Source organism: Mustela putorius, unplaced genomic scaffold (assembly GCF_011764305.1).
Source record: "Mustela putorius furo isolate JIRA1106 unplaced genomic scaffold, ASM1176430v1.1 tig00002033_pilon_pilon_pilon, whole genome shotgun sequence".
Classification (NCBI taxonomy): Eukaryota; Metazoa; Chordata; class Mammalia; order Carnivora; family Mustelidae; genus Mustela; species Mustela putorius.
The window spans coordinates 33,198-105,286 of NW_025421930.1; the positions used below are offsets into that span (position 1 = coordinate 33,198).

At 44.0% G+C, this 72,089-nt stretch overlaps 1 protein-coding gene and 2 long non-coding RNA genes across 3 annotated transcripts in view; 2 read left to right on the forward strand and 1 right to left on the reverse strand.

The window, feature by feature from the left end:
• The window catches only part of LOC123394216, a 20,359-nt gene extending 13,161 nt beyond the window's left edge, over positions 1-7,198 (reverse strand). Inside the window, exons 1-4 of the mRNA XM_045087979.1 lie at positions 7,076-7,198; positions 5,490-5,553; positions 5,197-5,323; positions 2,521-2,622 (exon numbers count right to left, since the gene is read on the reverse strand). Of these exons, the coding sequence (XP_044943914.1) occupies positions 2,521-2,622; positions 5,197-5,323; positions 5,490-5,553; positions 7,076-7,198 (416 nt within the window). The remainder of the gene's footprint in view (positions 1-2,520; positions 2,623-5,196; positions 5,324-5,489; positions 5,554-7,075) is intronic.
• Positions 7,199-24,728: 17,530 nt separating this feature from the next.
• LOC123394217 lies at positions 24,729-51,265 on the forward strand. The gene is made up of 4 exons (XR_006608954.1): positions 24,729-25,369; positions 25,493-25,615; positions 25,848-25,976; positions 51,226-51,265. It is a non-coding gene; the product is annotated as an uncharacterized LOC123394217 (long non-coding RNA).
• Positions 51,266-54,111: 2,846 nt separating this feature from the next.
• Positions 54,112-64,431, forward strand: LOC123394218. The gene is made up of 3 exons (XR_006608955.1): positions 54,112-54,232; positions 63,254-63,379; positions 64,376-64,431. It is a non-coding gene; the product is annotated as an uncharacterized LOC123394218 (long non-coding RNA).
• Positions 64,432-72,089: the final 7,658 nt, after the last annotated feature.

Below are 72,089 nucleotides of genomic sequence, written 5' to 3' on the forward strand. Positions count from 1 at the left end.
CCTTGATGAACACAGATGCAAGAATTCTCACCAAAATACTAGCCAATAGGATCCAAGAGTACATTAAAACGATTATTCTCCACCACCAAGTGGGATTTATTCCAGGGCTGCAAGGTTGGTTCAACATCCGCAAATCAATTAATGTGATACAATACATTAAGAAAAGAACAAGAACCACATGATACTCTCAAGAGATGCTGAAAAAGCATTGGACAAAGTATAGCATTCCTTCCTGATCAGAACACTTCAAAGTGTAGGGATAGAGAGCACATATCTCAATATTATCAAAGCCATCTATGGAAAACCCACTGCAAATATCATTCTCAATGGAGAAAAACTGAGAGCTTTTCCGCTAAGGTCAGGAACACGGCAGGGATGTCCATTATCACCACTGCTATTCAACATAGTACTAGAAGTCCACGCCTCAGCAATCAGACAACAAAAAGATATCAAAAACATCCAAATCGGCAAAAAAAAAAAAAAAAGTCAAACTCTCACTCTTTGCAGATGATATGATACTATATGTGGAAACCCCAAAAGACTTCACTCCAAATCTGCTAGAACTTGTACAGGAATTCAGTAAAGTGTCAGCATATAAAACCGATGCACAGAAATCAGTTGCATTGCTTTACACAACAACAAGACAAAAGGACGAAAATTAAGGAGTCAACCCCATTTACAACTGCACCAAAAACCACAAGATAATTAGGAATACAACTAAGCAAAGAGGCAAAGAATCTATACTAAGAAAACTCTAAAGTACTCATGAAAGAAATTGAGGAAGACACAAAGAAATGGAAAAAGGTTCCATGCACCTGGATTGGAAAAACAAATATTATGAAAATGTCTTTGCTACCTAAAGAAATTCACACATTTAATGCAATCCCTATCAAAATCCCATCCTTTTTTTTTTTTCAAAGAAATGGAACAAATAATCCTAAAATTTATATGGAACCAGAAAAAACCTCGAAAAGCCAAAGCAATATTGAAAAAGAAAGCCAAAGTTGGTGGCATCACAATTCTGGAATTCAAGCTCTGCTACAAAGCTGTCATCATTAAGACAGAATGGTACTGGAACAAAAACTGACACATAGATCAATGGACCAGAAGAGAGAACCCAAAAATACACCCTCAACTCTATGGTCAACTAATCTTCAACAAAGCAGGAAAGAACGTCCAATGTCCAAATGACAGTCTCTTCAACAAATGGTGTTGGGAAAATTGGACAGCCACATGCATTAAAATGAAACTGGACCATTTCCTTACACTACACAGGAAAATAGACTCAAAATGGACGAAGGACGTCAATGTGAGAAAGGAATCCATCAAAATCCTTGAGGAGAATACAGGCAACAAGATCTTCAACCTCAACCACAGCAACTTCTTCCTAGAATCATCATCAAAAGGGAGGAAATCAAAGGCAAAAACAAACTATTGGAACTTCATCAAGACCAAAAACTTCTGCACAGCAAAGGAAACAGTTAACAAAACCAAAAGGCCACTGACAGAATGGGAGAAGATATTTGCAAACAACATATCAGATAAAGGGGTAGGATCCAAAATCTATAAAGAGCTTCGGAAACTCAACACCCAAAGAACAAATAATCCAATCAAGAAATGGCAGAGGACATGAACAGACATTTCTGCAAAGACATCCAGATGGCCAACAGACACATGAAAAATTGCTCCACATCACTCGGCATCAGGGAAATTCAAATCAAAACCACAATGAGATACCACCTCACACTAGTCAGAATGGCTAAGATTAACAAGTCAGGAAATGACAGATGCTGGCGAGGATGCATAGAAAAAGGAAGACTCTTACACTTTTGGTGGAAATGTTAAGCTGGTGCAACCAACTCTGGAAAACAGCATGGTGGTTTGTCAAAAAGCTGAAAATAGAGCTACCCTATGACCCAGAAATTGCACTACTGGCTATTTACCCTAATGATACAAACATAGTGATCTGAAGGGCCACGTGTACCTGAATGTTTATAGCAGCAATGTCCACAATAGCCAAACTACGGAAAGGACCTAGATGTCCATCAACAAATGAGTGGATAAAGAAGATGTGGTATATATATATACAGTGGAATACTATGAAGCCATCAAAAGAAATATCTTGCCATTTGCGACGACGTGCATGGAACTAGAGGGAATTATCCTTATCGAAAGAAGTCGACCGGATAAAGACAACTATCATAGGGTCTCCCTGATATGAGGAAGTAGAGATGCAACGTGGGGGGTTGTGGGGTAGGAAAAGAATAAATGAAACAAGATGTCACAAAATAAACTGAGGGATGCTGGGGGGAAGGTTGTAGGGAGAGGATGGTGGGGTTATGGACACTGGGGAGGGTATGAGCTATGGTGAGTGCTGTGAAGTGTGTAAGCCTGGTGAATAACAGACCTGTACCCCTGGGGCTAAGAATACATCATAGGTTTATAAGAAAATTAAAAAATTTAAAAAAAAATCCAAAGGGAACTTTTCAGGAGCCAATAGTATGTAGTGTCTGGACTTACCTGTACTTCTCCATTTCTTCTTCAGTTACTTTCAGATATTTATCGGCAGCTAACAGCTCATTCTTAGTTGCATTCAATTCATACAGTTTCTCTTCTAGCTTCCTAAGATGGGAGAGATATATACATTGTCCAGTAGCCACGGTCCTGAATTTTTGCCATTTATTCTTCTAGCACACTTGATGGCCTATGTTGGAATGTCCCTGCTAAAAGCACAGACTGACAACACAACAGGGAAATGAATAAAGGCCCCATTTACGGTTGAAGAAACATCAAACTTTTGCTGCTGGCCAAGCTCCCTGCAATCGGGGCTGTCTTTTTACTTGTCTACTTTAATTCATTCACCATGTCACCAAATAATATTGCACTCTGTGCCCTCTTGGAATGCGTCTTTGGTTTGAGATGGTGAAGCCTCATTTCAATTCAAAGTGAAAAGCCAAGCCTGACGAGCTACACTCATTAGGATGAATAGGGGCCCATCATTAGTCTCTGTGGGGAGCCTGATCCTCAGACCAAGGCTGTGCCCCCACATTCAGCCCAAAGGAACTTCCAGAATATGGCTTCACTGGTATGGAAACTCACTCCCACACATCTCTAGGCTTTAGAAGTACAACCCCTGGCCCCTTGTGAAAGATCCTGGTATAGGAAAAGGCCAATCTTAGTGCCGAAAATATGTCCTCATATAATCCATGTGAACTGTCACATACTCAGGGTGTTATCTCAGTGGAACATAGTTCAGATGTAAATCTGTCAACTCCAGTGACTCTACCTTTATTTAAAAAAAAAAGATTTTATTTATTTATTTGAGAGAGAGAGATCTCAAGTATGCAGAGAGGTAGGCAGAGGGTGTGGGGGGGAAGCAGGCTGTCCACTGAGCAGAGAACCCAATGCTGGGCTCCATCCCAGGGGGACCATGAACTCAGCCGAAAGCAGAGGCTCTAACCTACTGAACCACCCAGGCCCCCCAAGTCAAACTTCTTGACCAAAACCAGCTTCATGGATGGTGAAGGCAGCAAACGGTGATGCTTAGAATGTTTGGTCTGCTGGGCTGCCCTCAACTCTTTTGTTCATGGTGTTCATTCACAAGGTTTCAACAGGACACTTGTCAAGAATCTCATGCAGAAAGACTTAGGGACAGACAAAAGCTCTAGAAAGAGAAGGACAGGAGCATCTGCTTCTGTTCTCTCAACCATCCTTCAGCAAATGTCTTCTGGAGCGGCAGTCAGTGTGTGGCTCAGGGATATGGTGTTGAAGAGAGAAAGGTGGTCAGGACATTGGGCCTGCCCCAAGAAGGTCCTGAAGTACGTAAATTAAAAGTAAGACTCCTTTCTTTGCCTGAATTGTGTTCTAACAGCAGAAATAAAAGTAATGAAATATTCTTATTATTAAAATTAATATTATTTCAAAGATTGATTTGAGAGAAGGAAAGAGTGAGGGGAGTGGGTCTTTACCAATGAACAGAACCCAAGTGCCTGTGAGAGAGAGTGGCCCCCACCCATGATGTGGGAAGGAATAACACAAAGCTGAGTCTCCAGGGTAGACAGGGAACAGTTTTGCTTTTCCACATGAATGAGGGACTCCAACGTCCTTATCTCTCCTGAGAAATAAAAGGACACACTGGACAAGAGAGCAAACTTGTGAGTGAATGCACCCAATTTCTAAAGAGCACATGAAGAAACATGATAATCAGATGGAGAAGAAGGAAGCCTAGGAGAAAGCCAGCCTGGCAGTGGGAGCCAGTTTCCGGAGGACACATCAGTGAATTCTAGAACAGGCGAGTGAATACAAAGTAAATGAACAAGCAACCTTTTGGGGACAGGTTGGAATGCAACAAGTGAAGCTCTCATCCAGCCAGCAAAGATGAGACTTAGTGAAACTGTAGGCTTTGGTTGGGATCCAAGAGACATACACCTAGAAAATCGTGTGGAGGGGCACCAGGATGGCTCAGTAATTATCTGCTTAAAAGTATTTGGTACAGGTCATGATCCCAGGGTCCTGCAATAGAGCCCCACACTGGACTCCCTGTTCGGCAGGAAGCCTGCTTCTCCCTCTCACACTCCCCCTGCTTGTGATCTCTCTCTCGCGGTGTCTCTTTCTGTCAAATAGATAAATAAAATCTCTTAGAAAGAAAGAAAGATAGAAAAAAAAAATAAAATCAGGTGGTCAGGAAATACCCTGGCCTTCTAAGTTATTGGGCTGCAGCGAATGATCTCAGTTGTACACCAGATAAAGGGATCCAGTATTGTTGGAGCCCCAGCACACTTTCCACAAAGAAACTTTCCCTGTTTCTGCAGGAAGAGAATTCCATTTTTCTCTCCATGTTCTGGACCCAAGTCTCATACTGAACAAGAAATGGACCTAATGCAGGAGTGGTCAGAGCATGTGATGAGAGTTAAAATGAAAGGGAAATGTAGACTGATCCAGAGGGGATCCACGTATCAAAGTGATTAATGCTGGTACCTTCCCCCTTCTTCCCCAATGAATCACACAATAACATGTGGCAAGTCATTAGAACAGAAAGGAAAATTCAGGTTATACAAATCAAGACAGGAAGGGCAGGCACAATTCTACAGAATGCATTTGGCAAAAGTACACAAAGATCCAATTCCAGAAGATCCAAATGCTTGCCGCCACGAAAATTCATACAACAATATCTATGACAACACAGCAATAGCTTACTCTTCTGCAGTCAGTTTTCGGTTTTCAGAGAACTCCACCACCATATCCAATTTTTTCTTTAGCAGGTTCAATTCTGCTTCTTTAGAACTCAGGGCATTACACTGGTCTTCCAGGAATGTTTTCCTTTCTGTAAAGGATGAGTTTAATTTTCTATGTTTGTGCCATGACCTGAGAACTTGGTTTCAATGGGGAAAGGAGAAGGGCAAGGCCCTGAAGGCAGAAAGGCATTCTCTCCCTGCCCGATGCAAACTCATTGCCACCATATGGAGATTTCATCCCCCAAAACAAAGTACCTTTCAGTTCTTGGTTTTTTGATGTCAAGGCTCTCAACTCTTGATCCGCCAGTGCATCTTGGGCCTTTAAGACAGATTTGAGAAAAGACATATGAGGGCACCTAACAGGACAGGATCATGGAGGGCAACAAAGAAAGCCCTTGAGGCATAAATGGAATAAGGGGCAAGTAAAGAACCTAGTTCATGTCAAAAACCGCACAAATGGCTTTCTTAGAGGAACTGATATAAAATAATATTCTACTATACATATTGGGCTTGCTATCATCCTTCACTGCTCACGTATTTTGTGGGATTTTCTATGTAACTTGGAGGGCAGCGCTGAATGATGTGACGATTACCCAGCTGTGAAATAAAACATACTTCCTAGGCCTTGAAATTGCAAATCTCATCAGGGTGGTCCTAAGTGAAATCACAGTTCACGGTTCAGTAGAGGTTGCTGTTCCCAGATGCCCACGCTCTACTGCGCAAACAGCACAGGAGTACACTGCACTCACCTCACCCAAATAAACCAAAAGCCTCCCAAGCCACATTATAGTACAACTAACACCTAACTTTTACCACATCCACATTCTTAATATTCTTTTCTCTCTGAGCTTGTAAGAGAGCCTGTTTACAATGAAGGGAGTCCTTCAAATTTTCATTAATCTCTTCCACCTTTTTGATGTTCTCCTTCAAGAAAACATATTGAATGAGTAACAGTGATTCATTCCTTGGGGCACCTGGGTTGCACCTGGGTGGCCCAGTCTGTGGAGTGTCTGACTCCTGCTTTCGTTTGCCTCAAGTCCTGATCTCAGGGTCATGGGATTGATCCCCGCATCAGGCGAAACACTCGGCACGGTGTCAGCTTGGCATTCTCTCTCTGTCTCCTTCAGACCCCCTCCCCTCACTCTTTCCTTCTCTCAAATCAATCTTTGAAATAATAATAATTTTAATAATAATAATAATATTTTATTACTTTTATTTCTGCTGTTAGAACACAATTCAGGCAAAGAAAGGAGTCTTACTTTTAATTTACGTACTCCAGCAAGGGAACACTTATGTTCTCTCTTCGTTTCTGCTTGCTTCTTTGCTTCCCTGGCCTACAAAAAATATGAAAAAGAATCAGAAGTCCAAAATAGCATGTTAAAGAAACATATATTTGTGCCTCTCCTTTGTGACAAAGAAAGAGGCAATACTCTACATTTGTGAAGCTTCTCTTACTAATAAATGGTGTAAAGAAGCCATCAGACCTTGGAAAAGCAAAGACTTGAGTACATATATTAAAGTTTGCAGGGATATCAACGACAGTGTTATTCAAGGGCAGGTTATGGCTGCAGCTATCACTCAAGGTTTACAAGGATTTCAGGGAGCTCAACAATATAAACATAGGGGTACTCCTGGAGTTTGCTATTACTGCAAGGAGCCAGGACACCTTAAGCGTGAGTGCCCCGAGAGAAAGGTGTCCTATCAAGAGCCTAAAAAACCAGGTATCTGCCCAAGATGTGGGAAGGGTGCCCACTGGGCATATGTATGTCGCTCAATAAGGGATATACAAGGAAACTCTCTGCCTCCAAGAGGGTCAAAAAATGGGAAGGGGCGCCCCACACCCCAGGGCCCTCAAATGTATGGGGTGCTCCAACAGGTGGCTCGCTCGCATTATCCGCCGACGAGCCAAGGCGAGCCACAACAGGGAGTGCAGGATTGGACATCCGTGCCACCACCAGACTCATACTGACTCCAGAGATGGGGACCCAGGTAGTCGAATCAGATTTTAAGGGTCCATTACCTGAGGACACCGTGGGCCTCTTGCTAGGACGGAGCTCCATGGCATTATCAGGACTCCTTGTTCACCCCGGAGTTATAGATGCTGATTATAAAGGAACGGTGAAAATCCTGTTATCCTCCCCACGTGGAATTACAGCTATTAGTCCAGGTGATAAGATAGCTCAAATCCTGGTATTGCCTAGTTGTCACAAGCTTTTTGGAAGCCATGAGGTTATGCGGGGACAGAAAGGGTTCTGTTTATCTGGAGTTCCTCTAGCATGCGTCACGCTAGGCATGGAAAATAGACGCTTTTACTCTTTTTGGATAAGAGACAAGAAATTCATGGGCTTATTGAACACTGGAGCAGATCGCAGTATCATCAATGAAGCTGATTGGTCTAAGGATTGGCCTGTGCAAAAGGCTGATCAAACACTTCGAGTATTAGGGATTGCTCATAGACCCATGTGCAGTGCAGCTACACTGCCATGGAAGGATGATGAAGGCCACCATGGACTTGTGCAGCCATGTGTCCTTAAGATTCCCATTTCATTGTGGGGACGGGATGTCTTGGCCCAAATGAACCGGAAGTTGACTCCAGAATTATTCTATATTGAGGAAGCTCAAGCCTTAATGACTAAGTCTGGTTATCCTGGAACGGGAGGCCTAGGAAAACAGCTGCAGGGCACCCCTGAACCTATTCCCTTGACTAATTACTTCTCTCAAAGAATAGGTGGGCCGGGGCTGGGTTTTTCTTAGGGGCCACTGAACCTCTAAAAATTCAATGGAAAAACAGTAAACCCGTGTGGGTTCCTCAGTGGCCCCTGCCTAAAGAAAAATGTGAAGCTGCCCACACGTTAGTAAAAGAGCAACTTGCCGCCGGGCATATTCGGCCCTCCACATCACCATGGAATATGCCTATTTTTGTGATTAAGAACAAGTCGGGGAAATAGCGATTGTTACATGACTTATGAGCGGTTAATGAAAAGATGGTGGCCATGGGAGCAGTACAGCTGGGGGCTGCCTTTAGTCTCAGCCCTGCCCTCTGGTTGGCCCTCTGTGGTAATCGATATTAAAGACTGTTTCTTTTCCATCCCATTGCACCCCGAGGACACCCAATGTTTCGTTTTCACAGTACCTACCATTAATCATTCTTGTCTGGATCAACACTATGAGTGGGTGGTATTGCCTCAGGGCATGGCCAACAGCCCTACAATGTGCCAATTACATGTGGACCAAGCCCTGAAGGAGGTTAGAACACAATTTCCCCCGCTCATTGTGTATCATTACATGGATGATATTTTGCTGTGCCATAAAAAAGAACAATATATTGAGAAGGCCCTTTCCTTTCTTTTCAAACATTTTGAGAAATTCAGATTACACATAGCACCAGAAGAGGTCCAAATGACGCCCATTAAAGAGTATTTGGGAACTAGGTTAGAGAATACTAAAGTCAGAGCTTTAAAGATAACCCTGCGGACGGATCACCTAAACACGTTAAATGATTTTCAAAAATTGTTAAGAGATATCAATTGGATGAGGCCCTATCTAAAACTCACTGATCAGGAATTGTCACCCTTATTTGAGACACTTAAAGGAGACCCTAACCTCACCTCTCCTCGTCAGTTGACTGAGGGGGCAAAAGAAGCCATCAGTCTGATCCAGAAAAGGCTAGAAGCTGCTCAGATAGACAGAAATGACTACTCCAAACCTTTGCTATTTTGTGTCCTTGCCGAAAAACGAGCTCCCACTGCAGTTTTTTGGCAATCTGGCCCCATATCATGGGTTAGTTTGACCCACTCTCCAGGGAAGGTCTTGCCCTGGTACCCAAGTGCCATTGCACAAATTATACTTAAAGGGATTAAACTTAGTATAGCAGCATTTGGTAAACAAACAGATACTATAATATCACCATATACGCAGGAACAAATAAAGTGCCTAGCAGCCTGTGATGATGACTGAGCCATTTTTGATAACTATAACGTGCACTCAATTTGATAGCCACTACCCATCACATCCATGGCTACAGTTCAGTTTATCCAATCCAATCATATACCCTAGGATCACTCACCATAAACCCCTCAGTAATGTAAGGCTTATATTCACTGATGGATCTAAGCAAGGAGTAGGAGCTATAGTTACCAAAGAAGAGAGTTGGACCTTCCTATTTCAAAGCTCCTCTCCCCAAGAAACCGAGCTGCTCACAGTGATAAAAGCATTTCAAATGTTTCATCAAGAACCCTTCAACCTTTTATCAGATAGTAGATATGTGGTGCAAGCTGTCTCTATCATTGAAAATGTGGGTTCTATTAATGCCAGGTCTACTATCTCTGAGGCATTACAAGAAATCCAAACATTAGTTTGGGACAGGAAGGCTCCATTTTATATTGGCCACATATGAGCTCATACAACCTTACCAGGCCCCCTGACAAAAAGTAATCGGTTAGCAGACTCCTTAACCAGAGGAGAATTTGTCTTTGCCATTGAGGACCCAGTGCAACAGGCGAGACATTATCATAAGCTGTTCCATGTGAATGCTTTAACTCTTTGCCTCAAATTTAACATAACAAAAGCACAGGCATGGGACATAGTAGTCTCCTGCAGAAATTGCGTGACCTTACTACCTGCACCCGTCCTTGGGGGTTAATCCTAAGGGTTTGTTACCTAATCATATATGGCAAATGGATGTCACACATGTTTCAGAATTTGGAAAGTTAAGATATGTTCATGTCTCTGTAGATACCTGCTCTGGAATAATTTTCACCTCAGTGCATATGGGGGGAAAAATCCAGAGATGTTATCGCCCATTGCCTACAGGCTTTCGTGGCATGGGGAAAGCCACGCCAGTTAAAAACAGATAATGGCCCAGCCTACACCTCACAACCCTTAAAGTCTTCCTACAACAACTTGACATTCACTGGATACATGGAATACCCTATAACCCACAAGGACAGAGTGTTGTGGAGTGTGCACATCTTACAATAAAAAATGCGCTTTATAAACAAAAAGGGGGAATAGGGGATACCTTCAGGTCCCCTAAAGATAAGCTCAACGCCATTCTCTTTATTTTGAATTTTTCAATGTTGGACCAAACGGGTAATTCAGCTGCAGACAGACATGGAAGTGATGCTGCTGCTCCCCCTAAGCCTTTAGTACTTTGGAAGGACATCCTCACAGGAAAGTGCAATGGAGCAGATCCAGTGTTAGTATGGAGTAGGGGGTCTGTATGTGTTTTTCCACAGGAAAAGGAGGATCCAATTTGGATCCCAGAGCAGCTGGTGCGTGCAGCCTTGCCTCCGAACACCAGTCATGATGCTGAAGATGCTGATGATAACTCTGGGGATGCTACACCTCCTGTGGCTGACTCAAGCCAGAAAGCTGTGGGCAGTGGTTAAAGCATGGCCATATCCTTTACCAGTGACTAACTCTTCTCTCATATTCCCTTCTCTCCCTTTGATGCATGGCAGGTCTGTAACTTGCTAGGAGCATGTACTGATATCTCAGCAGTGTCCATGTTAAATGGCAAATTCCTCAACTGTTTTTATAAACAAAATGACTCTAGTACCTTTGAGGCAACAGTTAATGTGTCTTGTCCCAATAATATTACTTATCAGCCCACTCCAATATGCGTCTCGCCACCATTCCTTTTCCTCGTAACAAATGCTAGCGAGCTGAATGATACGTTAATTGCACTAAGAATTGCTATCTTTCCCAGTGCTGGAATGTAACGGCCTTCAAGCTGGCTGTGATTATACGTATCCCTACCCATGTTCCTATCCCAGTTTCCATTCCAGAGGACAAGTTACCGGTGGTGCTATCCAGAAAGAAGAGAGATTTTGGTATCACAGCCGCCGTTGTGACAGCACTGGCTATATCTACAGCAGCTGCCATGGCAGCAGCAGTCTCACTTGCTACAACTATACCCACTGCAGAAGTTGTGAACACCCCTGCAGAGGAACGGCGGCTGTCCTTCAAACAGTCTCAGATCAATGCACATCTGCAAGCAGGAATCCCGATAGTCAACCAGAGAGTGGATTTGGTTCAAGAACAAGTGGACATATTGGGGGCCCTATTGGGACTGGGATGTATAGCACCCTTCCCGGCAATTTGTGTAACTCCCATAGCCTATACTAATATGAGTGACTTACAGAATGTCTCCTGACAGCTCTCCCAATACTTGCGGGGGAATTAGTCCGCAGAATTCCAAAACTACACTCAGCACCTGCTACTAGGCATAACAAGGATAAAGAACACCAGAGATGAGCTGGCAACCCTCCCAGAGATAATCAAAACATTGCAAGATGTGTTAACCTTTATGAAACAAGCGGCTAGCGTAATTTGTCTGATGATAATCCTCATAGTGGGCTTGATTCTGCTAGTAAGGAAACTGCAAATTTGGAGGCGACAGCAACATAGGCAATGGCAAGCCATGGTGCAGAACTTGTTAGCCATCGAGGCTGGAACATCCCACCAAGTGTGGCTAAGTATGCTGGATCGGTAGTCAAGGACGGGTAAGATTGGTGGGGGAAATATGCCAACCTAAGACAGGACGCAGATCATTGATATCTGCCGTCTGATGATGGGTAAGGGATATTCCGCGCCACTGACAACCTAAGACAGGCACAATCCCTGCCATAATAGAAAAAAAGGGGAGATGTCGGAGGCAGGCCCCTGGCCAGGGCGGCCTCCGCCATTAAAAGATGGCGCCTGGCTAGTTGCCAGGTTAGGATTGCCTCATGAGACTAAGCAGAATGCCCAAAGAGGAAGTAAACAGCATTGGTTGCTAGCAAAGTTGTTCGTTTAGGTGTGCAGCCTGATTCGCTCCCTCCTGTACCCTGCTCGCGGACTGGTCAGGTAAGCGTATATAAGTGTGTAGACTTGCAGAAATAAAGAGAGAGAAGATACATCTCAACTGGGGCTTCTTGTCGTCCTTGCGGGTTGAGGGCGATATTTAGGGATCCACTATTACCTGAAGTTCTGCTCAACTGAGTTAGTGCTGACAACTTCCTCAAGTAGCTGCCGTTTACCAAAAGAGCTTATAATAATCTTGGAATTTCTTCAGCATTGACAGTAGCACAGGAGAAACCTATGCTACATGAGGAATGCACTCCAACCTCCCATCCCAGTAACTGACAGGATACACTGACAAGTTAGCTGGCCTGGTCTCAGGATGTGGCAGGCAACTAAGGAAAGGTTGACTAGCCTGTCCACGAAGGTTCCACCTTTAATTCTCCCCAACCCCAGGAGCTAAATGGCAGAGTCTTCAGAAACAACCTACAGAAGTAACTACCCCTTGCCCCCAAAAGAAAGGAGCATGCAGGCTACCCAAAAAGGCAAAGGTGTACCTTAACACTGTCTAGAACGAGTTTCTCATCACTGTGTAGTTTCACATTCTGCTCTGATTTCTCAAAACACTTGCCACTGGCCACAATTATTTCACTTTTCTGTTTACTTGCTGAATTTCTCATCTTCTCCACAGTATTCCAAACGCAATGAGAACAAGGACATTGTCTGTTTTTCCACCACTAGACACCAGAGCCCATTTCGTGGTATGCTCCAGAAAAACCTGTCAAATAAGAACAACTACCCAGGTAATTTACTGGAAGGTTACCAAGTAGACAGAAGATCAAGTCAGTATCAATAAATCACTAAGTCCAATGTAATAGCAAATACAAACAAAATTATCACCGTTTTGGGATAAGGGCGATCTTAGAAGCCAAAAGGTTGGGTAAATTAGATGGCTCAGAAGACATGTAGTTTTTCCATGTATTTCATGGAGAAGGTTTATTAAAGACAAACACTACAGTAAAACCCATGTGCCCTAAGGAGCAAAACCACTGTGGTGGATGACCCCAAACCACAGGGAAGAAGCCTTGCTCTACTCCAGGTTAGCTACACCCCAGCCCTGTTTTCTGGGAGTTGTTTTTTTTTTTTTTTTCAATCTGAATCTCATTACCTCAGGGAGATGCACTTTTGAGGCAAGATTCGAACTTTCATGTCTCGCTAAGGATGAATGTTTACCTCGAAAACTTCTAAAGTACTTCATGACTATCCAAGGGCTATTGAGTTGTTAGGCTACCTGAATTTGAGGAGAGAAATGTCCAAACTTACAACTTCAAAAAATGAGGGAGCTCCAGAAGAAAGGAAATGTTTTACAAACAAAACAGTGTACCAACTTTTCATTCAATATCCTGAGTACCAACTTTTTTTCCTTTTAAGACATAATTTTATGACACATCTAAAGTAAATTCCTCACTTCTCCCTGCAAAAGCTCTACAAACTTCTCAAGGAGATGGTGTGCAAATAAACTCGAGTTGACCCTAGTATCCAAATAAAATTGGGCACTGAAAAATATAAAAGTTCTAAATCCATGGGAATTACCCAACACCAAATTTTACCAACTTTCTAGTGAGTATCACATAAGTGGTAGCTGAGGGTTCAAATGCGGCACTATGATCAAAGAGAGGCACTAATCATCATCTCCTGCTGCAGCAGTAGCTTGGCCATCTCTACTTCCAAAAAAGACATGATTGGATTCAGAGAAGCAGCAAGACTGAAGCAAAGTACATCGAATCTAAAACCGAGTCTAAGAAGTTACTCTGCTCAACACTCAAGAATGTCCACTTCACAAAAGGGTTAAATAAAGTTGTTCATTTGCAGGGGTAGCTCATCCTAAAAGCCGATGGCATCATCCTTCATGACACTGGCAAACCCTACTTTATCCGTCTCCTCTTATCACAGAGGAAAAGGACAGATTTTCCTCCCCACCCACAGCCACCTTCAATATACACCCCTTTATTTCCTATGTTGAAAGGCTTAGGGTAGAGTTCTCTCAGCATGGTGAGGAGGCAACCTTCCTGGCCAGGAGCACGTGACCCCTCCAGGCTCTTAAGTTGTATCACAGAACAAACAGGAGACAACCACAGGATAGGATGGAAATCTTCCCAAACTGGTTTGTGGTGTGATGCTTGCACAAGTCTTTAAAACAACTGAAATTCAATGAATCGTGCACTTAGCATGAGTGACTTCGACAAGATGGAAATCATACCTCCATGAAACTACACAATAATCACCAGCCAGGGGCAGACTGCGATGACACAGTTAGAAAAAGGAGTGTATCCAAGACCCAAAGAGACCCTCCACATGACTGACACACCCAATATACATCTCTGTTGCTCCCTGAACCTCCGAGGATCCTGTTCAGTATTTCCTCCTGCTTCCCTTCACATGTTCCTCTGGCGCATCTGACCTCCTTCCCATTCTGCTCCAGAGCAGACCTTATGAATCCCTTCCATGAATCCACCTGGAGTATGCAACACATAAAGTACACCTGGCAATAACAATGAAAAGTTGGCAGGGGATCTTGTAGAAATTGATTCCTTTTTTTCAGAAGAAGTGGGAAGGAAAAGGAGGCATTCGAATTGACTCCCCTAGCCAGACTGCTCTAATCCCCCACACAGCACCTTATTTATACCTGTCTCCGAGGCTGTAAAACTTGATTCTGCTCATCCTAGTGCCTTTCTAATCAACTCCTTCCCCACCCCTCACCAATATCTTGACCAGTACCTTTCCCCTCCTAGGAATTTCATAAATGCTCTTTGGCGAAGTTATTATTCTCCTCACCTAATTAAGTGACACCTGTTCTATCCTCAAAGGGTAAATACAGTTCTGTGTCCTACTGGACCTACCACTCATCAAACTCTGACTTCCTTCCTAGACTTGGTCGATTATGGCAATAAACACCAAAATGATGAACAAACTCCAAAATGACCACGGGTTAGACCACCGGAGAGGCTGATGTCATAATATGAATATGAAATAAGCTCAGAGCTATAAAACCTAACTTCTACATGAGCCAACAGGTTAACGAATCCCTTTTAAGATTTTTTTAAAGATTATTTATTTATTAATTTGACACAGAGAGAGCTCACAAGTAGGCATAGAGGCAGGCAGAGAGAGAGGAAGGGCAGCAGGCCCCCTGCTGAGCAGAGAGCCCCATGTGGGACTCGATCCCAGGACCCTGAGATTGTGACCTGAGCCGAAGGCAGTGGCTTAACCCACTGAGCCACCCAGGTGCATCCCTTTTAAGATATTTAAAGGTTGTTCTAAAATCCCAAATTCTTACCTCCTCCTCAGCATTCAAACCCAACAAGTTTTCTACTGTCATCAATACCAATATGCAAGACAGAAATTATGAAATCTTTGCAGTACCAAAAAAGAATTACAAGAAAAAGACCCAGGAAGATCACAGAGCAGTAACTAGGATGGCAGGGAAATTAACCAACTGTTTCTATACCTCATGACACCTGGATGAAGACCTGTTGAAAGTCCCCTTCCCACAGGAATCCCATTTCTAGCCCAAATGGGGTCTGCTTTCCAATTAAAGATGGCTTCAAGAATGTTTCTCCAAAGCCTAAACACTGACAATAACCACGGGGTGAAAAAATAATGAATACTGTTATGCTGAAAATAAAGAAATTAATTTAAAAAAAGATGAAACAAAAAGGCCACAGAAAGTTGGTGCCACTTTTCAGAGTGTTAAGTCCTCTGATCTTGGAAATCTGAGTTCAAATCCCACTCAAGCAGAGACCTCAAACAATTACACAAAAACCCTTAAAGAGAAGAGAGAAGTACCCTTTCCTAAAACAGTCTGACTTCAGTAATCTCCTAGATTCATTAAAAATCGGAATGTCACTCTCAACATCTGTAACTCTGGAACAAACTTCGAACATTTCTATGGCTTTTAAAAAAATCAAAAACCTCTCATGTGCTTTCAAAATTTGGTTTAAATCAGATGTTTTTTTGTAAGAAACCATTGTGCTTTTAAAAAAATCAAACTCTGGAACAAACTTCGAACATTTCTATGGCTTTTAAAATCAAAACCTCTCATGTGCTTTCAAAATTTGGTAAATCAGATTTTTTTGTAAGAAACATGTAGAAACTGAAATGCATTTCATTAGAAGATAATTATTCCCTGCAATACATCAGTATAAACTTGAATTTGGTTTTGGTCTTCACTGGTAAATTTCTCAAGTTCTTGGGCGTTTCCTAGCCATTTACTTGAACATCATCTAAGGGAACACTCAAAGCAGTACCACAATAAAGAGGTTTGGCCTCAGCAGGATTCTACATGAAAAAAAAAAAAAAAAACAGGTCACATAAATTAATCACAATCACACTGCTTTAAATAACATTTCTAAACTTTCATGCCATTTGATGGAACTCCCTGTTTCGGAGAGCGAAAGAAAATCTATTCAGCTCCCATTAAGTGCTTTTTCTTTTCTTTTCTTTTTTAAAAAGATTTTATTTATCTGACAGACAGAGATCACAAATAGGCAGAGAGGCAGGCAGAGAGAGAGGAGGAAGCTGGCTCCCTGCTAAGCAGAGAGCCCAATGCAGGGATGGATCCCAGGAACCCAGGACCATGACCCCAGCTGTGCAAGGTAGCATGGTCCAGGCCCAGCTGTTGCGGGGTGCCAGTGGGGGCATCCTGTCCACTCCCCAATCCCTGTTTCGGTCCCTAGAAAGAGTGGGTGGGTGGTGGGCCAAGCCATGGTTCCAGCCCAGGAATCCTAGGAAATTGCTATGGCTCACCAGCACCTGTGTTTTGCTGTTTCTCCCCACTTTTCTCCTGCTCCAGGTCCCCACTCCTAACTCTTCCTAAAGCCAAAAGGATCAGCAAAACTGCCACAGACAAAGGCTTTTGGGATTGGAGCATCTCCACCTTCAGAAGCTGCGCTGAAGCCTTAAAAGGCAGTATCTGCACTGTGAGGGAAGCCACCTCCACCAGATACTTGAAGATCTGGGTTAGCTTTGGCAGAAGGACTTTTGTTGCTTAAGGTGTGGGAGAGGGTGGAGCGCTATCCTTGAGGCCCTCTTTCCAACTTGTTGATGATGGCTTTTTTGCATTTGGGGGTGGTTGATGTGTGGTTTTGGTTGTGTCTATTTTGTGTGTATTCCCCCCACCACAGCCTCTCCCTGTCCCTGGCCCACAGCAAGCCCCCAGCCCTCCCTCCCTTCCACCCCCTGAGCTCTGAGCAGGTACCTGGTCAGTGATATGCTGTACCCCCACCCACCCCCCCCCCGCCCCAAGCGGGAAGTGGAACTGCTGGGAGGAAAAAAACGCAGTCCCCCCTCCCTTCCCCGAGCCCTTCAATGGCCCAACCTCAGCTGGACCTCAGCCCCTGGGACTCAAGCTCCCAGGCCACCTCCGCTTGCACCACTGCAGCTGCCAGTCTCCCTGCCAGTCTCCCTCCAACCTGCACCGCCTTCTCCAAGTGACTGATGAGGGGCAGGGCCAGGCACTGCACTGAGGCATGCAGTGGCGTGGCATGGCACGGCCTGGTGTGCTGTGGCATGTGCCAAGCTGTCGGTGCGCCTGCCTGGGTGGGTGTGCTAGCTTGGGGCGCGGGGGACTTCTGGTGATCCTGGGGTCCGGCGAGGTGGAGCCTGGGAGCCCCACAAGCAGTGATGGGCACTGGACCCCTCGTGTGTCCCTTACGGGGCTGCATTTTCAGTGCCTGAGTTTTGTGATCATGGGTCTTTTAAGTATGAGTTTGCCTGAGTATGTATGACTTTTGTGATTATGTCAAATTTATTCCTAAATCATTTAAGGTTTGATGTTTTTTGTAACTGGGATTGTTCTTAATCTCTTAATCTCATTTTTGCCCTGCTCAATTTTGGTGAATAAGACTACAACTTGTCTTGAGTCCTGATCCTGCATCGTGGAACTATGCTGGACATACTGAGGTATAATGGCAATTTTGCGGATTAATTTTGTTCTAAAGAATTCTACAGAAGAATTTTTTTTCTATAGTATCTTATGAAAAAAAAAAAGACATTTTCACTTCTTCCACTCTTATTCATACTCCTATTATTCCGTTTTCTTGCTAAATACCCAAGACAGAATTTCCAATAAAATGTTGAATAAAAGTGGCAATTGCAGGCTTTTTCCCTTGTTCCTGACCTTAGGAAGGAACCATCTAGCCTTTTACTATTAAATATGTAAGTGTGGGTTTTCATATACAGCTTTTTATTACGTTAAGAAAATTCTCTTTTATTCAGTTGACAGATTATTATCACCAAATGGTGTTGACATTTAACCACTTTTTTCTTCTATATTTATGGAGGTAATCATGTGGTTTACCCTTTATTAATTTAATATGGTATATTAATTACAGTGATGAAATATAATTTTATTTATTTATTTAAAAGAGAGAGAGAGAGAGAGAGACAATGAGTGAGGGAACACAAGCAGGGGAAGTTGGAGAGGGAGAAACAGGCCCTCTGCCGAGCTGGGAGCCTTATGCAGGGCTTGATCCCAAGACCCTGGGATCATGACCTGAGCTGAAGGCAGATGCCCAATGACTGGGCAACCCAGGTGCCCCTAAATATCACATTTTGAGCAAATTTTGCATATCTGAGATAAATCCTCTTTGGCCATAGCATTTTATGAGTTGCTGAATTCAGTTTACAACCATTAGTATTGAAGACTTTTGTGTCTACAGTTCTAAGAGATATTGGTCTATAATTTCATTTTCTTGTGTTATCTTTACCTGGTTTTGGAATCTGGCTAATACGGACTCTCACAGAATGAATGCGAAGTGTTCTCTCCACTTCTACTTTTTGAATGATTTTTGAATCTTCCTTAAATGTTTTCACAGAATTCACCAATGTGCCATATGGTCCCAGATTTTTCTTTATGGAAAGTTTTTGGATTACCTGTTCGATTATTTTACTTGTTTAAGTTCCATTCAGATTGTCTACTTTGGGGTTAAGATTAAGGAATTTGAGTCTTTCTAGGAACCTGCCAAATTTCTTTAGTTTTCTAATTTATTAGCATGCAATTGTTCCTCGTATTGCAATTTAATTCTTTTTATTTCTATAAGGCTAATAGGAATGCCTCTCTTTCATTCCAGATTTTTTCAAAATTTGGTATTTTTATCTTATTTTTGGTAAGAATAGCCAAAACATTGTCAATTGCTCATCTCTTTAAAGAATTAGCTTTTGGGGCACCTGGGTAGCTCAGTGGGTTATAGCCTCTGCCTTTGGCTCAGGTCATGATCTCAGGGTCCTGGGATCAAGCCCCTGATTAGACTCTCTGCTCAGCAGGGAGCCTGCTTCCCTTCCTCTCTCTCTGCCTGCCTCCTGCCTACTTGTGATCTGTCTGTGTCAAACAAATAATAAAATAAAATCTTTTTTTTTAAAAAAGAATTAGCTTGGGCGACTGGGTGGCTCAGTGGGTTAAAGCCTCTGCCTTCAGCTCAGGTCATGATCCCAGGGTCCTGGGATCGAGCCCCGCATCGGGCTCTCCACTTCTTGGGAGAGCCTGCTTCCTCCTCTCTCTCTGCCTTCCTCTCTCTCTGCCTACTTGTGATCTCTGTCTGTGAAATAAAAAAAAAAAAAAGAAAAAAGAATTAGCTTTTGTATATATTGATTTTCTCTGTTGTGTCTTATTTCATTTATATCTGATCTCATCTTTCAAAATTTCTTTCCTTTTGCTTGCCTTCTAACTCATTCTTCCTTTATCTTGCTTTTATTTTTATTTCTTTATTTGAGAGACTGAAAGAGTGAGTGAGTGAGAAGGGAAGAGCAGAGGGACAAAAGTCCTCAGGGAGTACAGAGCCCAACACGGGGCTCGACCCCACAACCCCGAGATCATGACCTGAGCCAAAACCAAGAATTGGTCACCTAACCAACTGAGCCACCTCTAAGCCCCTAATTTGTTTTTCATTTTGTCATTTCTTAAGATGATAGGTTATGAAAGTAACACTTTCTTCCTTTTTAAATATATGTTTACAATCCTAAGTTTCCCTCAAAAAAAAAAAAAAAAACTTAACTGTATCCCATAAGACTTTGTATTTTATATTTTCACTTTCAAGAGATGAGCAAGTGACCGATTTTTTGGCTTTCATTCATCTCAAGGTATTTTCTAACTTCTACCGTGATTTCTTTTTTGACTCATGTCTTATTTAGGAGTGTGTTATTTATTTTCCACATACTTGTGAATTTTCTGTTTCCTTTTGTAAACCACTTTTATTTTATTGCATGGAGTTAGAGACCATACATTGAGTGACTTTAGTTCTTCAACATGTATACTACATTTATAGGTCTTTTGGTTTTTCAGACTGGATAATCTCAATTGATCTCTATTTATATTCCCTGATTATTTCATCTATTACTACCACTGAGCTCATCTGGAGAATATTTTGTTTCAGTTATAATGCAACTTTCATTTCATTCTAATTTTATTTTTATTATATTCTTGATTTGGTGTGGCACCATTCTTGTACTTCCTGTGTATTCTTTTTTTTAAGAGTTTATTTATTTATTTGACAGACAGAGATTACAAGTAGGCAGAGAGGCAGGCAGAAAGAGAGAGAGGAGGAAGCAGGTTCCCTGCTGAGCAGAGAGCCCAGTGCTGGGCTAGATCCCAGGACCCTGGGATCATGACCTGAGCCAAAGGCAGAGGCTTTAACCCACTAAGCCACCCAGGCACCCCAGTGTATTCTTTAAACATGGTTTTTCTTCAGTTCTTTAACATATGGATACAGAAGAATGACAGTTTTTGTCCACATCTTTATCCATTCAACCTATATCTGGAGTTCTTGGGAAATGGTTTTTATTGAATGTATTTTGTTTTTTGTTTTCCTAGTGTATAGATAGCTATAATTCCCTTTTGCTGGAGTATTGTGCAATTTCTTGAGAAAATTAAGGTTTAAATTATATAATGTGGTAACTATAGAAAGTAGATCCTCCCCCTGGGTTTTGAAAGGTAGCCTAAACATCAAGGCCAGATCTCCTGAGACTACATTTCACTCTGTTTCCCCCCTACATACACATATTTGCACACTTCATCTGACTGTATTTTAATTATTAAACTGGGTAGTGGAAAGCATATGTCTATTTACTTATTTACTGCTGTTTAATTTTGATGTTATTTTCTAATTATGCAATGATTCTCTTTTAGCTGCTACTCCATGGAGTGTGCATCAAGAATGCAACAAAATTCTATTGGCTTTCTTACCACAAATGTTGTTTTTCATTTCACAGATGAAATGTGAAATTTTCACAAATGTAGGCTTTCATTTGACTTGAGCTCCCCAATGCACTCAAATCAAGAAAGATTATTAAGTACATAGAAAAATGGGGATTCAAATTGTGTCATGCTTTCTGCCTACGCATAATAGACATGTGATGTAAAACGGATATCGAGACAAAAGATTTAGCTTGGTTTTTAATCGTTGCACCTAAACACTGTCAGACTGCAGACAAATCAATCATTATGTTCTTATTTGTAAACTGCGAATAATATCAGCTCTATTTAATACTTTAATATTTTTACATCAAATGTTACATATTTCTACATAAATGTTATAAAATGCATTTTATTGAGATAAAATGTGTATATTTTCTTGTGTACCTACGTAGTTACTATATAATAGATAGGGTTATAAATTACTTTCCCAAGGTTACACTCTCTTAAATTCTATATCTGAAAGTCAACCTTTTCTTTTTTTGTTTTTTCTTTCCATATTAAACTATGCAAATTTATTGCACAGATGTTCTTAGCTCTATTCACATTGCCACAAACTGGAAAACTACATATATACACAAGTATATGCATACATAAGCACATATGTATATATATACATGTATACACAATGGAATAATGTTTTTTTAAATTTATTTATTATTTATTTTCAGCGTAACAATATTCATTATTTTTGCACCACACCCAGTGCTCCATGCAATCCAGCACTCTCTAAAACCCACCACCTGGTTCCCCCAACCTCCCACCCTCCCACCCTCTCTGCCCCTTCAAACCCCTCAGATTGTTTTTCAAAGTCTATAGGCTCTCATGGTTCAACTCCCTTCCAATTTCCCCCAACTCCCTTCTCCTCTCTATCTCTCCATGTCCTGCATGCTATTTGTTATGCTCCACAAATAAGTGAAACCATATGATAATTGACTCTCTCTGCTTGACTTATTTCACTCAGCATAATCTCTTCCAGTCCCTTCCATGTTGCTACAAAAGTTGGGTATTCGTCCTTTCTGATGGAGGCATAATACTCCATAGTGCATATGGACCACATCTTCCTTATCCATTCGCTCGTTGAAGGGCATCTTGGTTCTTTTCACAATTTGGCGACCGTGGTCATTGCTGCTATAAACATTGGGGTACAGATGGCCCTTCTTTTCACTCCATCTGTACCTTTAGGGTAAATACCCAGGAGTGCAATGGCCAGGTCATAGGGAAGTTCTATTTTTAATGTCTTGAGGAATATCCACACTGTTGTCCAAAGAGGCTGCACCAACTTGCATTCCCACCAACAGTGGAAGAGGGTTCCCCTTTCTCCACATCTCCTCCAACACATGTTGTTTCCTGTCTTGCTAATTTTGGCCATTCTAACTGGTGTAAGGTGATATCTCAATGTGGTTTTAATTGGAATCTCCCTGAGGGGAGTGATGATGACATTTTTTCATGTGTCTGATGGCCATTTATATGTCTTCATTGGACATGTGTCTGCTTTACACCCAACAGGAAATACACACAACCAAAACCGCACATCAACCACCCGAAAATGCAAAAAAGCCATCCTCAACAAGTTGGAAAGAGGACCTCAAGGATAGCCCTCCACCCTCTCCCACACCTTAAGCAACAAAAGTCCTTCCACCAAAGCTAACCCAGATCTTCAAGTACCTGGTGGAGATGCCTTCCCTCACATGGCAGATGCTGCCTATCAAGGCTTCAGCTCAGCGTCTGAAGGTGCAGATGCTATAACCCCAAAAGCCGTTCTCTGCAGCAGGTTCCCTGGTCTTTCTGGCCTTCTGAGGAGTGAGGAGTGGGGGAAATGGGAGGGAAGAGACAGGGATCCCGTTAAAAAGGAGGAGAAACTGCAAAACACAGGCACTGGTGAGCCCTCGCAATTTCCCAGGCATCCAGTCCTTCAAACTTGGTTTAGAGACCGACCACCCACCCACCCATTCCAGGGACTGAAACAGGGACCAGGAGTGCACGGGGCGCCCCCATGCGCACCTCACAACCTCTGGGCCCAGACCATGCTGCCTCCCACAGGCAGAGGAGATGGCAGCGGCCTGAGAGAGGCCAAGGCAGGCATAGGGAGCAGCGGACTTGTGGACTGCAGCGTCGGATGGGGGGGGGGTGCTGCAGGGGAGACACTGGCTGGATCTGGAGGGAGCATGTAGAGGCAGCCAGAGGCCTGTGGCGGGGAATGGGCCAACTCCTTCCCTCTGCCCTCCCAGGCTGGTTCCCTCCCTTCCTCCCTATCTGGGTAAATCTCCCTTTGCCTGGGAGGAATGGCCATGGCAGTGGCAGCGGCCCAGGGCCACTGAGGAGGAGCTGCCAGGGCTGCTGCACTCAGAGCCGCCAGCCTCCAGCAGGAGCGATGGCGCCCACTGCTGCCACAGCCTCCTCCAGCCCCAGGATCTCCATTTAGCGGCGCGGGCCTCCCTCCGCCCTGGATAGCCACGGAAACTTGTCTTCGCCAGGTCCCTCTAGCCCCCAGCCCTCCCTCCCCTTCCACCCTCTCAGCTCAGAGCAGGTACCTGGTCGGGCTCTCCTTATCACACAAGGACGAGGGTGGGCTCTACCCCCGCACGCCCCCCTCCCAAAGCCCAAAGTGGCGCCACTGGAAGGAAAATGCCCTCCACGAAGTCCTCCCAAACCCGGCCCCCCTCCCTTCTCGGCGCCAGTCCTCAGCCCTACCTCTGCCCTTCCTCAGTTGCTGGCCCTCGAGCTCCCGCTGCGGCCGCTTGCACAGCCCCCGCCGCCGCTCTGCCGCTTCCATCTGCGTTGCTGCCATCTGCGCCGCAGCCGCCACTTGAGTCGCCAACACCGCTTGTGCAGCCGACGCAGTCTGCGCCGTCGCCGCTATGTGCTCCACCGCAGCTACAGCCGCCGCCGCCCCCGCCGCCGCCGCTTGAGCCTTGGACGCCCAAGCGGTCGCCGCTGGTGCAGCCCAGCTGTCGGCGCCAGTGCTGCTTGCACCGCTAACACCGTCGTCTGTGTCGCCGCCCCTTCGGCCGCCAACACTGCCTGCGCCGCCGCCGATGCCGGTTGTTCCGTCGAAGCCACCACCGTCTGCACCGCCGCTTGCGCCGCCGAAGCCGCTGTCTGCACCGTCGCTGCTACCGCCGCCGCTGAAGCCGCTGCCGTCTGCCCCGTTGCCATTGTGCGCCGAGGCCGCTTGCACCGTTGACGCCGTCGTCGGAGGCGTTGCTGGTTCCGCCGCTGAAATCGTCTGCGCCGCCACCGACGCCGCTTGTGCCGCCGCTGAAGCCGCCGCCACTGCTATCCCCGCCGACGCCAACGCTTATGACGCTGCCGCCACCGCTTGAGCCCCGGACGCCTTCGGAGCCGAAGCCGCTTGTGCAGCTACGCCCCTTGGCGACCTCTAAGCCCCTGTCTGCGGCGTCACTGCTTCCGCCGCCGAGGCCGCCTGCGCCTCTGACGCTGCCGCTTCCGCCGCCGCCGCTTCCGCCGCCGCCACCATCTGCGCCGCCAGCGGCATCAGCCCCCATAGCGGCGATGCCGCAGCTGGGGCATCGGCGGCCTAAGCGGCGTCTGAGGCGGTGCAGAGGGCGTTGGCCGGAGAAGAGGCGGCGGCGTCGCCAAACGGGCGGGGACGGCGTTGGCGTCGGCGGCGCAAGCGGCCTGGGCTGTACAAGCGGCGTCGGGATTCAAGTGGCGGCGGCGGTGCAGACGGCGGCGGCGAAGCGTCGGCGGTGGCGGCGCAGACGGTAGCGGCGGCGGCGGCAGAGTCGGTAACAGCGGCGGTGCAGACAGCGGCGTTGGCGGCGGTGCCAACGGCGGTGGCTTGGTGGCGGCGGCATTGGCGGCGGCGGCGGCGGAAGCAGCGGCGGCGCAGACGACTGCGTCGGCGGTTCAGGTGGCCTCGGGGCACACAGCGGCGGCGGTGCGACGACCAGTCTCCGTGGCTACTCAGGGCCGAGGGAGGCACGCGCTGCTAAATTGGAGATCCTCGGGGCTGGGGGAGGCTGTGGGGTCAGCGGGCGCGGTCGCTCCCGCGAGGGGCTGGCTGCTCTAGTGAAGCAGCCCTGGCGCCGGCTCCTCAGCGGCCCTCCACCGCCACCACCGCCATGGCCATTCCTCCCAGGTAAAGGGAGATTTAGCCAGGTGAGGTGGGAGGGAGGGAGGGCGCCAGCCTGGGAGGGGAGAGTGAAGGAGCCGGCCCACTCCCCGCCACTGGCCTCTCGCTGCCTCTGCGTGCCCCGTCCAGATCCAGCCAGAGTCTCCTCTGCTGCCCTCACCCCAGCCCCACGCTGCAGTCTAAAAGTCAGCCCGCTCCCCGCGCCCACCACGGCCTCTCTTGGACCGCTGCCATCTCCGAAGCCTATTCGAGGTAGCATGGTCTGAGCCCTGAGGTTGCGGGGTGCCCTTGGGGAAGCGCGGTGCACTCCCCGGTCCCTGCTTCGGTCCCTGAAAAGGATGGGTCGGTGGTCTCCAAGCCAAGTTTGCAGCACTGGATGCCTGCGAAATTGTGAGGGCTCACCAGTGCCTGGGTTTTGCTGTTTCTCCTATTTAACTGGATCCCTGTCTCTTCCTTCCCCTTTCCCCCACTCCTCACTCCTCAGAAGGCCAGAAAGACCAGGGAACCTGCTGCAGAGAAAGGCTTTTGGGGTTAGAGCATCTGCACCTTCAGAAGCTGTGCTCAAGCCTTGATAGGCAGCCTCTGCCATGTGATGGATAGGCACCTCCGCCAGGTACCTGAAGATCTGGGTTAGCTTTGGTGGGTGGACTTTTGTTGCTTAAGGTGTGGGAGAGGGTGGAGGGCTATCCTTGAGGTCCTCTTTCCAACTTGTTGAGGATGGCTTTATTGTATTTGCAGGTGGTTGATGTGTGGTTTTGGTTGTGTGTATTTCTTGTTCAGTGCAAAGGGGTCCTATTCACAGCATGACTTGAGGGAGTACATTTGTCCAAGTTTTTGTCTCATTTCTAAGGGGCTGGATTGGTTTGACACTTGTGTCCATTGGGTTATTGGTATGGATGGGCTCAAAAAGAGAGGAAGCTGGGATTTTTCTGTGGATTGGAGGAGTTTAGACGTTTTCTTTTGACCATGTGTAGAGTGGTTTTAATTTGCCTGTCCTGAATTACGTTTTCTTCTCCTGAGCGATTTGGTGGTGGAGGTACAGTTATGCTGGTTGTTGTGCTTTTCTTGTTTTGAGCGGCAAATGTGTGTTCCTTTCTTGTGTTTGAAGAAAAACGTTGGGGTTGGATAAAGAAAATGTAATTTTTTGGAAAGCTGAACTGTCAGTTTGTGTTTGTTTGTTTTCTGATGATCTCTGCAGTGGGGTGATGGGTGTCTTTCTAGACAGCGTTAAGGTACACATTTGTCTTTTTGGGCAGCACTCAATCTCCTCTCTCTTGGGGCAAGGGATAGTTAATTCTGTAGGTTATTACTGTAGGCTTTGCCATTTAGCTCATTGGGTTGAGGATAATGTAAAGTTGAGACCTTTGTGTAGAGGCTAGTCTGCTTTTCCTTAGTTGCCTGCCATTTTCTGAGGCCAGGTCAGCTAACTTGTCAGTGTATGCTGTCAGTTGCTGGGACGGGAGGTTTCAGTGACGTAGGTTCATCCTGTGCTTCAGTCAATGCTGAAGAAATTCCAAGATGAATAAAAACAATTTTGGTAGGAACGCCTGGGTGGCACAGTGGGTTAAGCCACTGCTTTCGGCTCAGGTCATGATCCTGGGGTCCTGGAATGGAGTCCCGTATGGGGCTCCTGGCTCGGCGGGGAGCCTGCCTCTCTCTCCACCTCTGCCTGCCTCTCTGCCTGCTTGTGTGCTTTTTCTCTCTCTTTATGACCAAAAAAACCAAAACCAAAACCAAAAACAAAACTATTTTGGTGAATGGCAGCTGGGTGAGGAAGTTGTCAACACTAACTCAGTTCGTTAGAACTTCAGGTAATAGTGGATCCCTGGATGTCTCCTCTGCAGTCTGAACTGAAACATGCTGTATTCTTTGGCTCTCAGTTTCTCTATGGCTCTGTCACCTGGGCCCCTTTGGTTGTGTTGTCTTCCTCCCCATGGGGAAGTTCTCTTCTTCTTTTTAAGGGAAGGGGTTTTTTGTTTGTTTGTTTTTAAGGCCTATTTATTATCTTAAATATGCTTGTTTCCTTGAGAGAGTCTCTCGGGGGCAGGGGAGGGCAGAGAGACAGAGAGAGAATGTCAAGTACACTCTGCACTGAGCCAGGAGCCAGACTGAGGGCTCCATCCCAGGACCCTGAGATCATGACCTGAGCCAGAGTCAGGAGTTGGATGCTTAGCCCATGGAGCCACCCAGGCACCCCTTTAAGTCAACTTTTTGAACCTCAGCATATATACAGAGAAGTGCACAGATCATAAGCCAAAAGCTTGAGGAACCTCCACAAGGGGAACACACGATGCGACTTTACACCCAGGATCCCAGAGTCTGTGATAACCCTCTTGAGGGTCACTTCTGCCACGGTTCTTGACTGCCGTTGCTGGGGAGCTGTTGTGCATGTTCCTGAATTTGGTGTACGTGGAGTCATCCAGTTGGATGCACTCCTGGGCCTGCCTTACGGAGAGTCATCCGTGTTTGAGTGTGTGGTGGTGAGTTGACCAGTGCTGCTGTTTCATCCTCAGACTATTTTAGAGCTCCACTCTGCGTGTAGACCCTTAGACATTCTAGAAATAGGATAGCTCCTTGGTGCCTTTTAATTACCTGCATTAAAACAGGTAATTTTTTAATGAACAAAAGGTGTTCATTTGAACACAGGTGTCTTCTTTCAGCTGTAGTGTAAGGATCAAGCCTGGTGTGTGGAACTTTGCTACAGCCCATAAACAGAGAAAGCTTTTGCCTCCTCAGTTGTAGAGTTCTATCAGTCACTGCTCTTTCAAGTCATTGGTGAAGTGGATAGAAAATGCCTGCTTTCAGGGAACCGAACGGATGTTGAAAAGGTGAGACAAAAAAGGTCTTCAGTGGTGGGAGGCGCACCCTTGGAATAAGTGAGTCCATGGGAGACATAGTTGGTCTGTGTGGGTACATGGGGAAAGGCCTTACTGAATCTGGGATTTATGATTCTTGGAGGTCATTTGTTGGGCAGGCCAATACACGTTAGTTTTTTGTTCCCTCCTCCATCCTTTTTCAGCTCTTCCTTCACTTCAGAGGACATCCACACCTTTCCACTTCTTCCAACAGGCTGGTAACTCCCATTTACTGTATAATAACCATCACCAGCCTTATGCGTCTGGGCCCGAGGCAGGCAAATCCAACTCTCTCTACTTGGTCCACTGGCAGTTTTCATGCCTTTTCTTTTCTTTCTTTCTTTCTTTCTTTTTTTTTCTTTTTAAAGATTTTGTTCATTTATTTGACAGAGATCACATGTAGACAGAGAGGCAGGCAGAGAGAGAGAGAGAGGAGGATGCAGGCTCCCCGCTGAGCAGAGAGCCTGATGTGGGGCTAGATTCCAGGACCCTGGGATCATGACCTGAGCCGAAGGCAGAGGCTTTAACCCACTGAGCCACCCAGGTGCCCCTCTCGTTGCCTTTGTAATAAAGTCCAAATGCCAAGCATCACGAGGGGCTCCTGATTCAGTTCTTTTGTGTTCCTTTAGGATTTCTGCAAGCAGACTGCCACCAATCCCCATCTGCCCTCCACATATAGGGGTCTGTGTTTCCTGCCAACTGCTTTTGTCTTGGGCTTGGACCATGGGACCTCATTTCCATACCTTCACACCTTCTCTTCCTCTGGATTTTCTCTGAAATGCTTTACCTTGCTTCTGTGTCCTGCCTCACTACCATTTGGACTCCTAGATGTCTCGGGAAGCCTTTTCATCAATCCAGTCAGGTGTAGCTCATCTTTGTAACACTCGAGTTGTATTTTTATTGGCTTACCTCACCCTCCAAATCATGTACAATTCGTTTAACACTTGAACAGAAGTTTTATTGGATCACCTATTACATTTTACCATTTTTGAGGGTAGGACCTTTTGAAAACAAAACAAAACAGAACAAAGAAACCTAATGATTTTGAGGGGGGTGGGGACAGAGGGAGAGAGAAAGTTTTAAGCAGTCTTCATGCAGACTCTGAGCCCCACATGGGGCTCCGTCTGATGACCCTGAGATCCTGAGCGTCTGACCCTTAACTGATTTGAGTCCTGTCAAAGAAGAATTGTCAGTAAAGACACTGCAAGAAACCTGCAGTGTTAGTCAGAAATCAGGAATAGTGGAAATCATAAGGTAAACAAGGGAAATTTTAATTTTTCAACAGGATTAGATAATGCTCTCTTTTCCCTCCCTTTCTCAGTTTAGAAAAACTATTTAAGTGATCCTTTGGTTGAGAAAAGAAACTGGTAGAAGGGATACGTTAAAAATAATCTTACTTAAATCTTCATATTAAGAGCATTCGCAATACATTTTAAGATGAAGTTACTTTTGCGGGGGACAGGAAATTAAAGGGGATGTAGGCTGCCAGTATTATCAGCCTGTATTGGATCTTCAAATCTGTCGAGTACTTGGTGGTTAGTCAGGGAGAAAACAAAAGAAAACCAAACATAAACCTGATGACTGCTTTCTGAGAAGAGATGAGATTTCCTATGTACGGTAGAAGGTTTATACACTGTTCATTCTTTTCTAGAAGTAAAAGTTGTCGAATATCATAAGTCTGCCAGAATATTCGAGGTTTCAAGAAATAAAAATTCAGCTTAAAACGACCTTCAGTCAAAACCAAACCGTTCTGTGGTCTTGGGGTGCCTGGGTGGCTCAGTTGGTTAAGCATCTGCCTTTGGCTCACGACAGGATCCTGAGGTCCTGGGATTGAGCCCCACGTCGGGCTCCCTGCTCAGAAGGTCTTACTTGGAGGGAAATGGGGCACTTACCCAGGTGGATAGGAGGTAGCTACCGTAGTAACACCTGCTTGTAACCAGGTTAATACCCATGTGTTCACTTCGAATTTCAAACTTTAATAAGCATGAAGGTTGGAACTCGGTTTATCTGGTACTACCAAAGCCTCTTTTGAATTTTTATCCCGCGAAGGAGAGAGATTATCAGCACATTGGTCAAATTTAAAAAATAAGTGATGTATTTGTAGGGTATGTTCCTGTATCATTCCATATATTCCTGATTCTCCTTTCTTTTGGTTGTGAAGGTGGTAATACATGCTTGGATGGAATTAGGGGACAAAACAACATGAAGGTCACTTTTATGCTGCCCATGCAGAATTACTTTTATTTGACCAATTTATTTGTTTATTCCCTGGACCACAAATATTTGCATAATTATAGTTTTCCTGCTGCTGTTTAATATGCTAGTTCATTGAATTTTGAACGTGCTATAGGTTGTAGTTCCATGTAGAAATGGGGGTATCAGGCAGTGTATGATACAAAACTAATTGAGTCTCTGGTTTGAAAGACATCAGTTCTGACCTGTTGGTTCTCTGTGGTTCATTTTGGGTTTTTTCTTCTCTAAGGAAATTTTTTTGTGATCACTTCATAGTTTTAGGGATTCCTTTTTGTAGGAAATAAAGCTAACATCCAGTTTCCAGTTTTCTTTTTGTTTTGTTTTGTTTTGTTTTGCTTTGGGGGAGAATGAAAATATGTCTCTGGATTCTTAGGATCTGTGGCATGATTAACTTTGCTGAAGTCTTTCATGAAAAGAAAAAGTATGGAAGACAATCCAGATTTAATGTTTTTCTACTACTAAATTTGTTTAACATTGTGGAGCTCCAACGTTCCTATGTATCGGAATCCCCTGGAATGCTTGTTGAAACACATTGCTTGATTTCCGGCTCTACCCACCACCTTCTGGGTTTTTTTATGAAGTAGGTCTGGGGTAGGGCCTGTGAATTTGCATTTATTTCTTAGAAGTTACTAGGTGATGTTAGTGCTGCTAGTGCTGCTGGCTGGGAACTAGAGAGCGCTATTGGGAACTATTGGTTAGATGACCTTAAATGCGAAAGAGAGGCCAGCCCATGTTTCTTAATGAAACTGGAGATAGTTTTATTGTTACAGAAAATTGACATCTTGGTATTTCACAGGGAATTTAAGAGAAGTGATATGCATTCACGTTTTAGTTAATTAATTAATTAATTAAAATGATTTTATTTGTCGGGGGGAGGTGGGGGGAGAATGAGGAAGCACAAGCAGGAGAGAGGCAGGCAGAGGCAGAATCAGGCTCCCTGCTAAGTGGGAAGCTCCATGCGGGACTTGATCCCAGGACCCTGGGATCATGACGGGAGCTGAAGTCAGTTGCTTAAGTGCCTGAACCACCAAGGCTTCGCTGCATTCATTTTTTTTTTTTTTTCACTTAGAGCTGGAATTAGATGCAGTTTCTTAATGAAGACATTGTGTGTAGTAGAAGAGCACTTATCAATTGGGGAACCATATCCACTAAATTTTTATCGTCCACATTGAAAAGTCAGATATTGTCTTGGGCTACTAATATGTGTTGGATTTCAGATACATGTAGTTTTAAAGGATGTTTCTTTTTAACATATGTTTGAGCCAAGTTTGTTAGTCAGTAAACTAACCTTTCAAAAGAATATTGGCCAAAGAATATGAATAGGTAGTTAAAGAATGACAAATTAAGTCCAGCAACATGAGAAATATATAACTTCTATTACTTCAATACAAAACAATCTTTTTGGGAAGTCAAATTTTAAAGACTACAAAATTGTTAGTGCATCTAGTAAGAAGTGGACATTGTAACAGCCTTGGTGGCTAAGATAAGCTGCTTTACATTTTCTGAAGGCGTTGGTAGCAATTCCTTTAAAAATATTTGTAGCTTGTGACCCATCATTTGCACTAGGAATTAGTGTTCTCTGCATATATATTTTCTGTGTAAATTTATTTGTTACATCATTGTTACAACAAAAAATAGCTTCCTGGCCAATATACTCATTAAATGTTGGTAGTTTGCTTCATGAGGGGCAGGTCTTTTGCTAAGACAACAAGGGTCTGTGGCCCAAAAAGTAGAGTTTGATAGTAATTCTTGCTGCAAGTTAAAAACAACCAAACAAAACAGTCTACATAGAGGTCAGGGAATTGATACAAAACTGTGTAATAGTTACAAATATTTTGCAGGTCTTAAAAATGTCAGCTTTACTTTTTGTATGGTAAAACTGGAAATAACCCAAATGTCCTTCTGTAGAGGAGTGGCACATCCATACCAGATGGAATACTTCTCAGCAATTAAGAAGGAACAAACTCTGGATGCATGCAACAACTAGTGTGGATTTCAAGGGCATGATGCTGAATGAAAAAAAGCCAGTCTGTACAGGTCACACACTGTAGGCAGCCATTCACGTTTTTTTGTTATCACAAAGTTAGATTAGCAGTCACCAAAGGGTTAGGGCTGGTGAGGTTGGGGGTGGGGTGGGTGGTTGTGACTGGAAAGGGTTACCAAGAGGGAACGTTTTTGTGTTGATGAAATCTGATCTTGATTGTGGTGGTTGTTACCTGAATCTACACTTGTGATAAGGTGACCTAAAATGGTACACATGTGTTCCAATGTCAGTTTCCTGGTTTTCATGTACTGTAATCCAGAGGATGCAACCCTGTCTGGGAAATGGGGTGCAAATTATATGGGACTTGATACTGTTTTTGCAACACCCTGTGGTTCTGTAGTTATTTCAAATTAAAATGTGAAGTTTTATAAAGAATATATAATAAAAGGAAGTGTTCCTAGGGAAGTGGGCGGTAAGGATCCCATGTGTTGGAATGTCATATAGACCATGATGGGTTTCAGTCTTTACTGTTTCACATCAGTGTCTTCTCCAAATGACATAAAGCTATGAAATTGGGTAATTTCCCCTTGCCAAACATTTCCCATGGGTTAAAAATTGCAGGGCAGCCACACAACATTTAGAGTATAGGATGGCACAATATCCTAGTCCATTCACCGGGCACCCATCTGTAGCCGAGGATGCAATGGGGAAGAAGAGGGGTGCTGGAACCCCTCCAGGGCCTTTTATGGCAGGAATGCCTTCCCGAGAAGGTAGAATGGTGATCAATAGCGAGGTCTTGAGGGACACCTTCTTGAGGGTGGCTTTTGACATATGGGCAGCTCTGACATATCCTGTGTGGGACACCACCCAGGCATCAGGGGGGATTTGGTAATGGACCTTCGTTCCTTTTCTGGGAGCATGGCCTTAGTAGGCTTCTTCAGTCCCAAGGACTCTACCATGGGATGCTTTTGAACGCACTGGAAATAATTTGGATTGCAAAACTTAGGAGAGGACTGAGCTCCTGTAACACTGCATGGCCTCAGTGGGATCTATCAGTTAGATCTCCTGTGCAGGAAAAGGGGTGAATGAGCCTAGGGTGCCTTCATTGTTCATGCCTAGGCCATCATCGCTCTACACTAGGACCCCGACCTAAGGGCGTTTTGCAGAATGTGTTTGCCTGAACGAGTGAGCTAGTCAACTCCCTCCTGACATATTGGGTGATAATTACGTCAATAAGCCTTCTAGTAAACCCAGGTTGCTAGGCCACCCCTAGGAAAGGGGACTCTGACTTTCCCTCTCTCTGTTTCTCCTCATAGATGGGGGGGGGGCTTCTCCTTTACTCATTTCTGTGTTAATGGCTATAACTGGAGGCAACTGGGGTTAGTCTAACTCGAGATGGAGACTTTGAGGAATATTCCCAGGCAGCTGCCCAAACTCCCTTTGTTTCAGGGAAATTCCCTTTCTTCTTTGGCCTGACATGGACTACTTAACCCCTCCTTCCTGGCGGGAAAACATGGCTTTTGCTCCTCTGTTCGAGCTGTCCTTTTAACCATTGCTGGTTCTCTAAGGTTTGCTCTTCCAGACTAAGGAAACTTTATTCTTAAGAGGTCTGTGATTTAGAGCTATGTAAAAATATTTATTTTTAAATAAAGCCTTCAACTTTTCTATGTGAACCCTCTAAAACTCAAAAGGTCTCAGGAAGTATTTTTCCTCCATCGCAATCAGTCTTTTTAATAAGTTCAATAAGAATCTGTTCTCCTTGTAACAGAACACCATGGGAAACATGGGATATTTTGCCAAGGCTTTGACTGGAATGCCCTATTTGAGAAAGACAAAAAGAACAACCCAGATATATGACCAGACAGCTTTAAGGAACTAAGGTTGCCTTTTTGAAACCTGGAGCCATAAAGCCCCTTGAAACTGTTGGCCCAATACCTGGCTTACAGTGTTCCCAGCAGCCTCACCAGGTGAGTAAAGAATGTCACTTTCTGGCAGGTGCTGGAACCTCGGGATACCCTGGGGGACCTCAAGAAGAGGAATTCACCCAAATCCACAGGTATTGCAGGCATGTCTGATGGCAAGTACATGGCTTGGCTTCTGGCCTGGAGAGGCTATAAAAAGTTCAACCTAGAAATTCCTTACAAGAAGTTCCAGTAAAGCAGATTCTAAAAGATCTATATTATCGCTCACTGTTCTTGCTGAGCTTATGTAAATAATTAGGCCACATCTGTTAAAACTGGACTTGTTTTTCAAATAAACTAGTCCTGATTTGCCTATCTCTGGAAATGAGGGTTATTTTAGAGAGAAATTTACGTTTTAATAACACACCTTTATGAAGGTTACATTCTAGATTGAATTGTCTTTAAATGTTTGTTTACCTAAGCTAGAGAATTTGAGGTGCACTTCAGAAAAGTTGCACAATAGCTCATTCCGAGGATCTCTTTGCATTTTTATTCTGTGGGGATAATAACAAGATCCCATGGCACTTGATTCAACCACTGGAAAGTAAAATTGATTCCCAAACAGTTGTATAACTTAACTATCACCTTGACCATTGTACTTCTCTATAGAGCATAACTGTTCAGATGTTACTGATCTTGCTTACTGTATTTGGCCAGATTTAAGATGCCCCTGTTTAAAATACAAATGATAGTTGGTTTACTGATGCCATTAGTTTTCATGAAAAGAGTAAGAAAATCTACGTGTGCCATAGTGCCCATTAGCACTTTGTAATTGCCAAAGCCTTAAAAAGTTAAATATATCCTGCATTTAGCCTGACATCCAAAATCTTCTGGAAAGGTAGAAAAAACTAATCCTACTTTACAATGTCATATTACTAAGCTTAGTCTATAAACCCAGGAAAATTAAATTACTCTCCTACCAATAGGACTTCTCACGATAAGAACTGCTCCAAAATAACCTGTAGGACTCAGCCCTTTTGACTTATTACATAATAATATTATATAATAATTATTATAATTATTATATAGGAATGAGTTATTATATATATGTATATAAAATATCTCTTTCCATAGATCTGTTATTACATGAAGATTATAATGCCTTATTAAATACTCACTAGAGGCTGGTTTAACTTATAAGATACTAATCATGTACTCCCCAAACCTGATTTAATTATAGTTGAAAACCCACCCCATGTAAATCTCAGAGACATGGTTTTTAAAAGAAAAACTGGAAGACACATACAACAGAAAGCCTACGTCCAAACTGGAAAGGTCCATATCGGGTCATACTATGTCTCCTCATTGCTGGAAAGCTAGAAAGATACTCTTCATGGGTGCGTATATCTAGAGTAAAACCCTAACCTCCTTCACAGAAACCGAGTGAGCAAAGGAATGTGCCTTCTTACTCCTCTGAGCCCATAGAAGACCTCAAACTTCTCTTCAAACCAAAATGAAGGTTGTAATTCTCTTTATCTTCCTTTCACCTATCTTAACTGACCGTTCCTTTCTACAGTGGGCACAGCAGTATACTGAACTACATAATCAGTTTGTTGGATATGTGGAATTTTGCCTATGTCAAGTACATCCAGGTTACCCTGGTGTGTTTTGCCTTTACAGGGCACTGATTGGCATTCTCTGCAGGATTATATTTCAGATGTAATATATGGAGACATTATGTACCAGGATAACTCTATCACTAATCCAGATGTTTCTTCCTGGCCCATCCTCAGCGAAACATAGAGTTCACCAGGACTCCATGACCAAACTTTTTCATACTCTCAAGCTATTAATGTCTTACCTGACCTTATAAGCCTACAAATTAATACCCAACAACTAGGGCCTAAGCCTAAGATACAAAACCCTCCTCGTTGCTATATCAAGGATGGCATATATCAAATTTGGGATACATATTTGTGGGTCCTACCCACCATTGGACAGCTCAGTCAAAAGGCAGTTTTATATCAGGAACAAAGAAATCATACATATGATACATGGGCAAAATGCACACGACATCTAGGACGGCTATCATTAGAAATATGTTCTGAAATAATAGTACTCCAGGCTACTGACTGGTTTGCTACTGATTGGGTAAGGTGTCCTGGCATTAGATGGACAGCTCCAGACGGAACCCACTGGATATGTGGAACTAACCTGTGGCCCTGGCTTCCTCCAGGGTGGATAGGTTGCTGCACCTTAGGATTTGCCTGGATTCATGGGCGCGATACTAAAATCATCACTACTCCAGCTAATCTCCCAGTTTAAAGCAAAGATGGACACGATCTGTTTTTAAGTGCTATGATCACTTCACATTCATTTTTGCTCCATCTGTGGGACAAGAGGATGTCATTTGGCACGTAGAAGCCCTTATATACTGCAAAGGCACTCAGTGATTCACTAAATAGCATCTCCTTATTTAATATTGAAGTCTCACAGATGCGCAAGGCAGTCCTACCAAATAAGATGGCCTTAGATGTCCTGACAGCAGCATAGAGTGACACATGTGCAATTATCAAAGCAGAATGTTGTGTGTACATCCCAGAATATCACAGAAATGTCACAGGACTAGTAAAAGATAATATTACCCAGATTGAGACTCTTCAGGATCTCTCTCTCTCTCTCTCTCAGTGATTGGTTAAGTTCCTGCTTTAAAGGAGGACTGTGGCCAACAATTAAATATCTCCTTTTTGGCGTTCTCAACCTTGTGGCCTTGATAATCTTAATGTGTTGCCTTGTTCAGTGTTTCTCTGCTTGGTGCCGAGCTCCATTGCTGCAATGACTTCATGACGACAGATGATACTTACCATACACAGAGACACTTCCTCACTGTCAGTGCTGGATTCAGCTGCCTCCCTCTTTTGTAACTTCCTTACACATTCCTCAACTGATCAATGTTGACCCGAGTAGGTAGGGACCACTCTACTCCCCTATTCAGCAGGAAGAAGTTATAGAAGATGAGACGTTCCATCTTCAACTAACGTAAAGATTTAAGGGTCAACATAGTTCAGGGGGGAATGATGTGGGAAACAGAGGCAGAAGAAAAATTATTAAATTTTCTTACCTACTGACAAGCCCTTAGAACAGGCAGAGTGACCCTCCTCTAGGGACTCAACTACCCCCACCTTAAGGCTTTGCTAAGGGCAAAGGGCAATCCTAGCCTGCCTGAACTCTACCCCCAACCAGGATCCTATAAATCTACTTTAACAATTCCTTTGGAAACTTTATATCTAAACCTCCAAGATAGTGTTGACAAACATTCCCAAGCATATGGCCCACTGATAGACATGGAAAGGGTCTCACATAAAGGTTTAATTACTGGTAATGAATAACCTTTTCCCCAAAACAATAGCTAGCCCCTCGAGGTCCTAGAAACATGCTACCATAATTCCTTAGAGACTGACACCATCCCTAACTTATTCCCTCCCCAAATTATAAGTACATAATATACCACTCCTGAAAACCCCAGGGCCTCTCTTCTTGTCTACCAAGCCTGTAAATGTACAAAGAACGCCTCAGCATTCTTTATGAAGAACTCATTTCTGATTTTGGTGAATCTTAGCAGCATGAAATTCTGCAATTAGAGTGTTTTTTTTTCTTTATTGAACATTTGTGAGGATTGTGGAATGTGGCTGTCCAGACTAAGTGAAATTCGGTATAATGATGTTTCATAGATTTTTTTGGTTTTTTTTCTCAGTACTTTAGGGTGTCGTAAAAGTTTCAGTATACAGTTTCTGTTTATTGACATTACTTTGTGGATAAAAGCTTAAAAAATATCACATTGAAGGATATTATGTATGTGTAGACACATATGCAGGTTGGGATATTAAACGCTGGGTTGCAGTTAATTGAAGTTCACTGAAATTCAAAGAACTGGATGATTTCTTGGTTCTGCCAGTTATGCTGTGATTTATGTCAGTTTTGGCAGTTTCTAATGCAATAATGAAATATCTTGATGCCAAATTACTTGTCTAAAGTTTATTGAAAATAATTTATTGGTAATGTCTCACTCCTCCACCCCCAGGATATGTCAGTAGCTATTTATACATTTCCAAATCTCTGAATAGGAAGGTTTTCTCTGTTAAAACTTGTTGGCAAGAGTATGTGTAGTTGGAGATGCTGGGTGGGTCAGTCGGTTAAGCGGATGCCTTTTGCTCAGGTCATGATCCCAGGGTGCTAGGATTAATTCCCTCATCGGGCTACTTTTTAGGCGGGGAGCCTTCTTCTCTCTCTCCCTTTGCCTGCCACCCTGCCTGCTTATGCTCTCTCTCTCTCAAATAAATAAAATCTTTTTAAAAAAGTATGTACAGTGGAAATTTCCTTATTTAAGTTATAATTAAGCTTTATATTTTGAAATCCTTCACTAATAATCCTTCATTTATGGACTTAAATATATTTGCCCTTCTCTTTCCCAGTCTAAGAATTTAAACTCATCACAGACTGACCAGATGACTAGATACAGTAATCCTCCTATTTACAGATCTTTAAGAAAAGATTTTTCTGTCAAAACACCTGGTGTGGAAGGTGTATTCCCTACAGAATCGAGTACTACAGCCTGAGGGGTCGTCATAGTCTTTGCTGTTTAATTAAAAGAAAGACTCAGGGCTTCGCTTTTTCTTTATCGTTCGTTCTTTTTTTAATTTTGTTTTTGGAAAGTGTATTACTGAAATAGTTAATACTGTGTGATGCCCCAAGGTAACGTTTGGTTCTGTTAAACAGGTGTACATTTGTACTTTTTCATGCTTAGTGTTTATTGAATGGCCATTATTTTTTTAATGTTTTTATTTATTTATTTGACAGACAGAGATCACAAGTAGGCAGATAGGCAGGCAGAGAGAGAAGAGTTAGCAGGCTCTCCACAGAGCAGAGAGCTCCATGCGGGTCTCGATCCCAGGACCCTGGGATTACGACCTGAGCCAAAGGCAGAGGCTTTAACCCACTGAGCCACGCAGGCGCCCTTTGAATGGCCATTATTGAGGGAGTAATCGGAACAACAGACGGAGAAGGAGCTTCACTTGGTAACAGGAAGAAGAGTGGGACACTTTATCAAGTCTTCATCTGTAACCTACACTCACCCTAATAGGAATGCTGATAAGGGCCACCACTTAACCTGCATTTAATAAGTGGGCAGTATATTAAGCCTATTTCATGGATTGTCTCATTTAATCCTTTTAAGGGTGTGATAATTCGCTCCATTTTGCAGATAACAAAATGAGCCTTAGAGTTTACATTTCCAGCTGGGTTTATATTGTACTATTGCACTTGACTCAGATCTTTTCCTACTTCACTTTCATATTGTTTTTAATAATTTTTTTTCTGAAAACGGTATTGCCATCACTACAGCCACCAGGCTGTACGCATCATTAGACACCCACTGTAGTGGTCAGATGCCAAATTCTGTTGTTTTATTCTTCCTAAAGTCACTACCACCTTAATTTAAGTCCTCATTCTTTAATTTTTCAGTTCACTGTGAACTTCATTAATTGCAAATCTCTACAGTACAGACCTACACCTGGACTCTTGGAGTAGCTTTGTTCAGCCAGGTGTCCAGTGATCTCTCTAGGAAACATAGAGCTCAAGTAGCTTGTCTGCCTAGAATTCTTGGTTGCTGCCTGATGGCTGCCTGATTGCCTGAGGAGGTATTGCCTTTTTTCCTTGAACGACCTGGGAGGCCTGGTCACGGTCTGGCTCTGTCCTACCTACCAGCTCATCTTTGCCACTTCTTCCCATACATCTTTGGGTTAAGCTTGTGTTCCTCAGCATGTTCTCTCATGTCCCTGTGTTTCCTGAAGACTTTCCACCTCTTAGTTTTACCGGTAAAAGCCACTTTTAGATGTAAGACCCAGCTCATGTAAACTCTTTTGGGAAACCTCTTGATTCCTTTTTTTCTGTGGTCATTGAAGAAGTATGTGTATTTTATTTTATGGTGGAATTTACTTTTTACATTTTTGCCCCAAATTTAAATTGGAAGCCCACATGGCCAAGGATAGTGCCTCTGACAACTGTTAAATCTTCAGAGGCAAGGTCCTAATGTGCTACAGCATTTGTACTCTTAGGTATAATTTTAAAGTGTAATCCATTCTCCCAATCTCTAGTTTTAAAGTGTAATCCATTCTCCCAATCTCTAGTTTTAAAATGTTTCCTTTTAAAAATAATGTCCTATATTGGTCAGTTTTTTCTGCAAATAGGGCATGTCTATTAAAAATTTTAAAAGGCACTGGGGGGGGGGCACCTGGCTGGCTCAGTGGGTTGAACCGCTGCCTTCAGTTCAGGTCATGATCTCAGGGTCCTGGGCTCGAGTTCCGCATCGGGCTCTCTGCTCAGCAGGAAGCCTGCTTCCCTCTCTTTCTCTCTCTCTCTGCCTGCCTCTCTGCCTACTCTGTCTGTCAAATGAATGAATAAAATCTTAAAAAAAAAACTTAAAAAAAAAAAAAAAAAAAAAAAGCACTTGAGGGGTGCCTGGGTGGCTCAGTGCGTTGAGCCTCTGCCTTCAGCTCAGGTCATGATCTCAAGCTCCTGGGATCGAGTCCCCACAGCAGGCCCCTGCTCCGCGGGGAGCCTGCTTCCCCCCGCCCCAGCCCTCTCTCTTTGCCTCTCTGCCTACTTGTGATCGTTGTCTATCAAATAAATAAATAAAATCTTTTAAAAAAAAGCACTTGGCAAATGACTTAGATACACTGCCAATATTCGTTTACTTCCTCTCTTTAGTTTTTAATTTTACTCTTTGTATAGCCCCTCTTTAAAATTTTGTTTGTTTTTATTTAATTTCTTTTCAGTGTAGCAGATTTCATTGTTTATGCACCACACCCAGTGCTCCATGCAATACCTGCCCTCCATAATACCCACCACCAGCCTCCCCCAACCTCCCACCACCCCACCCCTTCAAAACCCTCAGATTGTTTTTCAGAGTCCATAGTCTCTCACAGTTCATCTGCCCCTCCAATTTCCCTCAACTCCCTTCTCCTCTCCATCTCCCCATGTCCTCCATGTTACTTGTTATGCTCCACAATTTAGTGAATCCATATGATAATTGACTCTCTCTGCTTGAATTATTTCACTCAGCATAATCTCTTCGTGTTCATGTTGATACAAAAGTTGGGTATTCATCCTTTCTGATGGAGGTATAATACTCCGTAGTATGTATGGACCACATCTTCCTTATCCATTCATCCGTTGAAGGGCATCTTGGTTCTTTCCACAGTTTGGCGACCGTGGCCATTGCTGCTATTAACATTGGGGTAGAGATGGCCCTTCTTTACACGACATCTGTGTCTTTGAAGTAAATACCCAGTAGTGGAATTGCAAAGCCACAGGGAAGCTCTATTTTTAATTTCTTGAGGAATCTCCACAATGTTCTCCAAATTGGTTACACTAACTTGCATTCCGTCCAACAGTGTAAGAGGGTTCCCCCTTCTCCACATCCTCTCCAACTTATGTTGTTTCCTGACTTGCTAATTTTGGCCGTTGTAACTGGTGTAAGGTAGTATCTCAGTGTGGTTTTAATTGGAATCTCCCTGATGATGAACATTTTTTCATGTGTCTGATAGCCATTTGTATGTCTTCATTGGAGAAGTGTCTTTTCATGTGTTCTGCCTATTTTTTTTTGACATGATTACCTGTGTGTATTGAGTTTGAGAAGTTCTTTTTAGATCCTGGATATCAGCCTTTTGTCTGTATAGTCATTTGCAATATCTTCTTCCATTCCGTGGGTTGCCTTTGTTTTGTTGACTGTTTCCTTTCTTGTGCAGAAGCTTTTGATATTTGACATGGATTTCTTACATGCAGATATGATTGTGTTTCTTTTTTGTAAATATTGTAGTCTTTGCCTTTTTAAAGAGACCATTTTGGGTTTTTATGATTATTGACATTTGTTTTAAACCTGTCTTACTATTTGTTCTCTGTTTTTCCCACCCATCCTCTTTCCCCTTTTCTTCTACTGTCTTTGGCTTAGTTGAATTGGTTTCTGTTTTTGTTTTTAAATCCAGTTTATATCATTTCTTCTTACTTATAACTCTCTGGTTTTAGTTGTTCATTTAGTATACCTCTTTAGTATGTATCTAAGATTATCTTCCAGATTTTTTCCCTATCCAGGTGACCCCTGACCAGCTTGGAGATTAGGGATGCCAGCCGCATATAGAGTTGAAAACCCAATATAACTTATGAGTCCCCCAGAACTTACATACTTCCAGCCTACTGTTTACAGGAATACATACCAATAACATAAGCAGTCAGTTAACCTATTATGTATGCTGTCTATATTTTACAATGTATAATGTGGTGAATTAAGTTAGAGAAAAGAAAATATGAAGAAAATCATAAAGAAGAGAAATACTCTATGAAAAATACAGTATTTTTCATACCATATATTTTTTGAAAAGAAATCCACTTGTAATTGAACCCACGTAATTCAAACCATGTTGTTCAAGGTTCCTCGGTAGTTCAAGAGTACAGGTATGTGGCCACTTTCCTGTAACTAGCCTTTCTGCTATAGTGCTGTTGTAATCCTCCATAAAAGAATTTTTATATAGTCACTTGTCTTTTAAAGAGATTGCAAAATATAAAAGAAGAAATCTTTGATATTTTTCCACATATGTACCAGTTCTGGTGCTCTCCATTCCTTTGTGTAGATCCAGATTTCCATGGGGAATGTTTTCATTCTGCCTGAAGGACCTCCTGTAACATTCTTTTTTTTAAGGTTTTATTTATTTATTTGACACAGAGAGAGTTCACAAGTTGGCAGAGTCACAGGCAGAGAGAGAGGGGGAGGCAGGCTCCCTGCTGAGCAGAGAGCCTGATGCAGAACTCAATCCCAGGACCCTGAGATCATGCCCTGAGCCGAAGTCAGGGGTTAACACTCTGAGCCACCCAGGTGCCCCTTCCTGTAACATTCTTAAAGTTTGCGTCTGCCAGTGGTTGATTCTTCTGTTTATTTCTCAGTTTTTATTTTGCTTTTCTTCTGATAACAGCTTTTTGAGGTATAACACATATATAGTACGGTTCATATAGTTAAAGTATGCGGTTCATTGGTCTTGAGTGTATTGGCAGAATTATGAACTGTGGCCTCATTTCATCACCCCCAAAAGGAATCCCCTGGTTTTTCCTTGTCATTGTTCAGGGTGCCCCCAGTCCCAGTGTACACAGCCATCCCCAGTGCTAGGGAACCCCTGATAAACCCTCTCTCTAAAGATTCAGGGTTCTGGGTATTCTGTATAAATGGAATCAGATGACATGTGGTCTCTTGTGACTGGGTCCTTTCACTATCATCATGTTTCTAAGGCTCACCTTGGAAACATGTATGTTGTAGCATGTATCAGTACCTACACCTGTTAATAGCCAGATGATATTCTGTTGTATAGGTAAACCACCTTTTGGCTATGAATGAATAATGCTGCCATGAACGTGAGTGTACACGTTTTTGTATGGATCCATGTTTTAATTTCTCTGGGATTTAGGCTTAGACTCGGAATCACTGGGACAAATGGTAACTCGTTTAACCTTTTGAAGTATAGGCTGTTTTCCAATGTGGCTGCACCATTTCATATTGCCAACGGTGTATGAGGCTTCCAGTTTCTGTCCTTGTTTTGAAAGACGTTTTCAGTGGGTATAGAATTCTGGGTTCAGTTTATTTCTTTCAGTACCTTAAAGGTGGTGTTCCATTGTTTTCTGGGTTTCATTATTTCAGATGAGTAATCAGCTGCCATCTTCCCCCCCCCCCCTTTTTCCTTGTCTACAAGGTGTGTCTTAGTTGCTTCTAAGATTTCTCTTTATCCCTGGCTTTTAGCAGTTTATGATGGTCCTTGGTGTTGTTTTCTACATGTTTCTTGTGCTTAGGGTTTGTTGAGCAGCACTGTGCTTTCTACTTAAAGCCTGTAGTCTGTTGGGAAATAAATAAGGAACATTTTTATAAAATGAACTAATGTTCAATCTACATTCCTAATGACTATAGTTGCAGCTGGCCCAGAAGAACTAGAATTCTTTGAATTGCCCCGGGTACTGTTTTTCCTCCATGGAAAAATTGCTTTACAATGGACCTTAGAGATCATTTTATCCAGTCATTACATCCAGGAATCCAGTGAGCTTAAGTGACTGGCCCCAAGCCATGAAACAGGTTAGTAGTAATAGAACCTGGACTAGACTTCTCGACTAGTTTTGTCCTCTTCTGCGAAGTCGTGTCACCTTTCTGACAGACCAAGCATTAGGAAGATGATAAGAGGCATTCCTCTGTACTCTGCAGTATGAGTGCTATTATGCCTTAGATTTTATGGTTTCTTTACATTGAAGATTCAGAACTGTGGTAGACACGTGTGTATTTCATAATGAAATAAGAACTGTTTCTTCTCAATTCCAGCTCTCATTTTTTCTGTAGAAAGCACTTCCGTGAAATACTCCCCGTTACAGTCTGAACTATCTTAGACTTCTAATACTTGGGTGTTGTCATAGGAAGCCCTGTGATTTGGTTTGCACAACAGGGAAATTTGATACAAGGGGATTCAGGGTGTGAATTAGCTTTCTCTTGATTTGTCTGTGGACCTAATGTCTCCCAGTGGGAGAGATGTATGAATGTGGATGGTGATTTGTAGTTGTTGCCATCACATGCATAAAACTCCCTAAGATTTCCTTTGTTTTTCGACTCCTTTCCTTTGATGTTTCTTCTCGTATGATGTTCTTCATAGATGATTGTGGAGCTCCTGTAGTACTTTGGCAGAGGCAGAATGCTTTACATGCTTATATCCTTTTTGAAGTTTATGAGATTAGCTCTACAAAACATGCATTGGAAATACTGGATTGTCTCGTCATATGGAACATCTGGTTGTCTTGGAGTTGAAGTTTGATCAGTATGGTTATATGAGGCTTTCAGAAGTACATTTAGAAGTACATGATGAGAGTATTTGTTAGAGAAGTTTGAATGGAGTTTGGAAAACTGAAATGCTAAAATATTTTAAAGAATATACTTAAGAAAAGGATGTTTTTTTAAAGGTTAGATATACATATACAGAATAGTCAGATTAATACTTCTTGGTGTACAGGTCTGTGAATGTTTATGAACTTATTAACCCTGTAATTACAAGCAGTAATAATATTTGCATCATCCCCAAGAGAACCATTTTGTTTTTCATCATCAACAGTTTAGAATTTGTTTTTGCATCCTCAGTATTTGACATTGCTGGTTCTTTGTCCTTTTGTAATACCAATATAATAGATTTAATGGTCTATTTTTGTAGTCCTAATTTGCATTGCCTTAATGACTAATGATAAGTGTCTTTTAATGCGTGTTTTTTTTTTAAGATTCAATTTATTTTACAGAGATCACAAGTAGCCAGAGAGGCAGGCAGAGACATAGAGGGGGAAACAGTCTCCCCACTGAGTGGAGATCCCTAGGTGGGGCTCAATCCCAGAACCCTAGGATCATGACCTGAGCCGAAGGCAGAGGCTTTAACCCACTGAGACACCCAGGCACCCCATCCTTTCATGTGTTTTTATGCAAGTCACCCATCTATCTCTGGGGAAATGCCTTCAGATATATTTTTTTGCCCATTGCATTTATTACTCAGCTTTCATACAGGTTTTCATATATTCCAAATAGCAGTTTATTAGATACATATTTTGCATATTTTCTCTCCTAGTCATTGGCTTTTCATTTCCTTCGTGGTGTCTTTCAGTGGGAGAGGGAATTTGAGGAAGGTGGTCAAAAGTCACAAATGCCAAGTTAGAAATAAGTACTAAGGATGAAATGTACAGCATCATGACCATGAGTCTGTTTTATTATGTATAGGAAAGTTGTTAAAGGAGTACATTCTGAGAGTTCTTACCCAAGGAGAACTTTTTTCCTTTTTATTGTATTTAGAGAAGATGATGGCTGTTCCAAACTTGTGGTAATCATTTTATGACATATGTAAATCAAATCTTCATGCTGTTCACCTTAAACTTTTATAGTGGTATGTGTCAATTATTTCTCAAACCTGGGGAAATGCCCTCTTTCAGAAAATGGAGATTTTTAATTTTTTGAAACTCAATATATGTATTTTTTTCTTTTGCAGGTTATGCTTTTTATGTATTGTTTTTTTTTTTGAAGATTTTGCTTATTTGACAGAGATCACAAGCAGGCTGGGAGGCAGGCAGAGAGAGGGGGGTGTGGGGAAGCAGGCTCCCTGCTAAGCAGAGAGCTCGATGTGGGGCTCCATCCCAGGACCCTGTGATGAGGACCTGAGCGGAGGGCAGAGGCTTTAGCTCACTGAACCACCCAGGGGCCCCTGCTTTTTATGTTTTATCCAAGGAATCTTTGCATAGACATGGTCCTAAAGATTTTCCTTTATTTTTTCTCAGAAGTTTTATAATAACTTTAGTTTTACAATTAGGTATTTAATCCATTCTTATATATGGATAAGAATATGGATTGAGGTTCTTAATTTTTATTTGTGGACATCCCTCCTTTATCTGTACCATTTATTGAAGACTCTCTTTTCTCTAATGAGTTAAATTGGTATCTTTGTTCAAAATCAAATGATTTTATGTATGCGTGTATATGTATCTGAACTTTGTGTTTTTGCCAATACCACACCATCTTTAATTACTATTAGCAGTCATCATAAATCATGAAATCCTGTAACATCAGTCCCTAAGCTGGGTACTACTTTTTCAGAATTTTAAAAAAATTACTTTCTTACTCATTTAGAGTCTATGAGGTCCTCTTTTCTCATCCTCATTTCTGTGAAATTTGGTGAGATTGTGACTGGATTGCATTGACTGTAGCTAGCAATGTCCAGTAGCAATAAGAATTCTTGTAATGAGGGGGATGTTTCCCATCTACACTGTCCAGTATGGCAGTGATGGACAACATGTGACTTGAGCACTTGAAAAGTGATTAGTGAAATTGAGGAAACAAATTCTAAATTTTATGTAATTTTAATTAAGTGCAAATGTAAATAGCCATGTAACTAGCGACTGCTGTGTTGTGTATCATAATTACAGGTCATTTTGAGGAAAATTGATTTTAACATTAATAAATTTTCTCACCTACAAGCATGGTATAGCTCTTACTCAGTTAAGTCTCTGATTCTCTCATCAGTGTTTCGTATATTGTAGCGTACAGATCTCCTACATATCTTTTTACATTTATCCCTGAATAGTTAATGTGTTTTTTATGCTATTAAGTTGTACTTTATGTTTTATTTCCAGTTGTTGGTAATATGTCAATAATATTGTATTTATTTTAGTATTTTCATGATTCAGGTATGAAAGAACTTTGCACTCCTGGTCTAAACTCAATTCTTTATTACGTTTTACCCTTTTTATGTATTGCTGGATTCAATTTTCTAATTTCTTAAGGAGTTTTGGTTCCATATTCTTGAGAGAGCTGGATCGTTCTCTTGTGTTGTCTTTCTTTTTGGTGTTCTGATAATGCTGACTTCATAACACTGAGTTGAAAAGGGTGTTCTTTTGGGAAGGAAGAATTGGTGAAGAATTCTTTCTTAATTTTTTGGTAGAAATTCACCAATGAAGTTGTCTTGGTGGGGGTATTCTTTTGGTTTTGTTGTTTTAATTGTTGAAGTCTTTAAGTACAGATCAGTTATTTTAAATATATATAGGTCTTGTACTTCACCTATTCTTATGTAACCTTTGATAATTGGAGAAATTCTTTGAGACATCTCATCCAAGCTGTCACATACACAAATTGTAAGTTTCCCTTATCCTTTTAATATCTATAAGACTTGTAATGATGTCTTTTTCTTGATTCTTGGTAGAATTTGCCTCTTCTTTTTTCTTTTGACTTAATGTAATTTTCCGTTTTTGAAACCTTTAGAAAGACAATCTGTTAAACTAATCGAAAAAGACGAAGTAATACTCATTCCCTAAATTTAAGAAATGTTAACTCTTTTTGTGCATTTGATTTGGATAGTTTTTTTTTTAAATTAAGATTTTATTTATTTATTTGCCAGAGTGAGAGAGAGAGAGAGCGAGCACAGGCAGGCAGAGTGGCAGCAGAGGCAGAGGGAGAAGCAGGCTCCCCACCGAGCAAGGAGCCTGAAGTGGGACTCGATCCCAGGACACTGGGATCATGACCTGAGCCAAAGGCAGCCGCTTAACCAACTGAGCCACCCAGGCATCCCTGGTTTGTATCGTTTTGATAAAAATATTCAAACACTGGGACACCTGGGTGGCTCAGTGGGTTGGGCAGCTGCCTTCGGCTCAGGTCATGATCCCAGTGTCCTGGGATCGAGTCCCACATCAGGCTCCTTGCTCAGCAGGGAGCCTGCTTCTCCGTCTGCCTCTGCTTGCCATTCTGTCTGCCTGTGCTTGCTCTCTCTCTCTCTCTCCCTCTGATAAATAAATAAAATCTTAAAAAAAAATAAAAATAAAATATTCAAACACTGAACAATTTGCAGGAATTGAAACAGTGAGCACGTCTTCTTTTTCTCCCTCAGTGCCTTTCCGAACCACCGTTACTGAAGGAGATCTATATCATTCCTTTCCATATTTCTGTATTTTTTGGTACATCTTTGTATGTATTCATCATCTGCATAAACCTTTTTTCTAGTTGGAAAATCTGTCTAAATGGTGTACTTTACGTATCTTTTTGCATCTTGGGTTTTTTGTTTTTGTTGTTGTTGTTTGACTTAGCTTTGTGTGACATACAACCATGTTGATACTGGATCTAGCATGCATAAACAGAATTCCAATTTTCTTGTAGAATACCAACAGTTTGGGGTTATCAGGTTTCAGGTCTAGAAAAGAGAGCGGAAAATGGGAGGGTGGTAAATGGTATTCGAATCTTTTACTGTACATTTTCCTTATCCAGAAGTATAAACATCTTTTCGTATGTTTGTTAGCTCTTTGAAATTCTTCTGTTTGTTAACTGTGTTGGAATGTTAAGAAAGTATAATCTTCTGGACATTGTTCCCAGAGTTATAATTTGAACGTTGGTGTTCCTTTCATTTAGTGCCTTTATACACTTTTCTTATGTTTTCTGTCCTTTGTCTTGTTACCTGTAATTTCAGGGTGCAAAAGGACCAGAGTATGTGCCCGTCTTGATTTTCTTTCTTTTATAAGTTTCAGGTAATGTAAGGATGTTACAGTTTTCAGATGGCTCCTTTACTGTTGCTTGTTACTTTGAAATGGGAAGGAAAGCTTCTCCACCTTTCCTCTCTGCCTTTCTTTTTCTGGCAGCATCCATTGCATGTGAAGTCTTGCTGGGTGCCATCAGTAGGTCACCAGGTGGAAAGGGGATAGCTTTGCATGCTTTATGTGGCGTTAAGAGACAAATCGGGCTCCCAAAAGATTTCCACTAACCAGATATCCTATCAGATGCGAGTTGAAGGTGTCAGGGTGCTAAGAACCTAGGTTGGTGATTTGAACTGAGTTGGTAAACTTGGAATTAATAATAAAGTGTATGCCTTTGTGTGTGTCCTACAATCTCGAAGGCATGGCTGCATCTGTACCATACCTTTCTGATGAAGAGATTGTTCCAGGGTTTTTGGTTAAAAATTTAAATCCACCTCTAGTGATTGTTTTTTGCAGCTCAATGTAGAAGATTTCAGTGCTGAATTTCTTTCTTATGTTTGTTCTCTGGTGTTTAAGAATCAGTAGCTAATGGTTGTTTGAAATCACTTTTCTTTGGTCTGCTGTGTGTAGGGTTTATACCCCATAAAGAAGATTCATATATTGCAAGACTTCAAAAGTGATGCAGCCTCAGAATATGTGAGCTACCGGTATTCTGTAGAGGTAGCAGTGCAAATATGCTATGTGGAAGTTTTTTTAACTTTAAAAAAATTTTATCTTGAAATACTTGTAGATTTATATGCAGTTATAAGAAATACTAGAGACATCTCACATCTCCTATAACCTTTATCCTGTTTTTCCTGGTGATAATGTCTTGAATGACTGTAGGAAAGAGTAACACATCCAGAAACTTGACACTGACACAATCCAGACTTTATTTAAATTCCCAAGTTTTACTTAGACCTATCTGTGACATTGTCAGGTAGAGGAAATGAGAAAGAAAGAGAGTGTATGCATAATTAGTTGTAGGTAATGTTACCATACATGTAGTTTGTAATGCCACCATCACAGTGAAGATACAGAGCAAGTCCGTCACAAGAATCCCTACAGTCCAGTCCTCTGCTCCCAGCCTCTTTGGCAACCACTCAACTGGACTCTCTCCAGTGATGTTGTCATTTCAAGAAGGTTTTGTAGATGGAATCCTATATACGTTACCCATTAAGAGTGGATTTTTTTCACTTAATCATAATTTATTTAAGGTGAATTCAAATTGTGTGTTTTACTAGTTATCCCTTTTTACTGTTCAGTTGGTATTCCATGCTGTGGACATACTGAGGCTATAATATCCACCCATTGTAGGGTATTTGAGTTGTTTTCAGTTTTGGGCTATGATCAGATAAAGCTGCTAGAAACACTTACGTAAATGTTTTGGTATGAAAATGGGTTTTTCTTTCTTTAGAATAAATGCCCAAGAGTATACTTACTGAGCAATGTACTGACTGTGTTTTGGCTTTTTTTTTTTTTTTTTTGACCATGTAGATGAGAATGAAATACCTGCTGTTAGACATTGCTAAACAATACACCTTAAATGGAAAACTGTCATCTTAAGTTCCTTTTAATTCTATTACAGTTTGTGTTTGAAAATACAATCTTTTCCCTTTGGTAACTGTGAGAATTTGTTGTAAACTAAATTAGCTTTTACTAAAAATTTTGGAGGGTTGGGTTTTCACTTATAGCAGCATTTTTTTTAATATTATTATGCACAATTCACCTGTCAAACAATTTAGCAAGTTTATACATGTGTCCATTAAACAGATATTTATGGAGAGAGGGAGAGAGAATCCTGAAGCAGACTCCCCACTCACGATGAAGTCCAACACCGGGCTGGATGCCAGGACCCTGAGATCGGGATCTGAGCTGAAACCAAGAGCTGACCGCGCATACCATTTGGTTTAAATGGTAAAGATGTTTCTTAATTCCCAAGATACCCATTGAAGGGCAAAGGTCAAAATGGCTTCAGATTGCCATAGAGATCTAGGCTCCCTCTGCTACTTCTTGTGTCCCTAAGGCTGGTTCCTCACAGTTGGCAGAAGACCTTCACTGGTAATTTGGGCTTCAGCTCCTGGTTTAGAACACTAAAGCTTTGGTTCCTTGTAGCGTACACCACGGAGATTTTAGGCTACCCTAGTATTTTCCAGGTTGTGTAGATCAGAGTTCAGGCTACTGCACCATTTTCTAGGTTGTAGCTATTATGATTATTGGTTCCTGGTTTTCCCACTGCGACCTGCCTAAGGGATGTGAAGGAGTGGTACCTATTCCAGAGCTGGGGGAAAGGCTTAGGAAGTCATTCAAGTGAGTTTTAGGAAACAATCTTGAAGCTCTTTTCCCATAGACATAGAACTTGGGGTCGAGCAGAGTTGTCTGACTGGCTCTTGCCAGTGAGTTTGCTGAGGGAATAAATGGTGGCAGTTCTTCTAGGTGAGGTATGAGGTGAGATGCTGTGCTCCGTAGGGTCCTGGGAAGGGAGTTCTGCACCTGAGCAAATAAAAAGAAGAAACGGCCGCTGGCGAGGGGTGGAACAATGAGGGGCTGTGTACGTGAGCACCAAGACAGATGGCTGAGTCTGCTGAGGTTTGTAATGGTGCATGAAATGCTCCTCTGATGACCTTTGGAGGTAGCTGATTGTCCTCCTTGACCTGCTTCCTGAGAACTGGGCCCGAACCTATTGACCTCCCCTCACCTGCCTCGTTTCTTCCCCTCTAGGTCTGCAGTAAGCGTCAGCTACTGGCATGATCCTTCCATCCAGCATTTTATAAGACTGTCTAAGGAGAAGAAGGCCTCCAGAATTAACAAAGGCAAGTGACTCCCTCCCTCCCAATGTCCCCTCATCAGCCCAGAGGCCTGAGGTTTTAGGGGTTCATTCTTCAAAAGAGAGAGTTCCAGTGTTCACTCTCTCCGGTGGCATATGAAAGTGCTTGTTTCCCAGCATCCTCACCAGCACAGAGAACTTTTCATTGTGGTTCATCTGTTATGTGAAAAATGTGATCTTACATATATTTATGCTATTGTATTCCTCTTATTTGGGGGCTGAAATTAAGGATCATTTTTATATGCTTAAGAACCATTTCTAGTATCTTTTACAGTGAACTGTCCAAGTAATGAATCACCTTTTTGGCCATATTAAAGTGGTAATAACACTATTAGGCTCTGCAAGTCCCTTCTATCAAGGAAGGCAATGAAAAGAGTTGAGATGGGAGGGTGACTCATTCTCGATCAGATGGAGAAATTAGCCAAATGACCCCAAGTCCTTGGGCATGCAGGGAATCCTGGCCAAAAATATAGAGCCTCTGGGTAGATTTTGTAAGAAATGCAAAGAAAGTTTAAAGTGACAATAAGCACAAGGACCTTCCTTTGAGCTGAGGGTGAACCCAGGCTTTAGGAAGATAGGACCAAGCCTGCCTAATAGGCCTGAAGCCTCCATTCGGGGCTCCTGAGGCAGATTTCAAAACCAGAGGCGTGCCCCCCTCTTGGAGCCCTGAGGACCTGGGTTCCTTGAGGCAGCGAGTCAGCAGCCTGCCTGCCTTCTTTCTCTGCATGGGCTAGCATGTCCAGAGTGCTTCCCAAGTAGGGTGTGGTGAGCATCTTTTCAGTTTTTGTTTCAACATCCAGTCTGTTGTGGATGATACTGTATAACATACAACAAAAAAGATTTCCTAGAAATAAAATGCAAGATAACCTGTAAACTACAAGCTCAAATGATTTATTAGGAGAATCAATAGACACAGAACTCCTATATCACATTGCAGTACATTTCTAAATGCTGCTCAGGTTTTGTTCTTAAGATAGTTACACTTTAAGCAACAGGGCTTTAGAACACAGATTTTATCTTCCTTTCCCCCTTTTATTCGCCATCTCCTTTACCCAAGCTCCTCACCCTGGAGCTGAATAAATCCATTTTGGGGGCAATGTTTGCTCCTTCCTTCTTCTCCTGCAGTCAGTCTGTGAGGTCAGTTTATAAACATAGAGAGTTTTACCGACACAGGTTGGAGATGAAGGGAACATGGTAAGAATTACCTCTTTATTTTATTTCATTTTGCTTGGACATTTATCTGCCCCATATTCTGACCGCAAAATATTATAGCGTCTTGATCTCGCATGTTGATGTTGAGCTGAGTCCTCAGTAGTTTGCACGTGGGCACGAAAAGCATATTTCGAAGAGGAACATTAAGATCTGATGTTTTGATGTAAAACACTTGTCTTTCCTGTGTACAATCATGGGACATTTTATGGTAATCTTTAAAGATCTCATTTGTTTATTGGAGAGGGAGAGCATGAGTGGGAGAGCCAGAGGGAGAGGGAAAAACAGGCTGTCATCAGAGCAGGGAGCAGATCCTGACCTGAGCCAAAGGCAGATGCTTTACCGACTGAGCCACCCAGGTGGCCCAAGGGACATTTTTATTTCTAAGATCTTTATTTCCACCATTAAATCATTAAATAGATTGTAGTTACTTTGGTTCCAGCAGGTTTAAGTTAAAAAGAAGAGAATGCGAAAGTCTTGATTTCTCCCATGAGTCCACAGGAAAATCACTGACCCCAAAGAAGAGCACCCGAATCCTCATTGGCTCTTCTCCTAGGGCGGGATCTGCAGGGATGCTTTCTATCTCACTGAGCGATAACTTGTCTCTGTGTCTCTGTCTCAGGATATTTTGCTTGAGTCTATGGCGTCAGTCAGCTGATAAGGGCATTTCTGCAGAAAACAGAATGTCATTGTCAACTTCTAAATCTCGGGACTGGGATGGAGACCACCTTCTGGAGATTAAAGGTAAGTGAACATTCGCCCTCTTCTTTTTTTTTACTTTTTTCTTTTTTTTTTTTTTTTTCATTCATTCGCCCTCTTCATTCCCAAATTGTTTCATTTGTGAAGGTGGCCGCCTGGTTCAAAATGTTAAAAATATATTGGGAGGTGACTGCCTCTCTCCCATGCCTGTCCCCAGCTACTTGCGCCTGCTGCCACCGTCAGCCACGTACTTGATGTCACCAGGTCCCCGGTGAAGAATGGGTGCCTGGCTTCTCATCCTTTGCTGTTATCAACAGGGCTCCTGAAAAAAACCCTTATCGATGTGACCTCTGCATGAGTGGAAGACCCTGCCAGTGGGACTGTGAGCGCTAGACCCCTGTGTCTGCTGTATTCACAATCACGAAGATTTTATTGTCAGCGTGACAGTGTCTTCAGTACAGTTTAGAGATGTGCAAGGCTGGTGATAGTGATATGTACAAAGGCCTTTCATAGCTGCTCCCTGATTTCATCCCTCACCTGCTCGGTTAACGATCAAGAACAGTTTTAACTTCTCTCACAGGAAATGAGACAGGTCCGGTTAGTGGCAGAACCAGGACCGAATAGACTTCAGGTCCCACAAGTCCAGGTTGCTTCCATGTTTCTCTGTACAGAGCCTTGTGCTTGCTCAGGGAGGTCTTTGTGGTCCATCAGTCAGTGGTGCCTGTACCTCAGGGGCCATCAAGTGGCGGAAGGAGCTGGATCAGAATGCAGGGGCAGAGCGTGTGCAGTAGGAACAGATGCCACTGGAGAAATGCCTCCTCTCAGCCCCATGTCCTTCAAATTGGTCCCGAGGTTTGTTTTTTCCTTCGTGTCATATAGTTGGGTTGATCAGGAATACATCTGACATTTTCATTTCTGGTCCAGGTACACTGAGTCTTAGGTACCCCTTCCAAGGATAAGGTTATCTGCCAGTAGTAAGGTCGGCAAATAGCACAGGGTAGAACAGATTTAGTGGAGGTGTTTTGGATCAGTCCAATGGGTTTTTTAAAAAACTCAAGTCCCCTTGAAACAAAAGAATGTCTGTTCCAACCATCTTCATGTTCATTCCCTGCTAGAGGGTAAAACTACTTGACACTTGCCACTTGACAATGGCAAGGTCTCCAGTATCTTGTAGGTCTTCCTCAGCATAGGAAAGTTCTTTTGAAACCCTGCCCTCTCCTTACCTCCCCCAATTTTAAAGGGTGTATCAGTTCCTCCCACAACACAGATGCCATTCTTTCTGTGCACGGATCCTGTCCCCGTGCTTTAATAAAACCACCGTTTTGCACCAAAGAGGTCTCAAGAACTCTTTCTCGACATCGGCTCTGGACCTCACCCCACCAAACATCACCTACATTCCAAACCTCTATGACTGCTCGCCTGTCTACCTGCCATTTGGCATTATTTCTATCTTTTCCTACAAATGACGGCAAAGGAGGCACTGCTAGGCTTTAGGGGACAGGCATCAACTCTGGAACAGGATCAGTGCACACTAAGATCATGGAGTGGAGTAGCAACCAAATTAAACACAAAACAAAGCCACTAAGCGAAAAGTTATGGGGTAGGGACCCGCAAACCCTCAATTGCAAGTTTAGAAAATGAGAGGGGAAGGAAAAGCATTTTGGTACACGCACACCAGAAGAACTGTCACATGTGCTTTGTCCAAACCTCACTCTCCATTTGACCCAGTCGTTGGGGGAAAAAACAAAAAAGCAATAGCTGTGGAAGACTCACACTTTGGTATCTCATCCAGAATAAGCAGTCAGTAGGTCCAGTACAGCCAGCAGCCCTAAGGACCTTGAAAGCTGTGTCCCAGATAACTGGGCATATGACCATCACCTCCAGGAGCTCTCAAAACCACCAGTGAATGATTCCTATTCCAACAGCCAGGTGGTCTACAAACCTTGGTGTCTGCTGTCATTTCATAGTGGATAATGTTTCCCATCAGGCATTAAAGCAGAAACCAAAGAAACTTTGAGAGGATCTGCATCCAAACCCAGAGGGAGAAAGGATTTTTTAAAAGCTCTTTAAAAAAATAAAAAGAAAAAGAAACCGAAAATTCGGCCCAAAGCATTTCCACAGTTCTTTCCTCCCAGAGGCCTGGGTTTGGAGGCAGCAGCACCTCTACAGTCCCTCCATGGAGGGAACTCCAGAGGCAGATCCTATGGGCCCAGACCTCCAATTAATTCTTTCCTGCAATTAGGCACTTGGAGGCTGAGGATCTGCAGAGGTAGGGTGCCCCCGAAAGGCAGAGAACACCTCCCCCAGACCACAGCGTCCATGGCGCCTCAGGCATATAAGTACCAGAGTTTTCGCCCAGGGCAAACCCTGGTGTGGGGGCCAGGGGAAGGCTCTCAGGTTCAGTCCCCCCAGGGCGATGCTGGGCATGGCCAGGACAGAGGGCGGTGGACACCCCCTGCAGGGGTCGTCTTGGAAAGGCCAATACACCAAGTAGCTCTTCCCAGAGTCTGGCACAGGCCCAAGCTGGCCTCCAGTCTGTGGCATGGTGCAGACCCAGACCAGGACCCCTTTTGCCTGGTGCATGGTTGTGGCAGGGGACGGGAGCTTGCCACCAGGAGAGCCGCCAGCCCTCCCGTTCTGGCTCCTGACCTAACCTGGCACAATCCCAGCCTGAATGGGCATATTTACAGGCCAGGGTCTGGTTGGCCAGCTGCTTCACGCAGCAGAATTGCTTCTTAATCGTGGCCATGTGGTGGGCAGCGGGGCTCCCGCGGAGCAGCTGCCAGTGTGGTTCCTAACCCTATCCCCTGGACTAGCATCAGTCAGGACTGGCAAGGGGGGTGGAATCAGGCCTCTGCTGTTGCACACCTGCCACTCTGTGCAGGCGGAAGACCCGCGGACCAGGCGTGTCCACCATTCTGCCCTACCGCCTGCCTGGTCTAGGTGCACATCTGCGGGAGGTGATAGAGGCGCAGCGTGTTCAGTGGCCAGTGAACCACCAGAGCAAATCATGACCAATCTGTCCCTGCAGAACTGATGGGGCAAGGAGGGCAGAGCAATCTGGAGCCACTGGAGGCTGGAAATACACAAAGTCTCCATGAGGGCCATCCTCTGTGCAGATATAGACCTCTGTGAAGTGCTCTGAGGATCCTCTCTCCTAGCTGGATGGATGTGTGTGACCCTGTAATTTACACCAGAATGAAAAATTTACTAATGGGTGGAAAGACCATACCACAGGACTTTGTGTATTGTGATCCCCCTTAGGGGAAGTAGAGGGCCATGTGCATTTTCTGGGGGCAGGCACCTGGGTGCAGTCAGGCGCGATCATGCACTAGGGGCATACCCTGGACAGGTACCAAGGAGTACAATGGGCCCAGGCCTGGGTGGGAAGTTGTGGGCATGAGCTGTGGGGACAGGGACCCGGACCAGTGGCCAGAGGACCTTGGCTGTTTGGAGCTACCTGACCAGCAGAGGCGGGTGGGAGTGAGCGGCACGAGGTGGGGTGGGAGGGTGGAGGGGTAGGGAAGTGGCATGGGCATGTAGGCATTGCCTGTAAAGGTCTGTATGCTTAGGCAGAAGGGAGCTCTAGAGAGGGGGTGGGGGAGGGGCATGCAGGCATTGCCTGGTAATGTCTGTATGCTTAGGTACACCTGAGGTCACAGAAGGGGGTGGGGGAGGGGCATGCATGTGTTGCCTGGAAACTTCTGTAGGCTTTTGATTCTCAGCCTTGCACAGCTTGGGGTTCTGGGACACTTGGCGGGGTAATCCGACTGGGCTGGACGCTTTTGTACCGCAGACCAGGACAGTTGTATGACCGTCAGATGTTCTCCTGGGCTGGTAGGCTGGGCTCTGGCCTAGGCCATTCCCTAGGGGCCGTGGACAGCAGCCAAACCTCTTTGACCAGGGACATCGATATTAAGAGATATGTGCTGGGGAAAGGGACTTTCCCTGGGGATGCCAGGGATTTGGCTGATGTCATCTTAACCCAGACACAGATCAGTAGACTCCTCCATGAGATTGAAACATTGGAGGCTGAAGTGACTCATTAGAAGAAGTTGTGCCAGTGTTCCACACAGGGACCAAATACCATCAACACAGAAATACTGTGGAAACTGAAGAGCCACATCAGGGACCTAGAGCAGCGGCGGAAGCGGGAGCTGGACAAACATCAGCTGGAGGTGGCGGGGTTGCAAAACACCCACTGGCAGAAGCTAGCAGACCTCACTGACTGGCACCACCAACAACTTAGAGACTATCAACGGATGGATCGGCTCTCCAAAGAGAAGATTGGGAAACTCACTCAAATTATCCAGCAAAAGGATTTGGAAATTCAGGATCTTTCTAGGAAAATCTCTGTGGCTTCTCACTGCCAGAATGGGCACGTGGAACAACTTCAGCGCCAATTGCAAGAGTGTATTTTGAAAAGCGAACAGGTCTTGGTGGTCCTAAATGAGAAGATGAGGGAGAATAACAATCTGAAAAGGAACTATCACAGAATGACCAATCGATTTGCTGCCAAAGAAGCAGAACTCCAGAAGATGCAAGAGGAAAATCAAAAACTGTCCACTAGAATAGAAAGCAGTGACATAGAGGTGTTTAGAGAAATGATTCGGGATTTGTCACACATTATTCGAGAAAAAGACCTGGAAGTGGATGCGTTAAGTCAAAAATGCCAGACTTTAATGACAATCCTGCAGAAACCCAGCACTGGTCATGCAGTTGGAGGAGTTTCTATTGATCAGTTCCAGCAGCTTCTACAGGAACGGGACACATTAAGACAGCGGGTGATGATCATGGAGGAGTGGAAAGAGCAGGTGCTGACCACGGTCCAAAATATGAATCGTGAGTCATCCCAGCTTCAGAGAGATCTGCGGCAACTCCAGGCATGGGCTTGCACCAACAGCGAGGTTTTGAAACTGCAGACGACCTCTCTTGACCAGATCCACACTTACCAAGGACATGACATAAACTTATAAGAGCTAGAGAAGGAACTAGCACAACTTCAGCTCCGCATCAGGGAGCTCTACAATGCCAAGGACCTCCTTTTAGGGAACCTTGACGCGATTTTCCTCCGGCCCTCCAGTGACTCTGCAGAGGCAGCCGACTCTCTGAAGGCCGTGAAATCTGACCGAGTGAGTGAGTCTTCTCAGGTGCTCAGAGAGGAGGTAGAAGAGCTCAGAAAATCAGGGCAAGGAAAAGATAAAAAGATTCAAACCCTCCAGGAAGATCAGCAGAGACGGATTGCTTCAGGGGCTGCTATAGGGGAAGGAGAAGGCAAGCCACAGGAACACAGTGATTCCGATTCCCACATGGAGCAGCAGAAGGAGAAACAGGCTGTTCTACAAGATTTCCCGCAGGCTCAGGACCTCCTAATCCCAGCCAAAAGTGAGGAACTGCTTTCTTTACAGGAGAAGCTCAGGGGCCAACTGAGTGAGAATGAGCCGCTGAGGCAGGCAGTCACCAGCCTGAAGGAGAGGATAGCAGAGTTTGAAATGGATGTGTGTCGGCTGAAAGAGGAAAATGGAAAGATGGTGGAAACATGTAGAGAAAAGGACATGGAAAAACAGGCCTTGCAAGAGACAAATCGGCTGCTTTCAAAGATGCAGAGGGAGGAGGAATCCCAGCCTGCCGTGATGAAAGAGAAGGCACTTGCTCTGGAGCAACTACTGCGAGAGAAAGAACATGGCGAGAGCGGGGAATTGAACCGGCATATGGACGTCATTCAGTCAAAGCAGGAAAAGGCAGTTGTGGGTCAACAGGAGAGAGATGATGTCGTGTTGGCACAGAAACAGAAACGGAAACCTGTGCCCACCAGAAGGAGTGTCACCAGTTACATGAGAGAGAATTGCGCCTAACCCAGGAGCTGGAGAGAGGATGGCACCTCGCTGCAGAGGCCCAAGATTCTCGTTGCCCGGAATGTTTGGCTTCAGAAGACCAAGTGGCTCAGCTAAGAGAGGAAGTGACAGTCCTGCAGGGAAAACTCGTTTTGTCTTCCGCTGCCATGGAAAAGGGCAACCATAGAGCCAGTCTGCAGGTGGAGTTGCTGTGGGAGCAATTGCACATGGTCACCCAGCAGAAAGAGGAAGCTGCGCTCTGGCTTGCCGCCTCCCAGGAAGAGGGAAGGCACTATGATCGAAGGCTAGCGAACCTCAAGCAGGAAATCACTGAATGGATGGAAAAGGCAGACACCCTAGAACGAAAACTGAAGTCGTTACAGGGACGATGGCATCAAACAAATGCCGACTTGGAGGTGAAGGAGGACCAACTCCAAGAGTTCAAGAAACAGAATGAGGTCCAGCAGGAAATACTGGAGGTCACACAGAAGAAACTCTTGACCTTAGTAATAAGGCTGGAGGAATGGTGGACAAAACCCTCCTAAGGAGACTCTTCGTGGGATGTTTCCAGGCAGCTGATGAGGAACGGCAAGAAGCGTTGAGGTTGATGGCAAGCACACTGGGGATCCAAGAAGACCAGCTGCGGCAGCTGCGTGGTCAAGAGCCTGTGGGTGTGCCCAGCGGGGTGACTGGGGAGCCTGCATCCAGAAGCGCCCCCAATGCACCTGGGAAGCCAAATCACCAAGCTGTGGCCAATTCTTTTTCAGGACTTTTTGTCCAGTTTCTAGAAGCGGAATCTCATTCAGCTTCTTCATCGCCAAACTCCTCTGCTCATGACATGAAACCCCAGATTCAGGAGGAACGGGACAACTGCCTAAGAAACAAGGCCCACCATGACTGAATGCTACCCTGGGATCCACACCCGGAAAAAAAGATGTCAAGCCCCGAACCACAGCTGTGTCTCTTATTAACCCACCAGGACCGGAAATGGATGGGTCGGAGCACCTTCTTCTACATGTTATCTCTGATTCTTTACCCAGATACACGCCCTATATACTGTCACCTGCCAAGAAGGTTGGAATGACGGCCAAAGACCTCTCAAAGAAATAGATGATTGTCAAGCCAGAGACGAGACCATGCTTTGAAGATCCCAAGTCACTCTGTGTCTACCTTAACCCCAAATGCCCTTTTTCAAAATGTAAACTATTTGCAGTTCTGCTTTCAGCTTAATAAACATAGGATTTTATGACTTAACAAAAAAAGGGGTCATTTAATAACTGCAGAAGTATTTGCCAAAGTGAAAACAGTGGTGACTTTTTCTTTTTTTAAGATTTTCTTTCTTTTTTTTTTTTTTTTGACAGAAATTGGGGGCACACAAGCAGGGGGAGAAGCAGAGGGAGAGAAAGAAGTAGGTTCTCCACTGAGCAGGGGAACCTGTGACCTGATCCTAGGACCCCAGGGTCATGACCAGAGCCAAGGGCAGATGGTTAACAGACTGAGCCACCCAGATACCAGAACAGTGGTCACTTTGTTAGGACCGTCCGACACTGCTGGGCTTGGGGGCTGTGGTCAAAGGATTCTTCCAATAATTTCTGTAATGCTTTAAGGTTTTCACAAGGGTCAGGTGTCTTCATATATCTGATCTAGGGAACACATCAACTTGTTTTAGTCTTCCAAATTTATCAAATACACGAGTACACACTTTTTATATGGGAAACAAAGTGAATAGCATGAAAGTACAAGATGAATATAAGGTTAAAAAAAAAAACGGCAAGTTTGCTTTTCCCAGGTAAGTCTCATTTCTGTTAGCTTATTTTTTAGTTTCTATTTTTTTAAAATCATTTCCTTTTCTGTGGTCTGCAAAAGCACTCTATAGGTAACCTGAGTCCTCTTGGGCCTTATGTATATTTGTCTAGTAAGGAGTATTGTATTCTCTGACTTGTTTTATTTTTTCCCTCCACATCACTCTGCCTTGGAGACCATTTGAAATGGGAATGAATCCCATCGTATTCTTTAAAAGAAAATCCAGCTGCTTATGGTTCTACCCTACATTATGCAAATAGCTACCCTTGATTAGCATTTAAGTGGTTTTTACCTGGAATGTCCATGGTCAACTCCCTTGTTCATTTCTTCAAAAGCCCCTTCAAATCTTCCTTTGCCCTTCAAGGCGAATTGTTCCATTGCACCTTGGAAAGGATCCATTCAGATTTCTTTAAGGACCTCATTCCATTTTCCATTCTGCTCTCTCTTCAGCCTACCAAATATGGTCATTCCTTCCCTGCTTTCCTGTTGTCAGTGCTCTGATTCACCCACTGCTGTCTCAGACTGGTTCAGTAGACTCCATAACAATCTTGCTGGTTCCACTCTTAGCCTCCCTTGAATCCATTCTGAACTCTGCTGTCAGGAAGAACTGAGATGAACATGTGATGTTACTTACCTGCTGTAATTACTGGAGGGTTTCCCCACTGCCTGGAGTTTGACCTTTAAGAGAGCATCCAAGCCCTTGCCTTTGCAGCCTTCCTTCCTCTTCATCGTTCACATAAAGGCTGCCCTTTAGCTCCAGGTGAATTCTTGCAAGCCCCAAATAGATTATTATCCAAATAACTTCATGTCCATGAGCCTCCTGTTTGTGCCTTGACAAAGGTACAAGTGAGAAAGATTTCATCCTCTTCTTCACCCGTTGGTGAAGGGAAGGATTCCAACCCTAAAGCTATGCAGTGTCCGCATGCAACATAGCTGAGATCCACCATAATTTGTTACCGACCTATCCTCATGGCCCAGGGAAGGAGGATACACACATCATGCAGGGCCATGGGGGACGTTGCACCTGGGAACAGAATGGACAAGGGCTGTGGGTGCAGAGGAGAGTGAAGGTGAGCCCTACTTCCTGCAGGAGGGAATGACTGGCTTGCTGGATCATTCCACAGGCTGTCAGGGAACCGGAACTTACTACTTGGGGAGGAACTGTGCCTGGTACCTGTGCTTAGGAGGCCTTGTTGGCCAGAGGATCTGATCTGTGGGAGCAGTGTGGGAAGAGAACATGGAGGCCATTTGAGGCCATCTGAATCTTAATCAAACTCGGGCTTTCCATCATAGTGGACTCTGATATTTGGACATCCATTTCATCTGAGACCCTTAAGGCATAGGAAAGTTGCTTCTCCAGGACGTGAAGCTGTCATGTGAGCAGGAGGGAGACGTGGTCATCAAAACCAAAATGTAATATCTTCCATAGATGTTCATGCACTTGATCCCAAGGAATTCCCTGGGTGGCCAAGGGGTAGAAGGAAGAGCTGAAGTCCTCCAGCACCATGGAATCTGGCAATGCACTGTGGACTGAAGCCTCCACCTCCACCTGCAGGTAGGATAAGCAGACTTTGGCTACAGCCTGTAGCAAGTAGGCCTTGGTGACTCTATTAAGCTGGTGGGGGTGCCATGACCCAGAGAATAATAGACAGCTGGATAGGAAGGCTCAGAGCCTGTGAGAGACTCTATTTTCAGGAGACCCCTGTGCCAGCAACTGCTGCTTTCATGGTCTATAACCCAGGAATAAGGAGGGCTGTTTCTTGCATTGGGATCCCATGGACAATTGACAGATAGCATGGGTGGTCCAGGGACTCCAGGAAGGAGAGAGGAGGCTACTGAAGCCTTTTCTCCTGGGTACTAACAGGTGATTTTTAAAAAAGAATTTATTTATGTAATTAAGAGAGAGCTCTGGCTGGAAGAGGAGGTGTAAGGGAGAGGGAGAAGCAGGCTCCCCACCAAGCAGGGAATCCCCCTGCCAGGCTTGATGTCAGGATCCTGAGATCAGGACCTGAAACTAAGGCAGATGCTTCACCAACTGAGCCACCCCATCACCCTCAACAGGTCATTTTTACTTGCACATTTTTTACTTGACTTTTGTTGAGGGGAGACCCTCCTGCCTTCATTGTGAGCTCATTGACAAGTAACAGCCTAAATGGGCTTCTGTAAAATTTATAAACAAGGAATATGTTGCCTCAGAACCCAAAAAGTACTGAGAGATGTTGGACTTCTATGTCCTTTTTTCTTTTTAAAAGATTGAATTTGTTAGTTGATAGAGCACGAGAGATAGAGAGAGAGAGAGAGAGAGAGAGGAATAGTAGGGCTGGCAGGGGCAGAGGGAGAGGGAGAAGCATGCTTCCCGCTGATCAGGGAGCCTGATGCAGGGCTTGTTGCAGGACCCTGAGATCAGGACCTGAGCTGAAGGCAGACACTTAACTGACAGAGCCAGCCAGGAACACCCGCATTTGTAGGTCCTTAACAAGTTTGCCAAATAAATTTCCTCACATTAGGATGTCTTTTTTTTTTTAAGATTTTTTTTATTTATTTGTCATAGAGAGAGAAGCGAGAGCAAGCTCAGGCACACAGAGTGGCAGGCAGAGGCAGAGGGAGAAGCAGGCTCCCCGCCAAGCAAGGAGCCCAACGTGGGACTCGATCCCAGGTCCCTGGGATAATGACCTGAGCCGAAGGCAGCCGCTCAACCAACTGAGCCACCCAGGCGTCCCACAGTAGGATGTCTTAAATGTGATGTCACACCTATGTTCCTCAAGAAAGATGGGTGTAGTAAGCTCCTACCCACAAAGGTTGCCTATGATAGCAGAGTGGTTTGGATGCCCTTTGTATAACAAGGTATATCATGTGTCCTTCAAGGTTGAGGCACACATGCCTGTGAGGATGTTGAAATAGGCACTGATCAGAACATCTTGGCCAAATCTATCATAGCGAAGTATTCACCATCTTTAAACTGGTTAAGCTCCCTCATTTTTTTTTTATTTTTTAAAAACATTTATTTATTTATTTTGACAGAGAGAGATCACAAGTAGGCAGAGAGGCAGGAGGGGTTGTGGGGGAAGCAGGCTCCCCACTGAGAAGAGAGCCCAATGTGGGCCCAATCCCAGGACCCTGAGACCATGACTGGAGTTGAAGGCAGAGGCTTTAACCCACTGAGCCACCCAGGTGCCTCATCCCTCATGGTTTTTTAAATGACGTTATTTCTTTATTTTAAAGAGAGAGAGAGATAGCAAAGGAGCGGGGGTAGGGGATGGTGTTGGGAAGGGAAGGGCAGAGGCAGAGAAAATCCCAAGTGGACTCCACCCCGAGCATGTAGCTGGACATGGGACCCAATCCTATGACTCTGAGATCATGACCTTAGCCAAAAGCTTAACCCACTGAGCCCCTCAGGTGTCTCAGATGTTTTAAGGGGACTGGAGTTTATTTTAATCAGTTATGGTAAGACAGGTAGATATACAAGTAACTCTTACAACGGAAAAAGTGTTTTGGACTCACAGATCCCATGAAAGGAGGTGCTGGGAGGCATGGAGGGTGGCCCTGGGAAGCACCAGGCTTGGTCAAGAAAAAGAGGAAGTGAAGGGACAATAGGGGGAAGACCGTTTATCATGGATTCCCTGGGAAGGGGCAGGTGAGTCCGGGTAAGCACGTTTAGGACTGCCTAGTTTGTGTCATCTCAGTGGGTTCTGGGACACAGTGGTGTCTGGAGTAGCCTGTCCTTGCCCCTGGGGTGATCAGGGCAGGGCATAGTGGCCCAGAGTGTAAGAGTTTCTTACAAGAGATGGTTGGGGGTAAAGCCTCTGATTTGGTTGCTTTACCTGTGAAAGGTTTGCTGGCAGGCAAGCTGCTGACCATCTCTAGGAATTCAGTAAGCCTGCCAAGGACAGTCCCTCCGAAGTCAGCAAGGCCTGAGATGTCAAAGCATTAAATACAGAGGATAGAAAATATGGTTATTATATTTGCTACAGACGGGATTTTAGCCCTCATAATACGTCCATTAAGGTTAGGCAAGCAGTGCCTCCTAGCAACATTAAAGTTCATTCAGAACCTATGATGTAGAGGCACAAAAGACAGTGGGCCTCCTTTTATTTTTGCCAATTAAATTATTTTAGTAAATTTTGGATTTCTTTTTTTTTTCAAAGATTTTATTTATTTATTGGAGAGAGAGAGAGAGAGCGCAAGTACGTGTGATAGAGCAGGCCTCAGGGGGAGTAGCAGGGAGAGGTAGAGGGAGAAGCAGACTGACTCCTTGCCCAGCAGGGAGCTTGATATGTGGCTCTATCCCAGGATCCTGGAATCAAGACCCAAGCTAAAGTCATTGACTAACCATGTGAGCCACCCAGGTGCCCCTGTAAATTTTGGATTTACAGTTGGGTCAAATTTTGAACCTATGTTGAATTAGTCATGGTAGGTGGGGGTTGGGTTCTGCCTCCTCTATTCAGATTTCTCTCTTCCACTTCTCCTATGCTTGGGTCTGTTTCTTTCTGGAAGAAGAAACCCCTGTGGGGTGGGGGAGTGTCTCATTACCCTGCTGCTCTTTCTCGGGGTTTTTTTTTCCAGAGTGTCCCAAATCAGCATCATCAGCCTTGGAGTTTCCGTTGTGGCAATGGTTGTATGGTTTCAAGTCTCCTGGTGTAAGTCAAGTGGGAATTGATCCCCTCACTGTACCACAGGGGTCCCCCATATGTTTTCCCCATAATACTGAGGATCAGGATCTTGTGCCAAACAGATTAGGCAATGGGGTGGTCAGTGGAAAGGCACAAGACCCACAGCCTAGTCGTTGATGAAGCAAAACCATCTTCTGCTACAGCCCTACCTTCTCTCAGTAAGCCTCCTTTGCACCCACAAAGAGTGTTTCCCTTCCCCCCTTTTCCCTCTCTACAGATTTCCTCAGGATAGATTTTCATTTCTAACCACACAAAGCCATGAGATTTTGTTTCTGTCCCCATCTAATCACATGGCGCACATGTTCTGCATGTTTATGTGGGAAAGGGAGCTGGTTTGGTCAGCCCACAGATGGCCATCCTCTTCTTGTGGGAATGCCAGTCCATCTCCCAGTGTTCGAGTCCACAGCCAGGAAAATCATTCTGTCCATGGCCAGAGTCGGAGCCTCAAGCCCCTGAATCACAAGATTAGTCTATCGACGAGCTGGGGAGCAACAACACTACGAGAAAGGCAAGTGTGCTGGTGAGGTGTTTGGCACTGCGAGAGAAGGGGAACACCAAATGCCCCCCCTCCACTTTTCTGTTTTTGATCAGCTGGTGGGCCCTGGGCTGCCATGGATGTCTACCTGAAAACCTTGAGGGCTCAGGAAGACACATGGTTACAGGGAGAGGAGTGGCAGCTCGGAGTCGGGCAAGGCCACTCCCAATGCCTGAAACACAGTGACTCGGGAAGCAGCCAGGGAGCCATTCTTACATTTCCCTGGGGCCGCGGTCTCCCTCCTTTGCACCCACAACACAGAGGGTCAGCCCCAGGACTGTGCTTGAGGTGCACTTTCCCCCATAGACCTGTACATCAGCCCCAAGCACTGGGCCATCACCCAGTCCCTGGAACTCAAGCACACCAGTCAGCATGTCCTGCAGTTGCCAACCTCAGGGGGGAGACTTGGAGACCAATGCAGGCCACATAGTTGACACCTCTCCCCCAGATAGTCAATTCTCATTCATTCTCACCTTTTTGGCAAGGATGGGGTATTATTTTGGAAATGGATGGCGACCTCCATTTGAGAGAATAGAACATGAGCCAAAACAGCTTGCCAGTGATTGCCAGTTCCCTCCCAGATCGTCATTGTCACCCCTGAAGCCAGTGACTTAGCAAAGCAGCAGGTCAGGCTGACTCCATGTCTTCATTTAATGTGGGAACACCCTGTTTGTGATGCCACTTGTTTGAATCACCTTCTCCTCAGGTCCCTGATGAGGCCTGAGGAGACATGCTCCAGATGTTTGGGGATCCCCTGACACCTGCTACATGCGATTAACAACAGTTTACTAGTCACATATACTCACACTTCAGGGGAGAGGATACCAAACACGGTGCAAGACTGCACAGAGATTGCACTTGGGAACAGAGAGAAGGAGCAGGGCCTTGGAAGGGAAGACTTGGTTGAAACAAGAGGGCAGGCAAGTCCTGGTTCCCATGGGAGGGTATGAGTGGCTTCCTTGAAAAATTCAGTGGGCTTCTAGAGAACTGAACACTACTCCCCCAAAACCAGTAGGCTCTATGTCTGGTCCCTGTGATGAGAAGGGTGTTTGGTTAAGAGACCTCCCCTGTGACAGTGAGAGGAGAACGTGCATGATGCCATTTGAGTCCCTCCTTGATCTTCAGGTGTCAAGACAGCCCTTATTACAGAATCTTAATTTCAGGCCTTATGCCATAAGAGGGTATGACAAAGTAATTCTTACCTTATGTAAAGTAAGTTGTATTCCTGTATGCTAGCAATGAATATATGGGCTCCACAATCAAACACACATTCACAATTACTCGTACAAAGAAAGTACTTCAGGATAAATCTAACAGTGCCTGTCCAGGCATCCCATGCTGAAAGCTATTTAGCACTGATACAGGAAGTCAAAGATATAAATAAATGGAGAAATACACCATGCTCGTGATTTGGAAGACTAAGCATTGTAAAGATGTCAATTCTCCCCAGACTGATAGAGTTAATGCAGTTCCTATCAAAGTCCTGTCAGCTTTGTTTGTTTTTGTTGAAATAGACAAAAATATTCCAAAATGTATGTGGAAGGACAAAGGAATTAGAGTAGTTTCAAAAATTATTTTGAAAATAATACTAATGTGTGAACACAGTCTACAGAGTTTCAGAACTTAGTAGTTAAAATAAGGAACGCTGTGTGCTATTTGCAGGACAGAAACATGGAACCGAGCAGAACAGGGGCACCTGGGTGGCTCAGTGGGTTAAAGCCTCTGCCTTTGGCTCAGGTCATGATCTCAGAGTCCTGGGATGGAGCCCCACATTGGGCTCTCACCTCAGCAGGGAGCCAGCTTCCTCCTCTCTCTCTGCCTGCCTCTCTGCCTACTTGTAATCTCTGTCTGTCGGGTAAATAAATAAAATCTTCAAAAAAAAAATTTTTTTTAAAAGAACAGAGCAGAACAAGGAACCCAGGAATAGTACCCACAAATAAGCCCAACTGTTTTTTGAAAAGGGCACTAAAGCAACTCCAATGGGAGAAAGCTGGGTTTGTACTCTCTACAGCCTTCTAAAGCTTGTGGAAGTCAGAGAGGCCAAACTTAGAAACAGCATCAGCAGAGAAGAATGATGGTGGTGTGACCCAGGCCCTACCAGGTGGGAATGGGGAATGAGAGAGATTGGGTGACCCGGGTTGTGTGGGCGGGGTCCAAAGAGCTTTCCAGTGATGCTTTCCAAATGCCTAGGGAGCTGGGAAACTGTCCAATCAGCATGTGGGCACAGGCGCCAATGAGGGGGAGGGTTGTTAGGATAGCTGACATGGGCCTGGTCAACAAAATGCCTCTGCTGAGTGCGGGGCTTTCCTGGCATCTCCGGATCCTGCTTCCTTACCCCAGTGGGTGCAGAACCTCCAGACCCATGACCACTGGCCTGAGGATGCTCTTTTTCACCTCCTGTACTTCCTCTTCAAGGTAGACACAGAGGATGACAGATTTAGCGGCCCCTGGGAAGATGCTTCTGTGCAGAGGTACGTGTGGGGCATGATGTCAGGACCCTGTGTCCTTGGGGGGCTGGGGCCTTTCTGGGAGGCAGCCTGTGTCTCAGGAATACACTGGATTGCCAACAGGTATCTGTCAACTCCTGTGCCCCTCGTTTCGCATCTGTGAGGAGCCCAGAGCAGGGCTTCATTTATGGAGCTGCTAATTATCTCAAGTGTGTTGTGAGAAAGGGGGAGTGGGAATGCGGCCTGAACCAGGCACATAAACTTTCGGCCTTCTTGGCCGAAAAGTCCGGCTTAAAACCCGACATGAAGCGAGTAAGTTGTAGTTTTGATGAGGGAGAAGTTTCGGTTCTTCCTCTTGAATAGTTACATTCCACTAGGGTTTGTCAGGATCTCCACTGTGCACCTGAGATAGGGCCAAATAGGGGTGTGTGTGAGTGTGTGTGTGTGTGTGTGTGTGTGTGTGTGTGTGTGTAGGGGTAATGGCCTTTTGTATGGGTGGTGGGCCTTCAGTGACTGGAAAGCATGATCAGTAGGACTGACAGGATATGTGAGGGACTCACCAACTGGTTGGAAAAGACAGGAAGGAAATAATGATCCGTGAAATACATCATTACTGTTTTGCATTGAGTGCTGAAAAATACAGCGTGCGTTAGAGTTTATTCTTTACTGAGTACTGTTGAAGCTGAGACCAGAAGGCTAAGAAATAAAAGGCGGATGTGGGAAGGTGTTCAGTGAGAGCAGGGAAGGATGTGTACTGTTACAGGAACTGAGAGAAAGTCCTTGAATCTCGGGCCACGTGGGGACTGTAGGGTGGGGAAAACCAAGGTTTGGGGTGAGGACTTGGACTTTTTGTAGGTTCTTGGAGACTAATCATAGTGATTTAAAACATGATGCCCAGGCCCAAGCTGATCCTAGCTCTGCCTCTTATGAGCTGTGTTACTCTACCAGTGTAGTTCTCTGTTTCCTGAAGGAAGAAATGGGGGTGATGATAATCCCACTTCAGAGATGATTGTAAAGATGAAATGATATTTAACGTTAATAAAACACTCAGAGCCATGTCTGACATGTAAAAGGTGTCGGTGGTTGATTCAAGAAATAAATAGGGGCACCTGGGGGACTCAGTGAGTTATAGCTCTGCTTTTGTCTCAGGTCATGATCCCAGGGTCCTGGGATCCATCTTCACATTGGGCTCTCTGCCAACAAGAGTTTGGATCCCAGGACCCTGAGATCAGGACCTGAGCTGATACCGAGAGTCGGATGCTTTGCCAAACTGAGCCACCCAGGCACCCTTACAGGGCCTGTTGCCTTAGGAAAATAAATTGCAAGGGTAAAGAAAGAGGAGGGAGAAAGTGAGGCCTGTTATTAAGAGAGGCTTGAGAGACTTGTTAACCAATTGCAAGGTATGGATCTTATCCTCACTCAGGATTTAACAAATACAGAGAGTCAAAATATTTATGACATAATCAGCTAAATTTCTTATTTTCCCCAAGATTTTACTTATTTAGACAGAGATCACAAGTAGGCAGGGGCAAGGCAGAGAGAGAAGAGGAAGCAGGTGCCCCGCTGTGCAGGGAGCCAGATGCGGGGCTTGATCCCAGGACCCTGGGATCATTACATGAGCCGAAGGCACAGACTTTAACCCACTGAGCCACCCAGGCGCCCCCATCTGCTAAATTTGAGCTGTGACTTGACATGTCATGATATTGCGAAATTATTTTGAAATGTTTAAAGAGTGAGTATAGTTTTGCGGGCATATATATGTGTGTGTCCATTAAGGGCAGTTTTGCTCCCTAGATGTTTGGCAAAGTCTAGGACACATTCGGTGGTCATAAGCACAAGTGAGGAAGAGGCTCTCTGCACCTCATGTATGGAGACCAGGGGTGCTGCTAAGCATCGTAGTATACTCAGGACAGCGCCCTCAGCAAAGAATGATGGGGTCCAAGATGTGGGTCATGCCAAGGTTGTGTAAGCCTGTTCTGGAGACAGGTGTTGACGTAGCCATGGGTTCAATAATAGGATGAAGATAGTTGTTTCAAAATGTTATGGGGGCTGTGGGGATGGGCTGTGAGCTGAGAATTATTTAAGTTAGTGATGGGAGTTCCTTATACCATTCTCTCTATTTGGGTGTGTGTATATGTATCTATCTGTATGTTTATATCGTTTGTGTGTGTGTGCAGTATGTGTGTATATTATAGGCAATTGTATATTTCCATAACAAAAGCTCACAAGCTTGCTAGGGGTGATGTAGAGTCTGTGTTCACGTGGCATCTGGTGCCAGCACGTGGGGAGGGTGGACAAGCTGAGACAGGATTTCGCAGGAGCGGCAGCAGTGGCGTCCTTAGCAGGCTTGGTCCGCAGTGGAATGTTGGTGGTGTCTGGCTGTCGAGTTTCCCTTTATCCCTGTTGTATTTTCATTTTTTTGTCTTGTTCTTTGGTCTTCCTAATAGCCTTCCAATAAATTCTTTTTCTGTTAAATTTAGTCAGAACCAGTTTCTGTGAAGCAAGAATTATGACTTACACAAAAAAAGGGTGAAGCTGATGTATAGAGAAAAGGTGATCTGACAGAATGTGAGAGGAGAGAGAGGAATTAGGAGAAACAGATATATAAAAATA